The 61,544-nt window shown below is 53.5% G+C and overlaps 4 protein-coding genes across 7 annotated transcripts in view; 2 read left to right on the top strand and 2 right to left on the bottom strand.

The window, feature by feature from the left end:
• The first annotated feature begins 870 nt into the window (after window positions 1-870).
• Window positions 871-18,576, top strand: FAM83G (family with sequence similarity 83 member G). Its single transcript, XM_038151758.1, has 5 exons — window positions 871-2,346; window positions 8,449-8,616; window positions 11,833-11,957; window positions 12,715-14,161; window positions 17,512-18,576. Exons 1-5 carry the CDS (start codon window positions 1,852-1,854, stop codon window positions 17,929-17,931), a joined length of 2,655 nt encoding a protein of 884 aa, XP_038007686.1. The 5' UTR covers window positions 871-1,851; the 3' UTR covers window positions 17,932-18,576.
• Window positions 18,577-32,885: 14,309 nt separating this feature from the next.
• On the bottom strand, window positions 32,886-48,513 carry PRPSAP2 (phosphoribosyl pyrophosphate synthetase associated protein 2). Of its 4 annotated transcripts, none has more exons than XM_038151589.1 (12): window positions 48,371-48,513; window positions 46,175-46,294; window positions 45,588-45,738; window positions 44,445-44,497; window positions 44,253-44,319; window positions 43,524-43,696; window positions 42,174-42,289; window positions 38,526-38,581; window positions 36,129-36,277; window positions 35,116-35,186; window positions 34,093-34,239; window positions 32,886-33,580 (listed from the first exon to the last, which is right to left on the bottom strand). In XM_038151589.1, exons 3-12 carry the CDS (start codon window positions 45,704-45,706, stop codon window positions 33,422-33,424), a joined length of 1,110 nt encoding a protein of 369 aa, XP_038007517.1. In that variant the 5' UTR covers window positions 45,707-45,738; window positions 46,175-46,294; window positions 48,371-48,513; the 3' UTR covers window positions 32,886-33,421. The 4 variants fall into 4 exon arrangements, with proteins under 4 accessions (XP_038007517.1, XP_038007519.1, XP_038007518.1 ...); XM_038151591.1 differs by having other exon boundaries at window positions 46,232-46,294; XM_038151590.1 differs by lacking the exon at window positions 48,371-48,513 and adding an exon at window positions 48,175-48,352.
• A 6,708-nt stretch (window positions 48,514-55,221) lies between these two features.
• On the bottom strand, window positions 55,222-58,091 carry LOC119706945 (chemokine-like receptor 1). Its single transcript, XM_038151229.1, has 2 exons — window positions 57,346-58,091; window positions 55,222-56,828 (listed from the first exon to the last, which is right to left on the bottom strand). The coding sequence occupies exon 2, from the start codon at window positions 56,809-56,811 to the stop codon at window positions 55,726-55,728; it is 1,086 nt and encodes a 361-aa protein (XP_038007157.1). The 5' UTR covers window positions 56,812-56,828; window positions 57,346-58,091; the 3' UTR covers window positions 55,222-55,725.
• A 297-nt stretch (window positions 58,092-58,388) lies between these two features.
• Window positions 58,389-61,544, top strand: part of SHMT1 (serine hydroxymethyltransferase 1) — a gene marked incomplete at its 3' end in the record, with an annotated part of 4,777 nt that continues 1,621 nt past the window's right edge. The window contains exons 1-7 of the mRNA XM_038151645.1: window positions 58,389-58,494; window positions 59,450-59,567; window positions 59,851-59,996; window positions 60,300-60,415; window positions 60,506-60,666; window positions 60,821-60,902; window positions 61,149-61,361. Of these exons, the coding sequence (XP_038007573.1) occupies window positions 59,475-59,567; window positions 59,851-59,996; window positions 60,300-60,415; window positions 60,506-60,666; window positions 60,821-60,902; window positions 61,149-61,361 (811 nt within the window). The remainder of the gene's footprint in view (window positions 58,495-59,449; window positions 59,568-59,850; window positions 59,997-60,299; window positions 60,416-60,505; window positions 60,667-60,820; window positions 60,903-61,148; window positions 61,362-61,544) is intronic.

The following is a 61,544-nucleotide window of genomic DNA, read 5'->3' as shown; positions in this document are numbered from 1 at the left end:
GGGAGCCAAACACCTGCATCTTCCCCAAGCTGATGTGACACTTGGGGACGTGGTATTGTGTTGCAGCTGGCAGTGCTGGCTTGGACTCGGTGATCCATTCCAACCTTAGTGATTCCGTGATCCCAACAAACTGCTGTCACATCCCTGTGTCCCCCAGCCACCTCCTGCAGGGGCCAGGCCAGGGCTGGGCACAAGCCCACGCAGGATTTGTCCCTGTGGGACGAGCAGGGCCACTGTGCCTGCAGAGAGGAGCACTTTGATGGCCGAGCACCCGGCCAGACAGGCGGCTTTGCCCCGGGAGCCTGACTCAGGCAGGGCCCTCATTTATCCGGCTGTGAATCCAGATGAGCCACACCAACACCAGGGACAGACACACAGCCCATGGCACTTCCCTTTTTTTGCATTGGTGCAAGGATCTGACCCCAATTCCTGAAATTCGTCTTCAGCTGAGCTTCCAAGAGAAAAGCTCAAGAGAGATTCCACATTTTTGGGCTTGTGAGCACCAGCTGGTGAATCCAGGGTGGGGTTTTTTGTCCATCTCACAGTTATTAATGAAATCTGTCACAGCCAGATCTGGTGACGTTACTGTGACCACGCTGCAAACCCTGCAGAAGGGACAGGACAGGACATGACAGGACAGGACAGAGCAGAATAGAATAAATGGTTTCATTTGGAAGAGACCTACAACAATCATCTGGTCCCACTGCCTGACCAGTTGAGGGCTGACCAAAAAAATTAAGGGCATTGTCCAAATGCCTCTTAAACACTGACAGGTTTGAGGCCTTGACCACTTCTCTAAGAAACCTGTTCCAGGATTGGAACACCCTCTCCACAAAGAAATGCTTCCTAATATCGAGTCTAAACCTGCCTCAGTGCAGCTTTGAGGCGTGCTGGCAGCTCCCATTCGGTGCTACCACCCGGGCTCCGAGCTCCAGCACAGGAGGGGTTAACCACAGGACAGAGCTCTTTTCCTGGAAAATATTGACTTACCAGCCGGCACAGCGGGAGAGGGGGGAATCTCAGAGGAGGGATTTAAAAAAAAACAAAACAAACAAACAGCCAAAGCCCTCTGGAGCCGCCCAGGACCCTCCCGCACGCTCAGCTCCGGGGGGCTCCGGGCTCGGCTCCGCAGGTGCGAGGGCGCATCAGCCGAAAGAGTTAATCGGGCTGGGCAGGGAATGTGTGAAGGCAGCATGTGACTGCAGGTGGGGCAGGGCGGAGGGATGAATCACTCTTTTCCTTTTCCTCTTTTCACTTCTTGCTGTTACCTGTCCGGGCCCGGCAGTGCGCTGCCGGGGCGATGCGCAGGAGGCTGGGGCACCGCGCTGCCCGCAGAGCACCCCCGCGCCTGCCCCGCAGCTCCGGGACCCGCAACCGGGCACGGCTCCTCGGCCGAGACATCCTGCTCCTCGCTGCCCTGCATTAAGCCGCTTTTCTTCCTTTTTTCCCCCCTTTTTTTTTAAATTTCATCCGGTGTTGGCGCTGGGAGAGCGGAGGATGAGGAGGGAGCGGACGCGGGGGTGAAGGACCTTCCTGGTGCTGTAGGCACACCTGGGGCTGTCTGCTCCGCCACGCAGCCCCCGCTGGGGGAAGCTCCGCGTTTTCCTTGCCGGGAGCCCGGAGCAAGCCAGAAAGCAAAGCCTCCTCCCCGGCAGGAAGAGCTCCGGCGTGGCAGGAGCCGCTGGCAAAGGGAGCGGTGCCTTCCCCGAGCTGCGCGTTGAGCCGGGCAGGGCGAAGCAAAGCGTGTGTTTAAAGACTGGAGAATAATTAATTCCTATTTGCTGCCGACATCCGGCGCTCGCCGGGGGCACAGAGCTCCCTCGGGAGAGGGGACCGGCGAGCGGGGTCACCATGGCTTTCTCCCAGGTGCAGTGCTTGGACGACAGCCACGTCAACTGGAGGTCCAGCGAGTCCAAGCCCGAGTTCTTCTACAGCGAGGAGCAGCGCCTGGCCCTGGAGGCACTGGCCTCCCGCGGCCCCGACGCCTTCTATGAAGTCCTGAAGAGGGAGAACATCAGGGACTTCCTGTCCGAGCTGGAGCTGAAGAAGATCCTGGACACGCTGGAGACGTACGACCCCGGCTCCGAGTACATCCCGCGGCACGGCAGCAGCGGCGGGGACAGCGAGGGCGACGGGAACAGCCAAGGCGACGAGCAGGACGTGGCCCCTTCCCTGGAGTACTGGCCCCAGAGGTCGGACCGCTCCATCCCGCAGCTGGACCTGGGCTGGCCCGAGACCATCGCCTACCGCGGGGTCACCAGGGCCACCGTGTACATGCAGCCGCCCATCGAGGGCCAGGCGCACATCAAGGAGGTGGTGAGGAAGATGATCTGCCAGGCTCAGAAGGTGAGGTGCGCCGCGGGGACGGGGCAGGATTGGCCCCGGGGCGTCGTGCTCCGAGTCCTGCCCAGCCTGGCAATCCCTGTCCTGCGGGGAGCTCTGCCCCGGCACGGGCAGCGGGGCCAAGCGTGCGGGTTTCTCCTTGTAAGCAATATTTGGGGATTGGGTTTTGCTGAGGATGCTGCTAGCCGGGTTCAGCGCTGCTGGGAGCAGCACAGCCCTTCCCAATATCCACGCGGCAGCACTGTTCATCCCAGGCTCCCTGCGGGGCTCTGGGCAAAACTTCTGGGGAGAAAAACGGGTTGAGCTGTTCTCCAGCTGGGAGCCCGTGGTCCCAGCCGCTCCACAATCGTTATTCCCGGTGTGACAGCACGTGACAGCACGCAGGAACCTGGGATTGTGTTCAGTTTCAGGTCCTGGGTCCACCAACTGTCCAGCATTGACCCTGGGGTCATGGCCCGGCCTCAGTCCTTGTGTCCACCACCCATCCAGCCCGTGACCCTGGAGCAAAGTAGTCAAAGCTTCTGGTCTAGCTCTGACCCACATGAGGGCCAAGTTTGCCCCTAGATGGCTGCAGGGCTCCAGGCTGGCTCATCCTGGCGCCCAGAGGACAAGGATGAGCTGGTGAGGGGAGGGACAAGGCTGGGCACATGCTGAAGGGGTTTGGGTCCAGACTTGTCCTCCCCGTGGCGCCAAGCCGAGGAGCAGGGAGTGGGGATGCATGAGCCATCAGCCAGGCAAGGAGGGAGATGCTGGCCTGTGCTGAAGGCCAGCAGAGGTGGGAAGGCGCTGCTGGTGTTTCCCATCCCAGCAGGGGTTGGTACCTGCTGGTTTCTTGGTGCTTTGAAGCTGTGCATCCAGTACCACGACAGCTCCAAGGAAGGAGCTTCCCAAGCCAGAGGATGTTCCAGCAGGGAAACAGGGAGACCCTGCCAGGATAGCTGTGGAGCAGAGGGGACAGCCTGGCATGCATCAGGTTCACCTGGCTGCTCCAGGGATAGTGCTGGGGTTTGCAGATCCTGGTAGGAGAGAGGGAATCCTGTGACATGCAGCCAGCAGAGCCTCTTCAGGCCAGCTCAGGCAGAAAAATGAATCTCCCAAAACATCCAAGGCAGCAGGATCACGGGAATGGCTGTTGGGGGTGTCAGGGCTGCCCCGCTGCGGGCAGGATCCATCTCTGGCCACTGTCACCTCACTAAAGCCGAGGTGACTTGCCCTCACTTGCGACATTTTCCCCGCCAAAGCACTTTGCAGCGAGGGCAAAGGGAAGGGAGAGCTGACATCCCGTGGGATGGAGGATGGGAGAACAACCCCACAACAAATAATGTCTCATCTTCGGGTCTTTCCGGCCGCCGCTGACTCGGGCTGGCAGCTCCCGCCTGCCTTTGCCTACTCACCGCTTCCCACCTGCCCCACGCCAGCAGCTCCTCCTGACTCATCCCACACCCTGCTCTGCTCCCAGGGCTGAGTCAGGCACATCCCCACCTCCCCTGGAGCCTCTCCAGGACACGGGGACGTGGCCACGGTTGATGCTGCCGTGCTCATCACCCGTACCTGCTGGCCTGAGCAGGGCTGGGCTCTGCCTCCCGCTCCAGACGGGCCCTGATTGTGGGATGAGACACGGTGACACCACTGGTGACATGCAGGAGCCTGCTTGGAGCTTACGGTGCCTCGGGAAACGTAGAGATGGCCGAGTGCCTCGTGCTGCAGGGGCTGGGGTGGCAGGAGTTCCAGCAGAGTGGGGTTCTTCCGTGGTCTCCCATCCCGTATTTGAGCACAGACGTCCTTGCAGCTGAACCTGCTGTCACACAGTGGAGCCCAGGTGACAACTTGTGGGTGCTCCTAAGGGTGGGGGACACTGGGCTGGACCACCCTGCTGATTTCTGCCCGGGCTCAAGGTCTTCACAGCAGCTCAGAGGTGAAAGGGTTTGGCTGAGGGACAAAGGGACCGTCCTGCTGCCACTATCAGTGTCACACACACTGTCCATGTACTCTGTCCTCACTGGGGAGATCCCTGCCCGAGTGCTCTCCACCACGTGCAAAGGAGCACAGGCTTGGGAGAGGCTCACAGTCCCTGCCAGAGGCGACCCTTGCTCCCGACGCCGTCCCAGACGCTCGCTCTGCCCGCGGTGCCAGCCCCAAACCCCGCCGTGTCAGCTGCTGTCCCATGGCCAGCAGAGCAAAGTCCCCTGGTGCTGGCCCAGCAGAGCTCAGAGCCCATGAGAGCCGTGCTGCTGCTGGGAGGTCACACAGGCTCCCAGGGTGAGGAATCCCAGGGATGTGAGGCCGCTCTGAGGGTCAGAGGAGCCCTGGTGCTCGCAGGAACGAGGCCAAATGCTGCCTCAAACCCAGGCGTGCCAGAGAGGGAGATGCAAATGATCCCCTCCTCTTGCTGGGAATGAATGGGAGAAAGGAGAGGCAGGATCCTGTGCCCAGGTCCCTGAAAATCCCATTTTGTGGCCAACAAGCAGAGCTGGTGGGGGATTCACCCCAGAGACCTTCACCAGGCCGAGCCATGGCGTGGCCTCCTTGCTGCGGATCCCTCAGGCTGCAGAGCTCACAGGCTGGACATCAGGAACAATTCCTTCATGGAAAGGGTGGCCAGGCACGGGAAAGGGCTGCCCAGAGAACTTTGGAGTCCCCGTCCTGGAGGTGTCCAAGGAATTTGTGGATGTGGCACTCAGTGCTCAGGGCTGGTGACGAGTGGTGATGGGTCCAAGGAGCTGACAATCCTGAATGCCTTTTCCAACCCTAATGATTCTATGGCGGAAGGAAGGAAGATCTCCCTCTTCCCCTCTTGGCTCTCTCTGACCAGAAACCAGAGCATGAAAACATTGACCTTGGCCCAGAGCCAGCAGAGAGAGCAGTGACTCTGACCTCCTGTCTTCACTTGAGGTTCCAGCTTGGGATTGTGGTGATGTAATTACCCTGAGCAACTTCCAGCGAAGGTTGGGAGGCCCTATTAATTACTGTTTACAAAACCTTCTGCTGTTCCTGGATGAAAGGGTCGGCAGGGGAGAGCAATTATTAATGTTACTTGTCCCACCTCTCCTCCATCCCAACACTCTTCCTCTAATTGTGCCTTGGTGCCTGCCTAATTTATTAAATGCCCACGTGGTGCACCCCAAAAGTCATTATCTGATGATTCACAGTGAGACAATAAAGAGCTGCAACTTCCTCTACAAAACATGATCCTGCACTTTAGGTGCTCATCAAAGCTCTTCCAAAAAAATCCCAACAGCATTTGCCCAGCATCCAGGGGGATACAAAGCTCCCTGCTCCTGGGGGATTTGGGACCCAGCACCTGCACACCTGCTGTGTCCCATGGATTCTGGCAGCTCCTGGGAGCCTAGCCAGGAAAAATTCACCCGCGTGGCACTGGGAACCTCCAGCTGTAGATTTAGGGCTGATTCCCTCTGCACCCTCCAGGAGAATGGCAAAGGGATGGCAAAGCTTCCTGGGATGACACGGCAGCAAAAGGGCTTCAGGAAGGGGAATGTCCAGCACCAAGCACTGCCCTGGCAGAGGTGACAGGGACAAGGGACAGGCTGGCTCCTCACAGCCAGATGGCACAGCTTGCTGCAGACATTCCCAGCTTGCTGTGCCATTCCCCAAGCTGGGAAGCAAAGAGCAGACAGGATTTCACTGCTGCAGAGCAGACAGGCCTCCCCTCTTTGCAGGTCACCCCTGGGCCAGGGTCTGGCATCCCAGGGCTCCAGCCCAGGAGCCCAGCAGCAGATTTCCCCCAGACAGGGACAGTCCCCCCATGGGCAGCGCTGCCAGCGCCGTCCTCGCTCTCCCGCCCCATGCCAGGGCAGTGCGGGCACATTGCAGTGAGATCCCGGTGACAAACCAGGGCCAAGCCTGTCCTGCAGGCAAGACACAGCAGGGAGGGAAGCAGGAGCTGAGCAGCGACAGGATGCGCCAGCCGAGCTGGAGGAATTGGGTTAAAACGTGGGCAGCAGGCTGAGAGCTGGGCTCCCTCCCCGTGCCCGAGCTGGCCCCCTGGGCCACCGGGCAGTGTGTGGGCTGGGCTGGGCATGGGGCACAGTGCCCTCCCCACGGCCCTGCACAAATCCCTCGCACCTTCGAGCGGCGAGCCAAGGGCTCAGCACTGCTGGGACCACGGAGGGAAAATGTTCTTTTCCCTCAGAATGAGGGTCAGTGATGTTCTCATCCCCATTTGACAAGTGCTCAACTTCTCCTGGGGAAAACACAGCGCACAGGAGAAGTGGCATGGGCATGGAGCATCAGGGTCAGGAGCAAATCTTCTGCCACCAAGTCACCTGCCACCAAACCCTCTGCCACCAAACCCTCTGCCACCAAACCAAGCCCACACTGTCCCACCACAGGTGTCCCTTACCCAGGACTCATAGAACACAGCTCAGCTCCTCCCCAGTTTCTTGCTGAACACGGCAAATCCAAGGACAGAGCTCCCAGAGCAGCTTTGAACCCGTCCCACTTTGCATCCATGCAAATCCAGCTGCTGGTTCCTGCCTCAGTTTCCCCACCAGGACAACACGGATGAGCAAAACACAGGAGTGGGTGCACAAGGAGTGAGGGTTTAGCCTTTCACAGCAAAGCCTGGGGGGAGGCTCTGGGCTGAGGAAAAATGGGAATTCAGTTAAAATCAAGTGGCAAAGCCATGAAGTGCCCCCTCACCTGGCTCGTTGGCACCTCCCAAAACACTGCTGTGTGGTCAGGGCTGGGGACACCAGGGTGGCATCAGGGACAGCAGGGCTTCCCACACAGCCTTGCTCTTCCCCCCATCGCCTGCAGAGAAGGAAGGGAAGAGCCAGCAGTGTCATAACAATCCTCTGCTTAATTAAAGCTCTCCATGTCCTGTGGCACAGAGCTAATTAAAAGGCAGCTGGGTGCTTTGAGAGCTCTGGACTGGATGTGTCTGAGTGTGCAAGCACCCTGCACCATCCCAGCCCCTTCCTGAGGGAGGGAGGAGCACCCTGGGGTCTCCCTGGTGTCCCCCCCGGGCTCAGCCACGTGCCATGGCCAGCAGGGCCCTCCTGGAAGGGCAAGTGGCCAAGAGCACCCACCTACCCCAGCCCAGGGCACCTTCCAGGAACAGCCCCAGGGATGGGAGGAATTCCAGCCACGGGACAGTGACAAACCAGCGCCCTGATGCCAAACCCTTCCCCTGGGATGAGGGGAGGCAGAAATCCCTGCGGAGCTGCCCTGGCGTTGCCTCCAGCCCCTCTGCCTGCCCTGAGCTGCTGCTCACCACCACAGGTGATGCCATCACCAGGAAATCAACAGCCATGGGGACAGGCAGACATCCCGGTGACATTCCCAGCGTGGCCCGGATCCATTTTCCTATCAGCCCCAGCCGTGGCTGGGGCAGCAGCAAACGCCCTGGGTCCAAAGGCAGCTCCAGCTTGTGGGTATCAAGTGACAATGCCGTGTGACAAACACAGCTGGCACTGCTCAGCGTGCTGGCACTGCTGTCCTGGCTCCGCTCCTTCCACACAGCCTGCGAGGAAGGAGGGATGCTGTGCAGGAGGAGCAGCACCCCAGGCTGGGCAGTGAGGCCAGGACAGATGGACGCACCACTCAATGGCTGGGCTTGATGGTCCTGCAGGCCTTTATCAACCTCAACAATTCTGTGCATCAAAGGTCTCCCCTTCTGGTGCTCCCTGCAATGCTGGTAGCAAAGGGCCAAACCTCTCAGCCACAAACTGGGCTCTGAATGTTGTGAAGCCTGTTGAAGGCAGGAGAGTTAGATTCACCCTCAGTAGCTGGTTTTTCATCAGTAGGTTATGCTATGGATCACCACTGAAATGGGCAGGGTTGGAATAAAAAAAAAACCACCCAAAGACCATCGAGTCCAACAATTAACTCAGCACTGCCAGGGCCACCACTAAACCGTGTCCCCAGGTGCCACATCTACCCCTCTTGGAGATCAAACTTTCCACAGTGACAGCAGAGGAATGGGAGGACTTTCCATCCTCAGCCTGGGGGCAATCCTGGGCTCCCCCAGCCCAAATTCCAGCCTCCTACAGGGAGCTCTTTGCTTTGCCTCTCACAAAACAAGCTCTGGTCGTACCTTGGGCTGTCCCTGGCCACCCAGACTCATGTCTTCTGTCACCTCTCCAGGTCATTGCCGTGGTCATGGACATGTTCACTGACGTGGACATCTTCAAGGACCTCCTGGACGCCGGCTTCAAGAGGAAAGTGGGAGTCTACATCATTCTGGATGAGACCAACGTGAAGCACTTCCTGCAGATGTGTGAGCGAGCCCACATGCACGCTGGACACTTGAAGGTAGGGATGACCCGAGGGTCTGGAGCTAGGGAACCTCCTCCAAACAGGAGATAATCAGAGTTATCAGCTCTGCTCCCTCCTGTCTTGGGGAACCACAACCCCCAGCTGGGAAGAGTTTAGTCCGTTTTTGCTGTAGCCAAAGCCGGAGGTGATGCCCAAATTCAGGAGCAGCATGGAGGGCTGGGTGAGAGGATGGGACGTGGATTTACACCCAGCAAAGCTGGAGCAGAACACCCAGGGGGCTGCTGGTGCCCAGCCAGTGCTGCGACTGGGACAGGGGACAGGTTGAGGGGTGCAGCCCTACAAGGGTGGGCACAGCAAAGCCCAGGGCAAACCTGCGAGGAGGAACAAGCTGGGAGGGAGAGGGATCAGCAGATGCTGTGCCAGGACTGGATCCATGCTGTCACCAGCTCCCTGCCTGCTGCTGCCCCGGGGGCAGGACCGGCAGCAGCCACCACAAGTCAGAGGCTGGAATTAAAAACTCGATTTTCCCCTTTTCCGGAGCCTCCGCCCCAGCACGGGCCGGGAGCAGAGCAGGGAGGCTCCCACGCTGCCTGAGGCCCTGGCAGCTGCCAAGGATGCCCTCGCTGCTCCCACCGTGCTGGGCAGTGCCCGCTGGAGGGGCTGATCTGCCCGGCCATGGATGCACACGGAATCCCTCCTGTGCAAAGTCCCCTGGAAAACCAGGGAAGGCGAAGCACAAGGGGGATGGCTGTCAGTGCAGGGGTTGGGTGGATGGGGCTTGGAGCAACCTGGTCTAGTTTAAGGTGTCCCTGCCCGTGGCAGGGGGTTGGAATGGGATTTAAGGGCCTTTCCAACCCGAGCAGTTCTGGGATTCCCCTTCCACATCCCAGTGCGAGCAGAGGCTGCAGAGAAAATCACCTGTCACAGAGCTCCTCAAAGGAAGGGGCAGAGGGGGCACAGGGGCTTGTTTCAGCCTCAGCAGCAGCAGCCAGAGCAGGGACCCTCATGCCAGCCACAGGACAGCCCCAGGCTCTGCCCTGGGCACGACGCCCCCATCCCCAGCACGGGATGCAAACACACCAGAGCAGCCCCACAGCCCCACGGGGGGCTTGCAGCCCCCCGCTCCTGGCCACCACGGCTCGGCCTGGCCTGTTGCTTGGCAGAGAGGCGACGTTGCTGCTCCGCTGCCAAACGCCCGCCGGGAGCGCCCGTGCCCGGGCAAATCCCCAGATTTGCTTAGGGTGGGTGAGGACCAGCCCCTGGCTGAGCAGGAACACGTCGCAGCCACGACACCCGCACACCTGGCTGGCAGGAGGAGAGGGGAGCTGGGGCTCAGGGACCCCCCAAACCTCACCCCTTGCCCGGCTGCCGTGCCCGCCGGCCTGGCCAGCAATGACACAAACACAGCCCAGCTTTTCCCAAACTCCCTGCAGGGCCTGGCATCCCGCAGGCTGCTGCTGCTTCCAGACCAGAAAAGCCAGCGCTGACGCGCTCCGGTGCTTTCCTGCAGTAGCAGCCCGGTGGTGGCAGGACTGGAAAAGCAGGAGAACATCTGCAGAGCTCTGCAAATGTCTAGAAGTTGGGATTTGCCACATATTGCAGCCACTTCGCTGGCACGGGGTGCAGGAGGAGGTGAGGAAAGTAGGGCAGAGTCTGGGAGCTGCTTCTTGAGGCAGGAGATGTTAACGAAACGTCCCCTCGTTATCTCGGTGGCAATTAGCAACCGGCTTGGGCAAGGCTGGGTGATTCACCCCGCCCGGCTGCTCGGTCCCGCTGCCTCGGCAGGGATTAAAGAAGCAGATTTTACTCAGCAGCAGTGATAGGAGCAGGAGAAGGGATCGGCACCGGGAGCGTTGTTGCCTGAGAAACACCCAGAGCTGCTCCTTGGGTTTGGGCAAAGGGGCAGCTCCGGGTGGGTGATGGGCACAGGGGTCACTGCTCTCTCAGCAGCCCCATGGGTAGGGACAACAAGGGACAAGGGTGGGGATTGCCATCCCAGCCCCCTCAGTGCAGCACCCTGGCAGAGATTGGGATGCTCAGCACCAGTTTCGCCCCAGCCCCAGCAGGCAAAAAGCATTTTCGTAGCATTTTTGCTAAGAAAAACATGAAATTCACAAAAAATTTCCCCCTAAGCCTTCTCTGTTCAGTGAGTGGAGCTTCCCTGGAAACACAGTCAGGAAAGCTGTTGCTTGCACATCGTCTACACCGAATTTTCCTGCCAGGGGTGGGGGAGCAGGGACTAGGGGTACACCTGGGCTTAGGACTGTGCCTGGTCATGGTGTCCAGGGACAGAGGAGAGGCCAGGGAAGCAGATGACAAAGGCTGGAGGAGGGGAAGACAAATATTTTTGATGCTTTTCTTTAAAAAACAAAACAAAACATACAATAAAACAGCCATGGAGGGCATGACCCAGCGATGACACAGAGCCTTTTGCAACAGCCTTACCAACATCCCAGCAGGAACAGGAGGAATGCAGGCTCTTTCTCAAGAAAATATTTTCTCCCCACCCAAAAGGAGCCCCTTTCTGTGGGAGATGCTATCTGCTCTGCCGAGGAATGTGCCGGTGCCCTCCATGGAGACACCGGAGACAGGAGCCAGCCTGGGGATAAAAAAAAGAACAAAAACATTTTCACAGAGCCAGGGCTGCCCCTGCACCACTGCGTTCCCTGGGGAGGACACCCAGCTCCACTCCAGGGACCTGCTCCCACATCACCAGCTTTCGTTTCCTGAGGGTGAAAAGATGTTTCCCCACCAGCCCCTAAAAGCAGGGTTAGATGCCCAAATTTAGGAGCACAGCAAAGGGGGAGCATGGGGAAGGACAAACCTATGCCAGCAGGTCCATGTGGGCTGTGCTGGGGTCACCAGCTCCCCCTAAAACGCCCTGCAGGTCTCCTGCTGGGAGCAGGTGTGCGGCCTCCTCTCCCATGGGGGCATTTGCATAGATTGCAGGAGCTGGGGAATGCTTGGCAGCAGCCCCACGCGGCACTCGCCCACGGACAGCGAGTTCAGGAGATGGCAAACCCAGCCTGGCAGCACATGGGCAGAGCAGGAAACTCTCCAAGCCGAGCCCGCGGTGGCCTTGGGCGAGTTATTTTATCTCCCCATCGCTGTGGCCTCCTCTGAGCTGGCCATGAGGAATATTGCTGCTCCTCAGAGGGGCTGTGGAGCATCCAGAGGGTGTTCCTGGAGGGGTGGGTGATGGTGTCCCAGCAGCTCCTCACTCCTGCCCACACCTCTGCCTTTGCCCTGCAGAACCTGCGCGTCCGCAGCACCGGCGGGACGGAGTTCTTCACCCGCTCGGCCACCAAGTTCAAGGGGGCTTTGGCCCAGAAGTTCATGTTTGTGGACGGGGATCGAGCCATGTGTGGCTCCTACAGGTACCTCAGTGACATATCCTCCCGCCCGCCCCATGGAGGTGTTGGTCAAAGGATCAATGTCAACCCTTGTGGTCCAAGGCCCCAGGAGCCAGATTTGCTCTCCTCATCCCAAACTGGGAGGAGAGTTCCCAAGATTTGGAGTGGGCCCTAAGGGGTTCCCACTACTCCCTGCACGGCCAGGTCTGGGACAGCCACCCTTCCTGGAGGTGGTGGGACACACAAAGTGCTTCCATGCTGAGGAGCACAAGGAAGGACCAGAGCACCAAACCACAGTAGTTCCAACTCTCACACCAAGCTCAGCTTTCCCAGTCAATTTCCTACACAAAGTATTTTCCAGTTTGTTCGAAGGAAAACTTTCTTAGGTAGAAACCGACCAGCCCTGGTCAGGTTTCGAGTCTAAAAGACAAGTTTTATAAACATGGAGCTGAAATGTTTTCTCTTTTCTGGCCATAACAAATAACACCTCCACTTATGAGACACTTCTCTTCATTAACCCAAACTGAGACAGCAAAAGCAGCCAACACTAAGGCACTAAACTGACCCCACTGCAAATTCCTTTTATTTTTACATGAAGTCCCAGTGTGCTCAGGACTCCAACCCTTCACTCTGATTTGGGATGGGAGCTATTTTGTCAATCCCATTGTTATGTTGACAGTGAGATCATGTCCCTGCTGGCACCATCAGTCCCCAGGGAAGGCCAGGCCTGGGGAGAGGTGTCATTTACCGGTTGAGAGTCTCCAATGTGTTTCTGTTCCAGCTTCACCTGGTCCGCGGCGAGGACGGACCGGAACGTCATCACGGTCCTCTCGGGCCAGGTGGTGGAGGCGTTTGACAAGCAGTTCCAGGAGCTCTACCTCATGTCCAAGGGGGTGAGCCTCAAGTCCATCTCCATGGGCGAAGAGCCCGAGCCCGAGCCCGTAACGCTGCCCTCCGTGGTGCCGGTGACCCCCGCCAACGCCGTGGTGAAGAAGCTGATAAACCCCAAGTACGCCCTGGTGAAGGCCAAGAGCGCCGACCAGATCAGCAAGACCTCATCCGAGAACCAGGACAAAAACCAGAAGAGTGACAACAAAGGCAAAGCCCCTCCTGAGGGCCAGGGCGGCGACCGGCACGGGGACGTGGCTGACCTCTCCCTGCTCATCCACCCCGGCCTCCTGAACCTGGAGAAAGCCAACATGTTTGACTACCTGCCCACCTGGGTGGAGCCTGACCCCGAGCCCGGCAGCGAAGTCTTGGGCTACATCAACATCATCGACCCCAAGGTGAAGAACGTGAAGCTGTCGCAGATGAACCGCATCAAAGTCTGCGACGTCTCCCAGGCCAGCGCCCAGCACCGGCAGATGCTGAAGAACAGGGAGATGGAGGCCAGGAAGAACTCGGAGCAGGAGCTGCCTCTGCTGTCCCCCAGCCACAGACAGATCCCACAGCCCCCCGTGGAAGCTCCTGCAGCCCCCACGACCACTCCCATCGAAGGTCTCAGCTGGACAACGAGGCAAGTGGGGACGTTTGCCTCTTCACCTCTGGGCCACCATTTGAAGCCACAGGAGGAGGCACTGGAGGATGTCAAGCCTCCAGTTCCAAAGCCAAGGACCGTCCCTGTCGGCGTCCTCATGACCAAAGTCACTACCAGCTGTGACAGCAGCACTGCCCTGCAGGGTGACACTCAGCCACCGCTGGCTGACCACATCAGCGTGAAGCAGGAGCGGGAGGAGAAACCCAACCGAGCTGCCAAGGAGACCTGCCGTGTCCCGCCAGAGCGGCCAGCAGCAGCTCCACAGGAGGGCAAAGGGCCTCCCTGCACCCACAACGGGCTGGGAGAAGAGGAGGAAGAGGAGGAAGAGGAGTACATCACCCTCAGCGACCAGGAGAGCTACTCCAGCAGCTCTGCCGACCACAGCTACCGCCGCTCCAACGCCTCCTCCATCTCGGACGAGTACTTTGAGGTGAGGGATCGCTACGGGCCCCTCCGGAGAACCAACTCGGACGTCACCCACAACGGGGAGATCCTTCCCATGCAGAGGAAGCTCAGTGACCCTCATATCAGCCGGGGCACCTTCATCAGCCCCCTGGGCAGCCTCCCCTCCCTGAAGCACCTGCGCTTGGAGGACATGACGAAGAGGAGGAGCAACGCCGTGGAGATCAGGCCCATGCTGCCCCGCGCCATGCTGGATGGAAACAGCTCCTACCCCAGCAGTGCTGCCCAGGTAGGACTTTCTGCTATAACCTTTTGTTTCTCCACCCTACAAAGGTGGTTTGCAAACCCGGAGGTGACCCAGTCAGCTCAACCGAGCTGTGATGTCATCCTGAGTTTTTTGGTGTCATCCCGACCTTTGGTGTTGTCCTAGGTGCTGAGATCAGGTTCCCATAAAGGAGAATAACACCCTGCACGTGGCCATGGTCACCCGAGAGGTGACCAAAGACACGGTGGCCGTGCCACAGCTGTTGGTGTCCGGCAGTGGGGACGGCTGTTAAAGGGGAGGGTTTTGGTAATTAAAGATTGTCCCACAGCACTGGGCTGGGGGTGGAGCTCCAGGCACAGCTGTACAGATGTGCTGGGGCCCGCTGAGCTCCACCCGCAGCCCGTCAGCGGTGGCATCACACCCAGCTGGGGACAGACTGTGCATGCAGGCGTGTCCTTCTCAGGCTTGTTTTCCAGCGCCTTGCCAGGGTGATTAGCATCAAAGGGAAAGCGCTCGGACACATAATTAGGCAGAGCAAGACAGCGGAGAAACAGGGACAGCAACCTCTGCGGGCGAGTGCCGCAGTCAGCAGCTTTGCGGCTGATCCATGAGTGACGCCAGACCCTGTCACCACGCAGGGCCAGCACCCTGCTGCAATTCCGTGGGGAGCAGGCCAGAACCCCACGAGGTCACAGCAGCATCCCCACCACGGGCAGAGCATCGTCCCACCCGGGGGTGATGACGCTGCCATCCCCCGATTTCCAGCCAAGCTCTGCAAGCTCCTGCACCTCTGCCAAGCATTCCGGCTTCCCAAGGCTCCCCGCCCGCTGTTTTTGGGGCATTCAAACCCCCAGGGCTAAACCAGCAGCTGAAATCACTGAAACTGCCTGAGGTTACCCCAGCTGAGCATCTAATCTGTGTTTACAGGGAATTAAATGTACTATCCCAGAGTCCACTTGCTTCTCCCTTCCCAGCCAGCGACAGGGAGCTCAGAGCTTTCATCCTTGCACATCAAATACCCCCGAGCCCTGCAGGGCAAGGAGCACCGAGCTCTTTGATGCTCTGTGACCCAGGTCCCAGGTGCCACCTTGCTGGGGACGGCTGCGCTGGTGTTCCTGCAGTAACTTGTTCTGGCCCTTTGATGAGAGGCAGATAATTAGCACAGCATCAGGCTTAGGAAAGCCAGCACTCAGTGGAGAGGCGCAGGGAACAGTTTCTCTCATGTGTAAAAAGAATAAATTGAAGTAACCCTTGGTTAACTCTTGAAAACTCAAATCTGACAGAAATCACTACCAATTCTCCCAAATATTTTTTTTTCTGGGTCCACATTTCTTAGGTGCTGGCCCATTGCCCAGCATAGCCCAAAACACAGGTGGAGGCTCACTCAGGGCAAACATCATGTTACGCATGTCAAGGAAACCAATTTCTCTCTGGAAATCACCTTCCCTAAATACACAACCCCATTCACAGCTGGATGCACAGCACCTCGAGGAGGAGGAGGGACACCTGGGTCCTCTCCTGCCCCTCTCCCACCTGCAGAGCCCCTGGGTCTGGGCAGAGCAGAGCTTTCCAGACAAGCCCCGCTCTGTGACAGGGAACATCCCCACCCCAGCAGTTCCACAGCCACATGGGGGGCCCTTACCTGGGTGCAGGACCCTGCTGCCCATCCCTGGCAGATGGGGAGGAACAGGGTCTGGCCAGGGTGGAGCTGGCCTTGGCGTGGCTCAGGTTTTTAGCAGAGAGTGACCACTGGAGGATGACCTGTGGAGAGCTGAGTAGCACCAGCATCTACTCCACACCAGCCTCTTCCTTCCAACTTCCTTCCAAACTGCATCCCAAAAGCTGGAGCCACTGGGCATCAGGCCCAAACGCAGTGTGAACATGCACCCAGCCCACAGCAGGGCTTCTCTCCAGACCAGTAACGGGTTGGGGTTACACCATAGCACCAAAAAAGCCCAGTGCAACCACAGCAGCACATCCTCCAGCCAGGAGCCACCATTCCCCACCACCATCCACCCCTCTTGCCCCTTCTAGCCAATCTCCTTCCCAGAGAGTGCCCACAATGACACGGAAACCGAGTCCAGCCTCCTCCTCCCACAGCTCCACTCAAACCATCACACCTCAAAGCTCTGGCCAAGCCGTGTCCATCCACAACACAGCCACCCCTCCTAAACAGGCAACATCTGCAGGAATTGCTGATTTCACAGAGCTCAGAGTCTCTCCAAAGGCCTCCAGAGGAGTGCTGAGCACCCAGCAGGATTCAGGCTCTCCTGGGCAAGCACAGCCTCATTCTGCTGGTGGGCAGGAGGGACAGGGTGCCAGTTCCTGGGGTGGGATACTTGCTTAAAGCCATGGTTTAACTTATTCCCAAAAGCCAGAGCATGTCAGGAGCCACCACCCAGCTCAGGCACATGATGAGCTCAGAGGGAGAAAAGCTAAATCACCCTTAATCCTTCTCACCTGAAGCCATCTCAGACCTTAACACTGATTTCAAGCACCTAATTAAATCGATCTCAGACTGCCTAAGCTAAACTTCTTCAACACAACCCTCCTGGTGAAAGCAGGAGGTGTCAGCTCCAGGGCCAGGGAGGCCTTTGGGACTTTGGCACTGCCTGCCAGCCAGCAGCAGCACGGTGAGGGTCACTGCAGAGGCAGGGCAGGCTGGCACAGCCAGCTCTGCAGCCTGCTGGCCTCAGCTCCTCCGGCCATCTGCACCTTGGCCCTCCAGATCTCCCCTCCCCTGGTACCTCTGCACAGGTGCCATTGCACCTCAAGACCACGGCACGGGCACACCCAAAGGGGAGATAAACATCTGGTGGCCACAGCCATGTGTGACAACCTTACCCAGGCCAGAATGAGGATTAATGGTGCTCAGCCCTGACCCAAACGTGTGTCTCAACCCAGCTGAGAGAGCCACCCCCACAGTGGTGTTGCAGCTCGCTGCTGTCTCCTGCTCCAGCTCCTCTCCCAGCCCTCCATCCTTTATCTGATGCTGGCAGTGCCACGGGCTGGCTCTGGCTGACTGAGTGCTCTCCGGGGCTGGCGTGAGGGCTGCGATGATTCACGGGGGTGTTCAGGCTGCTGCTGTGCTGAGATGCCTTCTCCTGGATTTCCAGGCAGGAGGGGCTTGGCTCGGGACAGCCTCCAGACTGCCAGGGCTGCTTGGGGAGCGCCGGTGTTTGGTACCAGAGCCAGGAGTCAGACGAGCAGCCGGGGCTCAGATCTGAGGCCGCTCCGAGCCGCCACTGAATTTGGGCAAGGGACCAAGGGACAGAGGGGTTTGTCCACTCAGCACAGGTGACGAGGTGGCCTTGCAGGGAGCAGCGCCCTTCCAGCAGCCAGAGCTCACTGTGTCTCTGCTCTTTCCCAAACAGGGCGCTCCCATCTACCGCTACCGGCCCAGGACCGCGGCGGGCAGAGAGCCGGGCAAGGAGCTCTCCTGCTCCCCGACGCACGAGAAACCCCTCAGGGCCACCAAGTACCCAGGGGAGGGAGCGGAACCCAAAAAGACCATTGCAGGCAGCCAGCCCTACTGGCAGAGCAAACCCTTCGGCCCCAGCAAGCCCGCGGCACCCGGCCACGCGCCCCCAAACGCGGGCAGAGCGCCGGGCAAGCGCTTCAGCTCCCTGCCCGAGGGCCAGAAGGCAGCTGAGGAGATGAGGACACCCCTGGGCATCCCGCTCTCCAAACTCTCCCAGTCCAAGCACCTCAAGAACAGGGTTGCAGGTGCCCAGGGTGCTTCCGTGGACTCCAAAAAGCCACCCCCCGAGCCCGCGGGCCAGAAGGAGCAGTAGGAGCTGGTGATGGTGGCCTTGCAGAGCTGCTGGAGCCCAGGCGCCGCCTTCCTTGGGGCAGGGGGTTCTTGTTTACATTTACCAGCACCACGTGGCCACGATGGACAGCCCAAAATCATCCCTGCCCAGGGCACAGCTCCAGAGACCAGGTCTCGGAAGGGGTGCGTGGCACTCGCCCTGGCAGGTGGCAGCAGTGTTGGGGACAATCTTGGATGGCACGGCCTTTAAATAAGTCTCTTCCAGGTTGGGCTGACCTCCAACCTCGTTAAAAGCTGGAAAGCATCACTGGGGGAGCTGGTACCCAGCAGTCTGTGGCAAAAGCCAGCCAGCTCCTTATCCCAGAATGCTGCCTGGAAAAGGAGGGATCATCCATGATCGTGTTTTCTTCTGGTTATTTAAGAGACTCTTCTGTTACCATTTTGCACAGCAGGTCCCACTGCAGTCTGCCCTCCCTTTGGAGGGTGACTCGTGTCCTGGGACAAAGACTCCTCAAGGGACGCACCTCTTTTAAACTTGTACTGTAAAAAAGCAACCTGTTCATTAAAGCTCCCTGCTCCCACGGCAGGAGAACCTCGCCTAAGACTATTAAAATGCAAGATTAGGTGGCCTTGGACTCAATAAACTGCAGCTCAAGGTGCCTTGGAACAAATGTCCAGCCAAATATTTTCTATTCCCCCGAGCATTTCCCCAGCACCCCCCTGTGCTCCCATCCCCAAACCTCCAGCAACCAGCAAAAGAAAAATAAGAACAGAAGCCCCTTTTCACTGCATTTTTCCTAGGAAGTGGGAGCCAAGGTCTGAGCCTGAGCCCTGACAAGGAGTATGTGCCATGAACAAGCCCTCACAAGCGAGCCCCGAGCCCTTGGCAGCTGCCCCGTGCTCCTCCTCAGCGCTGCCAACCAGCCTTGGGCTCTGCCCTGGCTCCCCACTGCCTCCCTGCTCCTGGGGGGCACGGGCTGAACCCTCCTTGCAGCTCCCCCAGTACCTCCAGCAGGAGAATTTTGGAGCCAGAGGCATCACTTCTTGGAGGGAGGGATGGGAGGCACCCACCCCGCTCCCCCCACTCCCACCCACCCAGCAGCCTGGGGGGATGAGCAGGGTGGGGCACTGGCACCCCCAAACCCAGGGCAGCTGCTGAGGCTTGGCAGAGGAGAGGAGAGGAGGCTCCAGAGGCCTCACAGAGGGAAGAGACAAAGCAAGACCCAGGAGCATCCCTGGTGGATCCCCCAGAGCTGGTGCTGCTGTCTCATCCTGGATGCCTCCATCCCTGCAGGGCTGCCCTTCTGTTCTGTCCCCTCCGGAGCAGCAGGATGAGGTGGGAATGTGCTCCTGGGCAATCTCCCTCCCACAGGACCCTCCCCACCAGTGCTGCTGTGCTCAGACCAAGTGCAAATCCCTCAGACACCAGGCACTGGCATCACCAGCCAGCCCAACCTGAGCAAATCCCAGTTCCCAAGCCTTCCTCCTCTTCCACTGTCCCCTCCTGCCTGGGAACAGCTCTCCCCTTTCCAGGGCCACCCCACAGGCCTGTCCTCCCCCCCAGAGCATCCCCCTGACCTGGGGCTTTTGGGGAGCTGGCAAAGGGCCATCACCCACCCTACTGCCCCTCAATCCATCCCCCTGCAGCGCTGGGAGCTCCTCCTGCTCTTGCACAAGGAGCCCTGGCCCCCCTCCAGCGCTGGGTTTATCCAGGCACCGGCTGCTCCCGGCTCTGCAGGGGCCTTGGGCACCAACAGAGGCTCTCCAGAGGCACAGAGCAGCGCTGAGAGCACGGATTATTCGTGCCTGGGGCTGCAGACCTGCTCCCTTCCCAAAGGTGCTCCCCAGCAAGTCACAGCTCCCACGCCTGCCAAGGAGGAGGAGCGGGGAAAAGCCCTGCAGGCAGCAGGAGCCGGGCTGCAGAGGCTGGGGTGCACCAGGGCTCTGCTGGGGTTCAATAAATCCTTGTGGGACGTGGCAGGATGGCCCCAGTGTGTCTCATCTGTGATGCCAGAGCCACCACCAAGGTCTGTGCTCAGCCTAGGGGGTTTAAACTGACAGAGGGCAGGGATGGATGGGGTTTTGGGAAGGAATCCTTCCCTGTGATGCCCTGGCACAGATTCCCAGGGAAGCTGTGGCTGCCCTGGATCCCTGGAAGTGTCCAAAGCCAGGCTGGACAGGGCTTGGAGCCACCTGGGGCAGTGGAAGGTGTCCCTGCCATGGCGGGGGTGGAATGAGATGAGATTCAAGGTCCCGATTCATTCTGGGATTCTACTGAGAGTCCTTTATTAGCTGTGCCTGACAGGAGCTGGGGCAAAGCAAGCGCCCTTGGGGCACACCCACCTCCAGGTCCCGAGGCCTCCTGAGACCTGGGGAAAACCTGTGCAACCAGCAGCTTGTCCTGTGGCTGCCCTGGATCCTCCCCTCTGCCAGGCACCCTCAGCTCCCCAAAACACCGCGCCACGTTCGCAGGCAGCAAAGCCAAAACAAACCAGGCTCTGCAGCTCCCCCAGGGGATTTTCCAGGCTTTGCCTGCCTGCCCTCCTCCTCTGGCTCCTCTGCACCCGGCAGACAATCCTCAGAGAGCCCCACGGCCAAGGACAGCTCCAAACAATTCCCAACACCCGGGCGCTGCGGCCGCTGCTCGGATCTGCCCCGACAGGCAAAGCCCTCCTGGGCCTGCAGCAGCTCTGTGCTGCTCTTGGGGTGGTTAAATGCCACTGTCCCTTCTCCAGAAAGTCTCTGTCCTTTCATCTGATTTTTGTAAAGATGCCTTGCAGTGTCCAGGGCTCTGCTGGGGCTGCTCCCACCTCCCCAGCTCTGGGCAGAGCCTTTCCCACCTGCCTGCCTGCACAGCCTCCCCCGGGAGCTGCTGGAAATCATCTCAGGAGAGCCTCTAGAAATCATCCTCTGTAGTTAAACACCTGCCTTTGAAGCTGGGACCTGACTTTTTGCTTCCTGCTCCTCAGGCCCAAGAGCCCCGATGGCAGCACCAGGCTGATGAAAGCTCCCGGCCTCCCAAGGATGCTCTGAGGCAGGAAAAGGGGAGACACAACAGTGCTGGGGGCTCAGGAAGGGCTGAACCTTCACTCCAGCCCGGAGCAGGGCACCAGGATCCACATCCAGCCCTGCAGCAGTACCTTGCTCCCCCAGCAGCTCCTGCCAGGCACGTCCCTGGGATCCTCTCTGCAGACCCCACCCAATCTCCTGGAGCAGGACTGGGAATTCTGCTTTGCTGTCAAACCCCTGGTCAGCCTCAGAGTGAGACACAAACCTGTGCAGCAGTGGTGTCCCCAGGAATGTCACCAGGGGATGTTTCACAGGGGCAGAGGGGACACGGGGGCACCACAGATTTTATCAGGGTGACTGCTGCAAACCAGGGTCCTGCTGGGCACCTTGGCCACCAGATTGCTCAGACTGAATATTTATCTCCAAGACCACCCTCCTGGGGAAGGGGGGGTCCCTCTGAATGGATCTGTGCTGCCCCACTCTCACCTTTCACTGCCAGCACCGTGAGGGGTGTCTGCTGTGTGTGTAGGTGACAGCTGCCAGCCCCCTGCACGGGACGAAGGCACAGTGATGGAAGCACAGCTGGATTTGGGCTTGGAGCAGTCAGAAAATCCCAGTGAAACAGCCAAGCTTGCAGGGACATGCCTGTCACCTTGTCCTGCTGACACTGTGCTGAGGGAGCTGCGCTGGGCAGGGGGAGCAGCTGGAGCCAAGGGGGGACAGCAGCCTCACAGACGGGGTGGCAGGGAGCAGCTGGGAGCCACAGGGGCTGCAGCCCCACCAGGGGCTCAAAACGGGAGCCAAGGCATGGCTGGAGGGGAGGGATGCAGCCCCACGCCTCCACACAATCAGGAGGACGCCAGCCAGCCCCAGGTCACATCCAGGACACTGATGTCACCTTCATCCCTAGATCTCCCCTTAGTGCACCCTCAGCTCTCCTGCCAGCCCTGCAGTTTGCTTTTTCCAGCACCTGGTGCTCAGCAGGGTCCCCTCTGGCCATGCTTTGTCCCTCTCCATCCCAAGCTCTCAATCCCTCACTCAGCACAGCAGCAAAAGCACCCAAAAGTGGCAGAATTTCGAAAAATGGGTCAAAAATGGAAGCAGCAGCCAGTGCCTCACCCGCGGGGAAGGCAGGGCTGCAGCACCCCCGGCCTGCTGGGATTTGGAGGGATGCTCAGGGTGACGCCATGGTCACACCTGGCTGAGCTCACATCACAACAGGCCTTGTGGGCAGGGAAAACCCCAGCTGGGACTGCCTGAAAGCAAAGCCTTGCACAATCCAGGCTGCTGTGGATGCATTTTGGATTGTTTACCCTTTGGGTGGCTGGGATGAGATAAGGAGGGAGGATTCACTGCTGGTGGGAAGGTCCCAGCCAAAACAACAAAACCCAAAGGGCTGGCAGGGGCACAGGGCCACGGGCTGAGAGTGGGGCTGGCAGCCAGGAACCCCCAATTTCCAGCTCCATCAGCTCCAGATCACAGAACCACAGCACGGATTGACCCTGCACAAAACCAGCTGGTCCCACGGCAGGGAAACAGGGCCAAGAAATATTCCTGAAAGCTTTGGGAAGGGAGGGCAGCAGGCTGCACTGAGGGCAGGGCCAGAGGGAGGGAAAGGAGCCGGGGCAAGGGCTCTCAGGTAGTAGATTCCACAATAATAATCCTGCAACAGGAGAAGCCCAGCTCAGGAACACACACAGGAAAGTGCTGAAGCAGGGCTGGGGGAGGAGTTATTAGAAATAAAAAGGTGCCATGACAAAGGAGAGGTCGTGGGTTGAGTCATCACCTGCTCCAGAAAGCTGATCATGTTCTGGCTGGACGGGGCAGGGACACAAACCCCACTGGAATAACCCCCTAAAAACCCTCCAGGAGCACCAGGAACAAAAATCCAACAAAAGCAGAAGGATAAGGAGTGTGTGTCAATGGAAGACAAAAACTGGAGGCCAGCAGATGCTGAGCAACCCCCCTCGCTGTGTCTGTGGGTGGAGAAGGGAACTGAGGAGCTGGGACAGGTGGCAGGGGACATCCAGCACCCAGGGGCTGCTGCAGGAGTGACCCAGCAGGGAAACAGCCACCTCTGTGGGGACAGTGGGACACAGAAAGCTGGAATGGTTTGGGTTGGAAGGGATCTTCAGGACCATCACATTCACCCCTTGCCACGGCAGGGACACCTTCCACTGTCCCAGGGTGCTCCAAACCCTGACCAGCCTGGCCTTGGACACCTCCAGGGATCCAGGGGCAGCCACAGCTTCTCTGGGAATCTGTGCCAGGGCCCCCCACCCCCACAGGGAAGGATTTTTCTTCCTTGTATCCAATCTATATCTCTCCTATGTTATTTAAAACCATTCCCCCTTGTCCTATCACTATCTGCCCATATAAAAAGTGGGTCTCCCTCTTTTTTTTATAAGCCATTTAAATACCAAAAAGCCACGTTCAGGTCCCCACGGAGCCCTTTCTGAACCCCTGTGGCACACACCAGGCCAATCCTGAACCCCAAGGGGTGGCAGTGTCACAGACCACCCTCCCCAGGCACAGGGAGCAGAGCAGGCAGCTCCCAGCCTTGTGGAAATGAGGAATAAAGCAGAGCCCCAGAGCTGGGACACCTCCTTCAGCAAAAGCCATGACACCGTGGGAGGACAGGACCTGGCACAGTGACAGTGGCAGTGCCACCACCACATCTCCACCCAGAGCTGAGCTCAGCCATCCCCAGCACTCAGCTGGGGCATCTTCACAAAAACCTTGTTTGGGGAAGGGAAGGAGGCCAGGAGGGGCAGGAAGAGGCAAGAAGAGCTGACTCCACGCCCTGGCCCCGAGCTGAGACGGGTTCCCACAGCCCAGAGAGCAGCTCTGATTTGACATCTCCTCACACACCTCCCAGCAGCCTCCCCCAGCAGCGGGGCTGTCTTGCCCCGTCGTGTGGGAGCGGTCTCTGGGGATTAGGAAGGTGTCCTTTCCCATGTCACCCCTCCTTGCCCAGCTCTGCCCTCCTCCTGCCCTGCTCCAGAGCTGATGGAGACGGGCCCTGCAGGATCATGCAGGGGAAGAGCAGAGGTGCGAGCTGCCCAGGAGGGCTCCAGCAGCCCAAAGCCCAGGAGGGGAGCACGTAGCCAGCTCCAGCAGAACACAAAAGCCCTTCCCCAGCACCTGAGCCCACAGCGTTAGACACAAGCTCAGCGACATCAAATCAAACCAGCCAGAAGAGCACTCACACCATGATCTTGGGGATCCTGATTCAGGGCCTCTTCCGTGGCATCTGGGCCAGGCTTTACACCACAGCCATGCCAGGCATTCCCAAGGGAGGCACTGCCTGTCCTCAGCTGCACCTGGGATTGGCCTTGTCAACACCAGGAAGGAATCCAGCCCCGGAATGACCTCCTGAAGAGGAACCAACTCATGGGCAGCCACCCCATGACCTCCACCAGTGGCTCCTCAAACATTTTCCCACTGGAAATGCAATCCAACCACAGCTTGATGCCCCTGAGCAGCCCTCCAAGAGGACAGCTGAAGCCCTCACCCAGCACAAGTCCCAGTGCCAAGGCAGAAAAGCCCCAGCCAAGGGCTCTCAGCCACCTCCTCCCAACACAGCCTGAAGTGGGAACCCAAAACAGCCTCAGCTTTCCCAGCACAATGCCAGCCAAGCATCCCTGGTGCCTTCCAGAGCTCCTCATGCCCCTCAGAGGGATCCATCACTTGCCACGTCAGCACCAGCCAGGAATTTTTCTCCCCCCCTGATTTTCTCCCCCTTCTTCAGCAACCCTTCCCCACAGCCCAGCTGGAAGATTCAGCCCTGGACAAGACATTTCATCATTGCTTCTCCTGGATTTCTCAATGCTTAATCATTTTTGCAGTCGTCTGCAAATGAGTCGAAGCCTTTGCTATGAGGAAGCAGAGGAGTCTCCTCCTCCCTTCCTGGTAATCCTGCAAGGGTGGGAAAAAATAAAAGCACATGTGACCGAGGCATTAATAAGACATCCCAAATACAAAAACAAGCTAATTAAAACCAGGCATGACCTATTCACAAAATAAGTCCTTTCAACCTCAAGAGGAGAGGAGAAGCCTTTGAAGTCGGGCTTCATAATCCAGAGAGATCCCTGCCTCCACCAGTGACCTCACCTGGAAACTTGTTCTTGCCCAACTGTCGCTAAAGCCTTCCCAATAAAAGCTGGCTTTGGAGACAGCTTGGGATTAACAATTGCTGAAGCCAGAGCCTCGGCAGAACGAGTTCCCCAGGGTACAGAGGAGTCTCCAGGGGCTCTTTGCCAAGGCTGGGATGCCTGTGCAGCTCCTCACATGTTCCCAGCTGGGTGGGAAACCATCTCCCAGCAGGATTTTGGGCTGCCCTGCTGCACCCCGCCAGGAACTGTGGAAGGTTGGGGTGCAGCAAAAGGAGATTTCCAGAAGAGGAGGGTCTGACATCCCCTGTGCCAGAGAGAAGAGCTGAGGGAGCAGCCCTGATGCAGCGTCTCGGCTTGGGAGAACGTGGAGCAAAAACGCACCTGTGAACACAACATCTGCAGGGAGAGGGGGCAGGAAAAGCCCCGATCACCCTGGGCTTGAGGCAGCCCCCAGCAAGGACCAAAGAAACCCCTCGGGACACAGCCCTGCCTAATTGCCCCGAGTTTCACACCTCCCTCCCACGCTCCCATCGTGGCCACCTCAGGGATGGGGACATGGGGCCGGTTTGGCGACGCCCCGTGTGTCTGCAGACACTCATCCCAGCCCGCTGCTGCGACCTGCCATTGTCTGCCGGATTTGCTGTGAATGCAGCCAGATGCCGAGATAATCCCCTCATTAGCCTGGTTCCTCTGCTGTTGCGTCCTGCCTGAGTCAGAGACCAGAGAAAGCTCCGCAGACCCAAGCAAGGACAGCCCTGGCTGAGGGAAGGCTCAGGAGGAGCAGCTCGGGAGTGCCCATGGAGCTCCAAACACAAGGCTGGGTGGAGAGGGGCCCGCAGAGCTGCACAGGCTCCCCCTGGAGCAGGCTCTGCTGGTGTCAGGCAAGAGGTGACACCACGGCCACCTCCTGAGCTGAGGAGGAGCTCGTAGGACATCCATCCGTTCTGGGCAAAGCCCTGGGGAGGCTGCACAACAAGGGGAGCAAGCACGTCCCCATGGCTGAGCAGGACGATGTCACTGCAGGACACGAAATGATGGCACGCACTCTGCTGTTCTCAAGGTGAAGGAAAAAGGGGAACGTTGATTTTCTGACCCCAACATTTATAGTTTTCTACAAGTGGCAGTGGATTGGAGGGTGACAGTGCCACCTCTCCAATGACACTGCGCAAACCAACAGTCCATCAAACTTTTCCTCTTCCATAAAGGAATGCAAAACAGTGAGTTATTTACAGAAAGTGTGTGAGGAAGTTTGTTACAAGAATGTAAACATCAGAAGGCTTAGAAAATCTTAAAAAATCAGGGCGACAGGACGTCATCTGGTGAGGGAAGAGGGGACCGGGGGAATGCCTGGGAAGAGACTGAAAACTCGAGCCACCAGTGATCTCCTCCTCCAAACTCAAGCCACCAGTGATCTCCTCCTCCAAACTCCAGCCACCAGTGATCTCCCCCTTCAAACTCAGACCAGCAAAAACAAACCATCCCAGCACAAATCCCATCCCAGCTTCCTCTACTTTTGAATGCCAGCAGGGATGTGTGAGAGCCCCACAGATCACAGAGCCAGGGACCACAGACACACACGGGCTGCAGCCCGTCCCCTGAGCTGCTCCTGGATCTCTGGGAGATGTGACACACGAGGGAGTGACTTTCGACAGCTTACTGGATAGCAGGACAATCAGAGATTAATCCGAGCGTCGCTGTCCAAACTTGCAAACTGAACTTGTGCTCCAAAAGATCGTTTCAGGAAGAGTGCTGTGGGATTTTTCAACACCATATATGACTGGGATATAAAGAATATTGGTTGTGTGGAATGATGCCCTCCAGCAGGACAGAGCGTGGTTTTGTGGGGGAAACACAGGGCTCAGCTGCAGCCCCAGAGTCACCAGTGCCACCTCTGCCACTCTGGAAGGCCCGAGGTTGTGGAGAGGGCTGCTGTGTCCCTGTCACCTGCCTGTTAAACCCAAAGGCTCCTGCCCAGGGTCAGAGAGCAGCTCAGGAGGGGAGACAGGGCTCTCCTGGAGCTGGGGATTCCCAGCAGCAGCGCTGGGCTCTGTCCCAGGCAGATCCAGCCTCTCCCTTGGCATGAAGCACTGATGGATGTGCACAGACAGCCCGGGTTTGGGCTGCTCCATCCCCCACAGCCCTCGGAGGGACAGCCAGACATCCCCCCACAGCTCAGCCCAGGGCCTGGGGCTGCAGAAAGCAGTGCAGGGAGCGACGGCACATCCAGAGATGCTGGAAGAACACAGGGACAGACACTGAGCACCTCCCGCGTCGGCCTCTGCTCTGCAAAAGCACTTTTCTTGCAGCCAGCCTCCTGCAAAAGCACATTTCTTTCAGCCCCAGCAGAGCCCAGGTCAGATCCACCTGTTCCATGAGCAGGACTGCTCCCTGCGGCAGGTTTTCTTTCTCTCCAGCTTTTCTCAGCTCTTTGCTCTTGATCTCTGTCTCGCTGTCTCCAGCCCCCCAGGGCTGTCTGTGCCAGGCTCTCTCCTGCTTGCCCTAGACCTGGTATCACAGGCTCTGGAGCTGTTTTACCTCGGATAAACTCTTCCCGTGGTTACCAGCGTGAGCAGAGGCTGCATACAGGGAGCTGTGAATGAGGTAAAAACGAGGGGAAACATCCCTGTGGAAAAGTGCCTGATTTCCATGCACTGTATTATGGGCTGGAATATCCTGTAGCTGCAGCAAGGCTTCCTTTCCTCAGAAAACCCACGAGCCCCAGAGGAATTAACACATTCCCAGTTCAGTCCCTGCTGTCCCAGGTCCTTTGGGAATGCTGGAAAGCATCACTGCCAGGGACTGGAGACAAACCCAGGCAGTGCAGCCCAACCTCTGAGCACATTTCACCCACAACCTCTGCTACAGGGCAGGTTTGGGAGTCCTGACACACAGCCACACATCCACAGGGCCCCTGGGAAGGGCCATCACTGCTGGATCCATCTTTGAACTCATGGGATGGCGCAGAGCATCTGCCCACAAATTCCCACTTTTTGTCCCACTTCTTCCTGGAGCATCCTGCAGTAGATGCTCTCCCCCAGTCTGGTGTATAACCAAAGGTCTGAACCCCAAAATAACCCACTGATAGCTGGAAATAAGTCCTGGGTTGGTCACAGAGTTGAAGGCGAGGCTGCTCCCCGAGATTTGGGTGGAGATGGAGAGCAGGAGCACCAGGCTGGAGAGGTACACCCAGCTCCTCTCCCCTCCACACCTCTGTGGAGATGCTCAGGAATTGTGACAGTCTGCCAGGGAGGGAGAGCCATCACTGCCCTGGGCAGCCCACATCCTCCTGGGGTGGTCCTGGCAGGGAAGGGGACAGCAGAACTCAGGAGCAGAACTCAGGAGTCCCACAGGATTCCTGGGAGTGGGGAGCTGTCCGAGGCCACACTCCCCACAGCAGGCTCAGGGCAGCTGCACATACCCTAGGTGAGATGGGGACAGGCACAAACACCCAGGCCAGCGCCAGAAGAGCATAAATTGCCTTTCAGGAAGGAGGAAAGAGACAGAAAACACCATGGCTACTGCTGCAGCTCAACAGCGACTGCAGTCCTAGACCCTGTCCCTGCTCCTGATCCAGCCCTGGTTCCCCCTCAAGGGCACATTTACCCCCACAAATGGCTTCAGATACTCTTGATACCCTTTTGGGTATGGGGACATGGTGGAGACCCCCTGGCACCTCTGCCAGCAGGAACCTGCTTCCCTCAGCCCTTCAGCTCCTGACTGGACCTTTCCCATCAACACCGTGAGCATCACAAAAGCCAAATGCCTTTTTCTTTTTTTTCCTCCAGGACCCAAGGATTTTGGGGGAAGCTGGGAATGGGTGACCTATCCAGCCATGTCCCTGTTAGGGCCTGCAGGGGCTGGATTAGGACCTCGCCTCCAAAATCTCCTTTTCCCTGAGCACCTGGAGGAGCTGAGCTGACTCCAGCCTCAGCGTAGGACACTGGAGAAAGCTGAGTTAGCAGGGCTGTGTTAATTACCCCCTGCGCGGCTCCTCCCAAGCCTTTCGAGACTGTGAAATGGCCCATCTGCTGCGACAGAGCTCATTATCTTAATCACACGACACATTTGTGACATTCCACCCGGAGCCTTCGCTGCTGGCCCAGAGCAAGGCACAGATTGCGGGGAGCAGAGGAGGAGCTGCAGGTGCTCCCAGGTGCCTCCTCAGGGGACAACTCAGGAAAAGGAGGTGGAAAAAATAAGGTCAGAACTGGAGCAACAGGGCGCAGATGTCCCCGTTGTTACTGAAAGTAAAGTGTGGCCAAAGAGCCCCCATGCGGGATGAGGGATGTGTGTGGATGTAGCAAGAAAATCCTTCAGCACACTAAATTCAGGCAGCTGAACGTGATGCTCCCACAACTCAGATCGTCTGGACATCCCTGCTGGGTTTGGGATTGACTTTCTTGTCTCCAGGAGGATGAGGGGCCCCACGCTGCTGTGCTGGCCACAAACCCCGCTGGAGGTGGCCCTGTGCGAGGAGAAGGACCAACAGCCGGGTTGTCACGATCAGACAGAAATAAAAGGGGGAAAAAAACAAACTTGGGACAGCCATGGTTTTGTTGGAGTCCCCAGGGGCATGAGGGGATGGTGGAGATGGATGTTTGGCCCCACAGATCCCTCCCCAAGCCTGTGGGAAAACCCAACAAACTCCAGCATCCTCTGTGCAATGAGAAGGGAACCGCAGCTCCAAGGACATCAATTCTGGCAGGAGGAGGTGGGCAGGGGGGGGGAAAGCAGTGGAGAAAGCAGGGGGGATTCAGTGGGGCTGATGTCCTTGTGCCCAGGGTGTCACAAGAGGGACAGAGCTCTGTCTGTACTTAGTGGCCACCAGGCCATGTCACTCCCAGCAAGGAAACAGCACCGAGGGTGCTCCTGTTCACCCTGCAGGAAGACTGGGAGGAGGAAAGACCAGCACAGAGCTCCCTTTCCCTAAAACCCAGACAAGTCACTGGGACCCAAGTCTCCCAGACAAGAAGCCAAGAGACAGGAGACTCGATAATTAATGGGAGCTCTGCAACTCGAGCTTAATTACACCAAACGGTGGCTGCACCCCAGGTACCTGGAGCCACGAACAGCAAAAGGAAGCACCTGGAGAGGGGGAAGCAGGGAGGATGTTCCTGTCCCAGTGCCATCCCCAGCAGACAGGTTGGCTAATGGGACACGGCTTTGGCCAGGATTTTTCTGCGAGGCAGAATAAATGCAATTGGAGAGTCTTCAGCCGAGCCTGCTGTAGCTGATGGTTGTTGCTGTTATCAGCACTGCTATCAGGGCACTCGGCTCAACACCCTGTCATAGACAAGGGGCAGAGCTGCTCACACCCAGCAGACAGAGGCTGCGGGGGAGATGGTTAATTGGTTAATTCTGTGGTTAATTCCACCTTGCTCCCAGGCTGTGGGAGCCTTTCCATAGGGGGTGAAAGGGGCAGAGGATTTATACAAAACAGAGCAAGTCACACAATCCCAAATGGCTTGGATTGGAAGGGATCTTAAATCTCATCTTGTTCCAAACCCCTTCCACTGACCCAGCTTGCTCCAAGCCCTGTCCAACCTGGCTTTGGACACTCTCCAGGATCCAGGGACAGCCACAGCTTCTCTGGACACCCTGTGCCAGGGCCTCTCCACCTTCACAGGGAAGAATTTCTTCCCATTTCTTCCCAATATTCCATCTAACCCTGCCCACTGTGGTGGGAAGCCATTCTCCCTTGTCCTGTCACTCCAGGTTCTTGTCTAAAGTTCCTCTCCAGCTCTCCTGGAGCCCCTTTAGGCACTGGAAGGAGCTTTGGGGTGTCCCCAGACCTCTCTCTTCTCCAGATGAGCACCCCCAGCTCTCTCAGCCTGGCTCCACACAGCACAACCCACAAAATACACAAGAGGAAATGACGAGAAAATTATGGAAGCTTTCAAATATTCCACGCAGAAAATATTCCAGCCCTGGAAAGAAATCCTATTCAAACAAGAAAGCAGAAAGGAACAAAAGGCTCTTACCCCTATTCCCACACCAACATTTAAGGAAAAATAAACCACTACAACAACAAGGTCAGCAATGCTGATCTGCTGTGAGGGAGTAACAGATCCAGCAGTGGAATTTAACTCCTTCATTCCTCTGCCTCCTTCTTCATCCTCAGCCTCACAGGGTGACTGAATCTGTAACTCCTTAGCAGCCCAAGGGCATTTATCAATAAACAGCCCAGCAGGGGCTGATCTCAGTGCTGAAATCTCCTGATTTCAGTGTCTCACAGACGGGCAGGGTTGAAACATGTCTGAGTGATGCCTCACGTGCTTCCCTCCCTCTCCAGCCCTCTATCAACAGCCAAAGGAGCAGCAGCCCAGCCTCATGGGTGCAGTTTGTTCCCAAATTCCTGAGCCCTCATCAATATCATAATGGTCTAACTGCAGGAAACCAGGCAAAGTTGGGGGTTTCTGTGTTTTAAAGCAAAGATCAACCAGGAGCTGGGTGAATGCCTGAGCTGGAGCCTGGCATGGCAGCAAGGGCTGACCAGGAGAGACCCCCACAGAAGAGATCACAGAATCATGGAATCATTTGGCCTGGAAAAGTCCCCTGAGATCACTGAGTCCAACCATGATTCCACATCTACACTGCCTTTAAATCCCTGGTGATTCCACCACTGCTCTGGGCAGTCTGTGCCAATGCTGACAATCCTTCCCATGGGATTTTCCCTAATATCCAACCTAACCTCTCCTGGTACAACCTGAGATTGTTTCTTCCTGTTAACTGGGAGTAAAACCAGCCCCCACCTGCACCCTCCTGTCGGGGAGCTGTGGAGAGAGGAAGACAGCAATTCCTCTAAAGGCCCACGTGAGACAGGCACAGGAAACCACCTCAGAATCCCTTGGTTTGGGTCCTTAGCCATCAGTTTGCTGCGCTGGACGCTTGTCTGGCTCATTCCCAAGTGGCAGCACACCTCCACAAGGTCTCACTAATAAAATAAACACGGTGCAATTAATATGCCCATCGCTGAGTCAGGTCAGCATTTCTCCTCTCTTTGAAGGAGCCGCGGCAGCTCTGCACAGCCCCGAGAGGAAGCGACCTTCCCCCTCAGCGCTCAGCCGGAATTTGACCTGCATTAACACATCCCAAGTGCCCACACGTGTCAATAAATCAGCCTGCTGTATCCATTAACGTTAAGGAAAGCACCTGGTTTTATCCTTTCAAGTCAACGAACCCTCCAAAGTCCTTGGAAGTTTGTCTCCAACATAGAAACGGTGTCAACAAAGGTTAATTTTCACTTCTGAACACGCCAAAAGCTTTATAGTCATTTGTAGGACGTGATGGAAAGATTAAACCAAACAGCCTCTAAATGCTCATCAATTCCACCACAGTTTTCTCTGCAACAGGTGAGGAGGAACTCGGAGTCTCTGGGGCTGGGAGCTGTGCCTGGCAGCCAGCCGGCCATTCCACCCACACCTGCCCAAGGAGGGCTGGGGAAACAAACCCGGACAAGTCCAGCTCTGCACTGTGGTGGATTTTTTAGCTCATCCACACATTCAGGGCAGGCGAGAAACCTCAAAACCCCCCCCTCAAGTTTACCTGTGATGAGCTGATGAGGATTTTACCAGCTGGAACCTACACCCCCACAATATTCCCAAGTCAAAGAGTCACAGAATGCTTTGGGTTGGGAAGGATTATCTCGTTCCAAAGGCTTGCCATGGCAGGGACACCTTCCACTATCCCAGGCTGCTCCAAGCCCCATCCAACCTGGCCTTGGACACCTCCAGGGATCCAGGGGCAGCCACAGCTGCTCTGGGAATCTGTGCCATGGTCCGAGCGATTCCCTGAGACCCCTTGCCATATTTAAGGACACAGTTTAGAAGACAAAGGAGCAGCACATAAAACATTTTTAGAAAGCTCACACAAAACAAGTCTTTATTCTTTGTCGCAGAAAATAAATACAGGTGCATATTCCATATGCTTTTCTATAAAAGCACTCCTACAAAATCACTGGACTGCATACAACAGTACAACCTTTTTGGCTTTTAAAATGCAAATATTATACAGTCACTTCATTTTATTATCATTTAAAGCACTTGTAGCAAGCAGCTTTGGAAAAGGAATGCTCTATTTAGAAGCCAAATTCTTGCCTCAAGTGTTTTGTGGGATTTTTCCATCTTGTATAGTGCAACTAACCTAAAAGCAACTAGAGAACAGTTTTTTTGTAAAACGTTTATTCCCACCAACCCCCCCCCCTCACCCACTCCAAAAAACCCTGCAAAGGAAAAAAAAATTGTCTTAAAAACTGTTCTACCTTGATACTTAAACCAAGAGGAAACAAGAAGTGGCTCAATGGAAATATTAAGGTAAGCACAAAGCTTCACAGCTCGTTCTCTGGTCGATTCCAGTTTGGCCCGCGGTGTTTCTTCAGAGGGAGAAGCTTTAATCATCCACTCCTATATTCCTGAAAAGGTAGGACATGGACTCCCCGTTGTGGATCCTGCGAATGGCTTCTGACAAGATCATGCTGATATCCACAGTCTTGATTTTAGGGCACTGAAGTTTTTGTATTTCATGAGGAATTGTGTTTGTTACAACCACCTACAGGAAGAAGAAATGGTCAGGAAGACGTAGCTCTTTCGTTTTCCACCTTTTATACTGGAAAGGTGAAAGGGAGTTTTACAGATCCCACAAAACCACCCTGGCTGACAAAACAACATTTTTGTCAGGGTCACAGTCACAGGAAGAGCCATGTGCTGCCACAGGTTCCACGTATCCATGGATACTAATGGCACTGTCCCTCCTTCCTTTCATTCATTCGTTCATTCTGCCACACAGATCCAGAGGAGGTACAAAAACATCCCACCCACCGAAGAGAAAGGTGTGCTGATATGCTGACAATCCAGCATCTCACCACTTCCCACATTTCCCACTGCTATAAAGACATGTGGATGGTAACATCCCAGCACACAATTCCATGGTAAGAAAGCCTGAACCAGGAACCTCCCATCTAAATCCTTAATGCCAGTATATGTCAACAACCAATTCAGCAGCAAATGGCTTGCCTTGACAAGCCCCAAATCCCTGGATCAGAGCTCAGACCCCGCACTCACTTCATCGATGGCAGACTCCTCGATCAGCCGGGGAGCATCAGAGGACAGCAGGCCATGCGTGGCCATGACAAAGATCTTGTAGGCCCCTCTCTCCTTGAGGGTCTCAGCTGCAGCCAGAAAGGTGTCCACGTCATCTATGATGTCATCCTGCCAAAATCCCAGAGTCACCACGTCAGACAGACCAACACAGCACATCTGACTGACAGCACAGCTTTGCCAAGTGTAACAAACCCCAAACCATCAGAAAATTGCTCTTTTCCTTGACAAACCCAGAGATTACACTCTGCTTTAGAGAAACGTGCATCAAGGAATGATGGAATGGCCTGGGTTGGAAGGGACCTTAAAGATCATCTCATTCCAAGCCCTGCCACGGGCAGGGACACTTCCCACGAGACCTGCTTGCTCAGAGTTCCACATGGCCTGGCCTTGAATGCTTCCAGGGATGGGACAGCCACAGCTGCCCTCACAGGGAGAGATTTCTCCCTTACATCCAATCTAACCCTCCTCTCCTGTAAGTCAGAAGCCATTCCCCCTTGTCCTGTCACTGCAGGCCCTTACAAATACTCTCTCTCCATCTCTCTTGCAGGCTCTCCTCAGGTACTGCACAGCCACAGTTAGGTCACCCCAGATCCTTCTCTTTTCCAGGCTGAACAATCCCAGCTCTCTCAGCCTCTCCTCACAGCAGAGCTGCTCCATCCCTCTGATCATCTTGGTGGCCTCCTCCAGACTTGTTCCAACAAGCCCACGTCCATCACCTCAGCTTCACGGCATTTCCAAACTCGGCAGTAGGAGCAGGGGGATTGTCCCCTCCTCCTGTGGTGTCCATGCAGCACCTGAACCCCTTCAGGTAGGCACTGAACAGGATTCCACCTGCTCTGCTCATGGAAACAAGGTCCCAGTGCTGCCCCGTGCTATCACAAGTCCACCAGCAGCCAAAGTTTAGTGCTGATACAGAACAGCTACTTGATTTCTACAACTTTGATGTTTAATCCAATTTATGAGAACTGATGGCATCTCACTTACCACAATGATAGCTATTCTTCCTCCTACATCTCCAACAACTGTGATGGGTGGTTTTTCCTTGGGAATCAGCACTGATTAATGGCAGATGTTTTCAGAGGGGTAGAAAGGAGAAAGAAAAGAAGTTTATATAATTTATTTGAACTATGGAAATGTCTGATGGGTCACGACTGTTAGAGACATGAAGCAGCAACTATTTCAACATCATTACTGAATGAAAACCAGCAGGATTCTAATACATAAATATTTTTAAAGCTTAATTAAAATATTAACTATATTAATTTATACCTGAATTCTTTACCAATTCAATTAATTCTTAATTTCAGCACAGAAACAGAGAGGCTTGCAGACACAACCAGTTCAGGTCATTGACACTCACGCTGCGTTTATGCCCTGCAGTTTTGGTGGTGCAGGTGTAGGTCACATCCACAATCAAGCAAGAAGGAATCTATAGAATTTACAGGGAACCCCCGACGAGGGGGAGAGAAATGATGTATTTGCTTTTATTTTATTAGAAGGCTAATGAATTATTTTATTATACTATTTAATTCTATATTATATTCCACTGTATTACATTATATCTAAACTGAATCTGTTGTGCACTTAACTTTGCACACAACTGCACAGAACTGTGACTGTCAGCCAACAGTCCCACCACAGACACTCCTGGCCCTGACAGGCCAAGGAAATAAAACACCATCGCTTTGGGTGAACAATTTCTATACTGCATTCTACTTTGGCACAAACAAAGGCACAGCAAATGATAAGAATGATTTTTCCTTTCTCTGAGGTTCAGGGAATATGAAACCCAGAAATAATCTTGGGAAGAATTGTGCCTTGCTTTTCTCTGTGAGGAGAAATGTGGTGACAGGAATCATCTTCTCCCCACTACGAAAGATGATTTTTTTTTTCCCCTCTGTGAAGAACCTTTCCTTTCAGCCAATCCATCCCTGCCAAACCCAATCCCTAAACCCACAAAACCACCAGGTGACACCTTCCCCCACACACTTACTTACTGGGGATCTCCAGGCTGGGGTGGATAGCAGCCACGTATTTGGCCGTGGGAGGGGAGTGCCGCCCGTCCACCATGTCAGACTCGGCATCCTGAGCCTCCCCGTGGATCACGGCGATTCCCAACCGCAAGCGCTCGGCAAACGACTGCGCCCTGCAGGGAAGGGTTAAAAGAACCAGGGGAAGGTTACATTTCAAATAACTCCCCTCTGGACAACCCTAACCTATTTCATTTCTAATGTTTCAGAGGGAAGTCAAACGATCCTAAGATTTTAGGGGAATTCGTAGCAGGAATCAGTTGCCCCTCAGGATGTTTTTTATCGGGTTTGGTAAAGTCAGAGTGACCTTCAAGGTGCCCATATGGGCCTAAAAGCAACAGGACGAATGCTGCAAGTCACAAAATGCTGACTACTCCCTTCTGCTCTGCCCAAGAGCCAAAATAACACTTCCCAGCCTTCAGGGATCCCATGCTTTAGCAGGACACATCTAACAGTAACGGGATGTCTGGATTGTCTGCATTTAATAGGAAAAAACCCACTCCTGTAAAAAGAGAAAACAAGGGTTCATCTATTTATTTAGCAGTAAATAAAGACAACATCCCTGACCTGCTGACACATAACCTGAGATACCCTGTGGAAAAGGGGATCCAGATGATCTCTCTGCCTGGCAAGCCACACTTGGCAGTTGAACAGCTTGGATTTTTTAATTAGCTGACATGAAGTTCCTTCACACTGCAGTATTTCTTCAACTAAAATTAGAAATTTCTGTAAAGTGTAAGCTTACTTGGGGGAGTGGGAAAAGCAGAGAGTCAGGAAAATAGGAATTTGCATCCCAGATACTGGAAGCAGCAAATCCCAATTAGCACATCCATCCCACCTTACCCTGCACAGCCAAGGGTTTGGGATCCTGCCTAAGCACCCATCCCAGGCTCCTCTGGTCCGAGCAAGCCCAGCACACGCAGGGTGATTCACTCTGCTCTACCATCAGCACCTCAGACCAGTGCCTGAATCACCTCCTCTGTCCTCAAGCCTCATTTCACTACCCAAACAATACAAAGCCCAGAGAATGATTTGCCCATTGTGATACTCAGTTAATTAAAAATTAAGAGTCTTCCACCCTGTGGTTATCATCCAGTTGCAATATTTTTGCAAGTAGTTAATTACAGGTAATTATTATTACAAACAATAAGAGCTATGACTTAGCAGGAATAATCCTATCAATAAAAACATATTAATTACCTTCAAGTGCAGTATTAAACTGAATAAAGGTCAAAGTAACAGCCAAATTGTTTATTAATTTCCCAGTGAGCTCAGAAACCACAGAGACATTCTGAACTTCAGCACACAAAGGTTCTTTTTCACAAGCAGGCATTCATCAAAAGCATCTCCTAGATTGTTTTCAGCCTGGATTAGGATGAAACATCCAATTATCCCTCTCCCAATGCAATGTAACTCTTCACGTACTGTCCTGAAATACTCATAGGAACACGTGAAGAAGCTAAACAATGCACTTCTGGGATCCTCTCCTCCACAAATCACTGCGTGATGTGCAACTCATCCATCTATCTGCTGGCATTGACAATTACTGGAGAAGCATTAAAATGCTGCAACAAACACTCGCCTCCACCCAAGAGGCAATACTGACACCGTGGAAAAGAAATGGAAAATAAACAAATGTAAAATTACCTGGCCAAAACAAAAGAAATCACAAAAAGTACTGTTGGGTAAAAAAGGTTACAAAAGGTGGTTTGTTACAGGAAATAAGGAAAACGCAGAGTATCACAGTTTGTTGGCATGAAGTCCAAAACTCTTTTCAACAAACTCTTGGTTTGTCACCACAGCAAATAGAGCCTCTCTTAAATCATCACCCAGCTCTCACAGCACCTGCTGACAGCACCGTAATTCCAGAGTTTAGGAACGGTCAACTAAAGAGCTTCATGGATTAAGAACAGTCATTCAACCAGCAGAGACTTCACGATCACAACCATCTCCAACAGCAAACCCAGGTTCACCATCTGTGTTTAGGATCTATCAGCCATGTTCTTTATGCCCACGGTAAGAAACTCATCTGGATTAATGGCATTACACTTCCAGCCACTTTTCCTCATTTACAGCAGCAGATTTATAACGTAAATGCACACAAATATAACATGATAAAAAATCTTCTTCATCATAAGCACTGCACTGATTTCCCACATCCTTTTGTATGATTTTTTTTAACTCTCCTTAGATTTATTACGATTACAGCAATGATGTCAAAACTACACAGCTGGCAGAGGAGAATTGGGAGGAGTGTGAAGGCTGCATCTTCTAATTATTGAGAATTTGTCCTTCGCTTGATCCTAAGAACAAAATCCCGACAGAAATTTCCTGCTCCAAGGCAAGAGAGCAGATCTTACCCACCTCTTTGCAGACGCAGGAGATTTGGCCACAATTACAGCATTCCTGTAGTCTGGTATCTGTAGTAAATAACAGATAGCAATGTCCACTTCATATCTTTAGACAAATTTAAACTCAGTAAGAATCAGAGAACTTTATTTCGCCAGAATTTTTAGCATTGAACATTTTACCTAAGAAAGCAACCTCAAGAATCCATGGTAGGTGATCAGGGTTGACAGCTCAGTAAAAACACGTGTTTAGAAAATTCAGATGTTAACTTCAAACTGTACCTTTTATAAACCCCATTTTATAGTACAGATAATAGAAAAGGAACTGCTTTAGGACATCAGGGTTACACCCACAAGCGGTGAAAGAAACAGGAAACCATCAAAATTAAAGTTTCCTGCTCAACCTAAATTGTTTTTCATCACTAAAACCCAGCATTTTTACAACTTCCTATTGTCTTATAGAGTACCTCAAAAAAAGTCACACCTCTCCATCAAATCACACTGACTCTTTCTCTGGACCATCAGAAGGGATAAAACTTCCACAGTCACTGCACTGATCCTGGAGGCTCAGTCTCACAGTGCTGCAAACTCTGCTCAGCACAGGGGATGCTGCTGCAAGTGCTGACAGCACCAGGGGGATGGGGCCAGCAAGTCTGGGTTTCCCTCTGATGCCTGACAGGGCTCCAGTCAGGCTTCACAAGCACAGCCTGCTCCTGAGTTTGCTGCCCCTACCCCAGCTCACACTGGTTTTCCACTCCAGGCTCCTGATCCCCATTTAACCAGCATTTTAGTCCCCACCTCTCCGAAGTTTCTTATCCTCACCTCCATTTTCCCTGCAAACAGTGACTCCACATCAGATTCATCTGGCTTGTAACTTCCCAAGCACTGCACCATCCACACTCCCTCTGTATCTCATTTTACCCCACTCGCTGCAAACTCAGCCTTTCCCTCCACTGCGCTGCCCTGGGATGATCCATCTCCACGGAGAGCAGCTTGAGAGCCTGTCTGTCCTTCCAGGCAAAAACCACAGTCCTGAGCCAAGCAAGGTCCAGGCCTCAGAATGCCAGTGTTAAGGGATGGAAGACTCTTCACTAAACAACTGCAAATCGATCTGTTAGGGTTGGAATTCACAGATCTGTGGGGATGACACCCTGCCACACAGCTCACCACCTTGTCAGATGTCAAATACCCATTCCAGAGCACAGAAAGACTTGGGGTTTCTGCAAACACAGCTAAAGTAAGATCTTCCACAACCTGATCCACAATATACAAACTGCACTGGATGATTGTTTCCAAAAGCTCTACCTGAAGTGAGCATGGGAAAGAAAAAAAAGTTCTGTATTTGGGCACAGGTTCAACCAATAGAAAATAAGACATTTTCTGAGGACGTCAGGCAACATTAATAATCCACAATGTTAGTAACTCCACCTATAAACTGGGAATTCAGCATGTTCTGTCCTTTACAAACACCGAGTTATACAAGAGGCTACAAAGATTAACATGACGGAAGGTATGGACAAGGCAGGGCCTGTCACTTGACATAATAAAGGCTTTGATCTAGTTCAGACACCATTGCCTCATTTTTCCTCTGCCAAACTGACAAATTTGTTCTCAGCTCTTCAAAAATGAAGTTGGAAAGCCAGAAATGTCATCCCAAAGACTCTGAGGTGTCAACACGTCCGTGTGACAAAGGGCTGTGTCACTCTGGGATTAGCACCTGCTAAAAGGAAAGAGAAGCCACGAAGTATCCAACATTTAAGGAGGAAGTTTTTCACAGAAAGAGTGGTCAAATACTGGAATCATCTGCCCAGGGAGGTGGTGGAGTCACCATCCCTGGATGTGTTTAAAGAAAGCCTGGATGTGGCACTGGGTGCCATGATCTAGTTGAGGTGTTAGAACATGGGTTGGACTCGATGATCTTAAAGGTCTCTTCCAACCTGGAAATTCTGTGATTCTGTGATTTGCCAAGCACACCAAACTAAACACCCAGCTCTTTTATATCACAGCAATTTCACTGACTGGACTGTCTTCATCCCAGAGCAGCAAGCGATTCTCTTCACATCTAGGCATAAATTTCCAACGGGGAACAACTACAAGCCCTCATCCTCCTAACTTTCAGTGAGATGTTTCATAAGTGACTTTCATTCCTATCAACTGGACTCCATTTCGTGCTCCTCAGTACATCCCATCATGATTCCCACAGCTTTGAAAGTTCTGGCATTCCCAGTGGAGGATATCCAGCAAGTTGTGGCCAGCAGGAACTGGAGATGAATCCTGAACTCCCCCTGAGCAGCAAAGGATCAAAGTTTTAAGCACAGATACTATAAAAGATCTGGCTGGTGAAGGTACTTGCCAGTACAGATCCCATGTGAGCAGATCCATTCAGTTAAATCTGCTTTTAGAAAATGCCCTCACGGATGAGCAGAGGGATGAAGAACTGAAAGTATCCTTTAAAACTTCTCCACACATACTTCAGATCTCTCCAAATGGTCACTACTCTTTAGATTGCACAGCAGTGTCAGACTCAAAGCTGCAACAATTCTGTGTAAACCACTGAAAGGTCAGGAATCAAAATGTGCTTCAAGACCGAATCAGGACCATGACCATGTTATTGACAATAAACCACAGTTTTATGGTCAAAAGGCAAAACTTGTTTTGTGCCTGTGTGTTTGGTTTTCCACTTTTGTTCTTTTTTTCAGTTAGGAAGTGCTTACAATGTGCAATACTCCTTTCCTGGAACACCAGATGAATGACTGTGGCAAAGCCAGAGCCTGGAGTTTTGTTCTGCCATCCCCTTTGACTCTATTAGCAAATGAAGTTATAATGAGGAATTCAAACAGATTTTAATACTGTCATAACAAAACCATGTTGGTTTGGGTTTCTTCAAGGGGGTGGGGTGGGGCGTGTTTTGTTTTTTAAATTGGGGCATTCCTATCTTTATGAAAAGAAACAGCTTGGATTCAAAAGCAAGAGTGAGCTAAACCTTTTCTCTCAGCAGGAAGAAAGCACTTGCTTTATTCCAGATCACCATTAGTCAGAGGCTTAACGTGCATCTCATACCCACAATTATCATTTGCACATTTTGTGCAGGCCAATCTACCAGTAGCACTTCTCCCAACCCTTATAAAAATAAGATGGAGAAACGGAGGCACAGAACATCCCAAGTTAAGCTCCTCAAGTCAAGACACGCAGGCTGAACTCACAGCGAGTGAGATTTCCACCCACCAGCCTGACTGTCAGAGCACAATCAATAGGCTCTCTCATATTTTACAACTTCCAAAGGGTTTCTGATTATGAGATTTAAATTTATGCCCACACCAGCAGCCCATCCTATAAATGTCAAGGAAACTGGAAATAGGAAAGGAAGAGGACAACAAGAGCAAGGCAATGCTAATTAATTTTCAGTGTTAGGGGAATATATCTAAGAGAAAAACCAGCACTGCTGCACGGCTAAGAAAACACCAGCTCTTCAAGAAAGCAAAAGTTAAATGTGGGGAAGAGAAGAACCAATAGCTCCCAACACCACTCCCTGCCCCAACATGACCCTTCTCCCCTTAAAATTCAGTTTGAAGAGTGAATCTTTTCAGAGGGATTTGTTTCAGATGCCCTGAGACATGACAAAAAATAATTTAAAAACCCAACTGTAATAATAGGCCTTCCTCACCTCTTCTTGGATGTACTGGAGTAGAAATGGAGATGCTCTCAAGTTATCAACGGGAATATTGAAGAAACCCTGAATTTCCTTCTGATGTAGATCCATGGTAATAAGATGAGTTAGTCCTTTAAAATAAAATAGTAAGACATGCAGAGAAGCACATCAGGAGAAGTAAAAGAGAAAAGACACTTTATTTTCTAAGTTTCACTGCAGTTTGTCCAGAAAATTTCTAAGCTGCATGAGAACACTGAGTGAAAATACATAAAAAATTTTAGTCCCTCTTAAGCACACTGGCATTAACGTGTTTTGAGGCTTTAAAAGAACCCCAGAACACTGCACATAACTGACTCTGCAGTGCCACACTGAGGCAGGCAAGATCCCTCTCCACTGGAACGGGACAAAATGGAAGCACTGATTTGTCCCGTGTCACACAGCAAGACCATGGCACGCTCACTAGGTCTGAACTCCTGAAAAATGGGCCAAGCTCCTAATCAAAAACCACTGCTCTCAAAATAACAGCCCAGATCCCACAGTTTGTTACAGCTGCCTGCTTTTTCCCAGATCCCCCAGTTTGTTAGAACTGCCTGCTTTTTCCCAGATCCCACAGTTTCTAAGAACTGCCTGCTTTTTCCCAGATCCCCCAGTTTGTTAGAACTGCCTGCTTTTTCCCAGATCCCCCAGTTTGTTAGAACTGCCTGCTTTTTCCCAGATCCCACAGTCTGTTAGAACTGCCTGCTTTTTCCCAGATCCCACAGTTTGTTAGAACTGCCTGCTTTTTCCCAGATCCCACAGTCTGTTAGAACTGCCTGCTTTTTCCCAGATCCCACAGTCTGTTAGAACTGCCTGCTTTTTCCCAGATCCCACAGTTTGTTAGAGCTGCCTGCTTTTTCCCAGGGATGGGAGCAAAAGGAAAGAAGTAGAAAATGTGTTGAAGGCTGTGAAAATGAATAATCTCATTCTCCCACGTGGTCTCAAATGTAAAGGACAAAGTGCATTCATCCAGCAAGTAAAAAACAAGACAGAAATGACAAGGCACAACTGTTCCAGACTGTAAGAAAGGCAAAGGATGGTGTTATGAGAGGTGGATACCACAGCCCAGAGCAGCTCAGCACAGCAGACTCATTCTGCCAGTTCAGTCCAACTCGGTGTAAAATGGGTGTATGAAATTTGGGGTTTTTATGAACTCATAATTTGGAAACATGTCTAATTACATTCTCCTTTTTACACAGGTTTTAAACACATGAAAAGCTTGGCAGTTATTTTTAAACAGAGTCCAAACTTGTGTACAGATCCCTCTAAACCTGGAAGCTGACAGCAGAAGCCCCCCTTGCTCTGATTTAAGGACAGCCACACTCTTACCAGCTTTGCACATCATCGAGGCCAGCAATTTGGAGACAATGGAGCCCCTTTTCCTCATCTTGCACTGTTTGCTGTAGGGGAAGTAAGGAACCACTCCAATAATGCTTTTGGCACAGGAGGTTTTACATGCATACACCATGATCAGGAGCTCCATGATCGTGGTATTCACATCCCTGCAAGGAGAAACATCTGCTTCTGTAGCTGCTGCATAAAAATCCCGTATTCACCACAAAATTCACACCCAGCAGAGATGGAGAGGGCACGTTTTTACAGAACTGGTCATCAACTAAGATCTACATTTCTGCTGCCATTAAAAAAAAAAAAAGTCTTAGCATCTGTAAAGCTCTTTTCACATGAAATTAAGGAATTTCTGAATCACAGGACACATTGCCCAGGAAACGTTCCTCCTACATCTTAACTCTGTGATGGTGCTAGAGACAGGGAGCTGAGAAGAATTTAAAGAGATTGAAATAAGCAAAAGAATACACTTAGAGACCAAGGGGAAGGCTTTATTGATATAGTCACTAAAAATTAAAATTGTAGAAGCTGCTTTATGCCAAAGCTGTCTTTGTGTACATATAAAAAACCCAACAAAACCAGTATCAAAAACCTTCCACAAGCCTCTATCTAGTTAATATAAGCTTCTCACACTACATCACAAACACAAAAGGTGATTAAAAATAAAACCAGAAGCATTGCTATGGACAGGCTCTTTAAACAGTTACTCACTTTGAAACTGTCTGGATGATAAACACATCCTTTCCTCTCACAGACTCCTGAATCTGCACTCGTGTTTCTGCCAAGAAGAGAAACATGTCATATTTGCAAGAGCAAAACTCTTTTTAGAGTTCAAGAAAAGTGGAACCAACACATTCAAATCAGTGTCAGGTGCATTTCCAGTTTTGCTAATGAAATGCTCACCTCTGTTTGGCTCTTGGTAAACCTGAACCTTCCCCATCTCAACTCCCAGGCGCCTGCAGGAACAGAGACAAGGCAGAATCAATAAGGGGAGAGGAAGGGCAAATCAAATGTAAATCCCATCTAATGCAACAGTCACTGAAAAGGCTGCATTCCACGGGAGAAAACCGAGGGAAGAAAATCCCAAACCATAAAACCAATAATTACAGTCAACATCTCTTTAAAAAGCACCTACAATTTCCAAAAGCTGCACTGCAGACTAGGCTAAACTTATTTTCCAGTCAAACTCAGAACAAAGAGCAGGAAAAAAATGCTGGAATACTAAATCATGAAACATTTTGTAATTTTTAATGTATTTCTTGCCCTATCTATATATACACACACGTGGCAACATACATGTGCACAACACTTGAAAATACTGCTTTTAAATCACTCTTATCTACAGAAAAAAAGTCAATGCAGAGTGAAGAGGAAAGAGTAGCAAGCATTACTTTATGGATAATGGAAGAATAATATTTGCTGTATTTATTCCTTGTCAGCATTAGCCACACCCCATCACTACAAAGAGACCAGAGTATGCTCTGCCCTCAGGCCCAAATTCTTTCTACACACAACCTGAGCTCCTTTGCACCCCCTTTCTCCTCCTATCACACCTAACTTTGGGTAAATAAGCCTCTGGAAAGAATCCACCCTAATATTCCCAGTAATGTTATGCATCCTAATTAGCAGAGTAAAAATGTACTTAAATCCTCAAAGTTCTGCTACAGCTCTTCATGGATTTAAGGTAAAGAAATGTTCCCATCCAAAATATGCAGAGAGCAGGAGGGATGTAGCTTTCCTGCCTGAAAACATCCCGCTCCAAGGAGTAAAACCTTCTGCCATGATGATTTAAACTAGGCAAACATTAATTCTCCCACGTGTTTCCTATAAAATGCTGCAGCCAGTCACAGCCTGCTGCGGAACAATGCAAACACAAGTTACTCTCGCTGTTACTGAGCTGTTGAAATCTCCTCTCCTATAGAACAAACTCCACATCATGGCAGTTTTCCCATGAAACTTTGCTTAAATAGGGAAATCGAGCGTCCAGTAAAGCAAATCCCACCAGAGTAACCCCAGGATGGCAAGATCCCTGCAGGCTTTACTTACTCAGCAATCCTCTTGGACAGCTCCATGCATGAGGAGTTGGAATTAGCTGAGAACAGCACCAGCCCACCCTTGGTGATATTCATGATGGCCCCAAGTTCAGTTGATGGCACACAAAACATCAACCCTAAGTTGTTTTGTCGCTTCTAAAAGACTGCAAGAGATCAAAGGTCATCTAAATTTAAATTAAAAAAAAAAAAACAAAACACAACAAGACACACATTTTCTCTGTTTAGAAAGTGTAGTCTCCCAGAACCCTGGATATTCCAGCATCCTTAAAATCCGTTATCCCCACTTGAATAGCTTCCCTACAGCTCTCCAAAGATCCCCCAAGAGAACGTTCTAGCACCGAGTTTTTTTCCTTTTAACTGTTTTCCTCAGGCTACCATCCAGTAACACTGATACTTTTTTTCCATCACCTTGTCCAGTTCATTTTCCAGAACTGAGCCAACGTTTATTGACTTTTCCGAACTCACAAAGACAGTCTGGGGTAGAATTGAGCTGAAAAAGAGCTCCTGGGCCCTGGCTAGAAGAGTCCATTTCCAAAGCTGAGTCTCTTGCCATTACTTTCCAGTAACTTATAAACTTACAAATAAGGATGAAATGTAAGGAAGAATTCAATAAAGCTGGCAGCTGTAAATAATGACCTCTTGCACAGCAAATCCACTTGCTGAAGCAGCTGTTGTCATTCTTTGAAAGCAATATTTCTCCTGTGAAAACAGGAGAAAAATATCAGGAGGCAATCAGTATCATTTGGTTTTTGTTGCAAATAAAGGCACAAACCACTAATCCCACCAAGGACTCGATGGGATTCCACGTTTTTATTATTCTTCGTAAATCACATTTTCGTGGTTACTTTTACTATAAAATTTTAGGCAAATAAAACGAAAAAAAAAAAATTTCATTGACCAGTAGGCCTGGATAGATGGAAGCAGCATTCAACTCAAAATCCTGCTGCATAAATAATCCAATCCTTCATCATCTATTTCAGCGTTATGTAGGAGACTGGAAACATGAAATATGAGCAGCATCATTTAAACCAAAATAAACAGAAATTACAGCAAAATCAGTAACTTCTTTCCTGGTAAACACCTCCCTGCTGAGAAACAGGATTATCTAATAGTCACACATAACTGGTCAGAAAAAGCTGATGATGTATCAACTTCTAAGTAATCCAAAACAACAGCTAAAAGAAGAGTTTTGTATTTACAGGAACAGCTGGCTAGGTCTGTAATGAAACTCCTTCACAGCTCCTTTACAACCAGACAGTCTGGCTCAGTTTAACTCTGCCAGAGGAACCCGATTCACTCTTGTGAAGAGCCAAAGTCAAGGCAGGAACTTCCTAACAACAAATCTGCCGGTGCCAAGGCTGAGCTGTCATGAATGAAAGCCTGCCTAGCATCAGAACTGGGCACAGACCGACAGCTTCAGCCCCCAGCACGCCTGAATGTTTCACTGCACTAAAACCAGAGGGGCCCCCAAAGCATGACCAGTATCTCTCTCAAATGGAATACCTAAAAACCCCCATTCCGAGCCAGTGTTTCTCTGCTCTGCTGCTCACTCACTCTCTGCAACTCCCAGCTGTCAACTAACGACCATCATCCATCAAATATTCATGACGGTGTTCAGAATCCATCTCAGCTCCACCAGAGCGAAGAACCTGAAATGCTTTTAGGTCTGAGAACAGCACCTGAGAGCACCCTGCTTGTGTGCCTGCATGGGAACAGAGTGCAGGCAACTTTCTGTGCTCCTAAAAGCATTCACAAGGTGTATTTTTATCCAGTTGTGTGTCTTCCTTGTTCCATAGATTAGGGAAATGAGGAGCTGATTAAGAGATCTGAAAAAATGAGTTGTTTGCTCCCAACTGTTGCTGAGGGTGCCCTTTACACCACAATATCCTGATGTATTTACAAGCAACAGCAAACATTGCTGCTCTTCATGTTTTTATAGGTCAAGGACTTTCTTGGGGATGTACTTCAGCAGCTAAAAGTTGGCGATGTGTGTGTGGGCAGGGAAGTTGCATTTCAAGAGTAATATGGATATATCAACCTTCAAACAGGTGTTGGGATGAAAGCAAGCTCACAAAACTTTATTAGATGTGCAAAGGCATGACTCCACAGGGACACATGGGACAATAACCCTCTGGTGTGAGGTGGGCCAACCTTCCAAGATGAACACGAGCACAAACGGGCTGCAGCACAAACACCTGCATTTCCTTTGGGGCTGCACACAATTCCAGACACATCATGATGAGCACAACAATTACTGGGCACACATGGCTTTATGCCTCCATCAACTGAGCATGTCCACACAGAAAGCAACAGAGGCAGGAATAACTGGATGGGATAAGGAACGGAGCCCATGGGATGGAGGGAATCTGCACCCTCTCACCCATCTCCCCACAGGGAATCTTCCCGTCCCTCCGCACTCACCGATGCCCGTGGGCTAACAGACCCTTCCAGCCCACACCTCCCTGCCGTCCTCCGGCTGCTCCAGGTGGGTGACACAGGCCCCGTGCTCCCCGTGGCTCCCATCCCTCCGCCCCGGGAGCGGCCCGGGCACGCCGCAGCCCCACGCCGCTGCCCCTCACCTGTGGGACCTGCGGGCAGCCCGAGCAACCCCGACAAGGGGCCGCCCAGGAGAGGGTCTCCATCCCCTGAGGGAAGGGCGACCTAGCCCGTTCCTCAGGCGTCCGAACCCCGTGCGGGGAAGGGGGATGTCCTGCCCTCACACGGCCGGCTGAACTGGGCTGAGCGGGCGGGAGCGCCTCTCGCTGAATGCCTTACCTGCCGGCTCCGGCCCCCCGGCCCCGGGAGAAGGCGGCCCCGGCCGGAGGGGAAGGAGGGGGAGAGGCAGAGGCGGCGGCGGAGCTCAGCCCCTCCGGTGCTCCGCGGGCAAGATGGCGGCGGGGCGTGAGGGAGGGAGCGCGGGCGGGCGGGGCGGGCCCCAGGCGACGCCCCCCCCCTTCCCCCGCCGCGCTGAGGGGAGCGGCCGCCATCTTCCCCCTCCGCCCGCCGTGCTCCTGGGCAGCGCGCCGGGGGCTCGGAGTCACAGAGTTTTAGGGTTTTAGAGCCGTCAGTGTTGGAAGAGACCTTCAGGATCATCCGGTCCGACTGTCAACGCACCACGAAACCACAGCGGGTGCCTCTTCCAGCACCTCCAGGCATGGTGACTCCGCCGCCTCCCTGGGTACCGATGCCAATGCCTGGCCACACGGACAGTGAAAAGAATTTTTCTAACATCTAATCTGAATCTCCCATGTGTCAGCTTAAGGCCATTCCAAGACCAGCCCCCTCCTCACTACAACATCCTTTCAGGGAGTTGAAGACAGTGATAAGGGCCCTGAGCATCCTCCAGAGTAAACAAACCCAGCTCAGCCATCCCTTATAAAATACATTTTTTCTAGATCCATCATGAACCTTGTTGTCCTTTGCTGAAATAGAGAAGTACATATCTGAATCCCAGCTGGGATGATGGGGGGACCCCAACACCACAATTGAGCTGCCCCCCCACACCAAAAATTAGCCCATGGTGCAAAATCCATGAGGAATAACACAGTGATGTGCACATAATTTTGGAGCTCCCACATCTGCATCCCCACCAGAGAGGGATGAAAGGATGGCTCCATCCCCGCCGGACACTGAGCTACCATCTGGCCTTTGCCATCAGCAGTGTTTATAGAAAAAGAGGCATTTCTGCAAAGTAAATTAAGAACAGAAACTATCCGTGGCCTCTCAGTTCCTTGTCAAAAGCGCACATGATTTATCCAGAGTCCTCTCAGGACTCTCCTTGCCACATGCATCGGTTGAACTGCACAAAGATTCTTTTGACATCCGAAATAAGGCTCTTATTTCAGTCTCCCTGCTTAAAAAGAAAAAAGGCAAAAAAATCTTTATCCCAAGACACCCATGACAAAACTGCTTTGAGGAAGTTACAGTCATCCCACACAGACACACATCCCTCCTTTAAATACAAAACCCAAACACCATGTTTTTCCCCCAGACTGCGCAGTTAGAACCTGTTTTAAATTACACTTCTCAGTATGCCCAAGTAAAGCAGCATTTTGTGGATCAGAATTTTAGCATTTAGCATCAAGCTACAAAGGTACTTTCTACTGCAGCTTTTCTCACAAAAAGCTATTAAATTTGCCTATTCCTGGACAGCAGGGTGCACTGGAGCAAGGCTTATCATCCCAGCAGATATTCTGCCCATGCTGGCCTTAACATAAAAGAGGAGGGAAAGCCACAGGCAAGCTCACCAAACATGCCTACGAATGGACAACATTAAATTCATAGTTTGAAACCATGTTTCTGCCACTACAAGCTGTGTTTTCCACTTCAAATATTCACAGCCCAGTGTTTTCCCCAGATTTCACATTTGTTTCTTGCTTCATGCATTCCAAGACTTGGTAGTTTCCTTTTTTGATTTTTTTTTTCATCAGAGTCAGAGCTGGGGAAGGAAAAGCCATTTAATGTGCAGCCACTGAGCAGATGTTGAGCACTCCACTTGCAGGCTCAGAAAGCCAGGACATCTGTTAGAAATCTGTGAGCAGAGAGGCCATCAAGCCTCTTAGATGCTGCAGTGATCCTCTGCCTTTCCTACATCCTCTTCCAAATTACACTGGGGTGTAAAGGAATAATCCGTCCCTCGCCACCCCCACCATTCCCAGTCCATGTTTTTCTGCTTCCAGGCTGGTGCTTCCACACAGTTTATTCAGGATCACTGACCCAAGCAGGTTCTTTTTGTGTTTCAGGGTTTTCAGGACAAAAAGGAAGGGGGGTGAGCTATTTGTTGGCCTCTTCACAGAGCAGCAAAGATTTCTTTCAGCATCAGTCTCCCTCACAGGATCCCGCTACAGGCTGGCGTGGCAGAGCAGTTTAATGCAGAACAACCAGAAACAACACATGGTGAAGCACTGACCCTTAATGCAATTAGCAGCCTTCCCCAGAAGCATTTTTCAGTACCCCAGGACACTCAGAATTTGCTGACTGTTTGATTTGTGCTGCCCCAAATTCCTGACATTGCTTAGGAAAACCACAGGACCAGGAACTAAGTGATCCTGTCTTCTGATTTTTTTTTAAATAAGGCTACTGCCTTTGTTTTCTTGGAGAAAAAGCAAAAAAATCAATTTCTTTCCCACCTCTGTCTTCCTGATCAGAGGAACACCAGTTTAAATCTCAGCTCCCAAGGGAGAGGGATTTGTTAATTTGACAATACTCTATCCAAACGCTAAGAGTTCAACAAACACTTGCTCCAAGATGAGCACATGGATTTTGTTTCATTTACAAAGATTCAATCGGCAGCCATCTAAGGAATTCTGAAAATTTTCTGGGTGTGAACACACTGGCTCACAGAGGTTTGTTGTTCTTCATCCAGATGTGACCCTGGCAAGCAGAGATGTGCAAAAAAAAAAAAAAAACTCCCTCACACCACACCTTGTCCAGCCAAGGTGAAGGGCACTGCTCATCCTGCACTGGGCTGGACGACAGCCTGCATCCATCACCTGAGAGAAGATAAACGCTGCTGTCACCCCAGCTCCTGAGCTCCATCCATCACTGCTCAACCAGGTTGGCTTTTGTTGGTTTGTTTGGAGTTGTTTCTGTTAAAAAAAAATAATAAAAAAAAAATTAAATGTCACCTATCAAACCACCCGGTAGTGAGAACTATCAGACACCGTGCACCAGAGAAACACTCTGATTTCATCCTGACAGAGCCCTGTGGATAAGTTTGGTCTCTCCTAACTAATGAAGGCATCCCAAAAACCTCCTCTACCCTGCACAGCCCCTGTGAGCCCACAGGCAGGTTCTGCAGCACACAGACACCTCCACACTGAGCACACACCAAAAGCCATCACCTCCCTGCTCCCCTGCCTTCAGCTTTATTGCCTGGGGGACAACTGTGTCTAATTTCCAGAAGATTCTGCTTGGATACTACCCAGCTAGGGAGGCAGAACTCAAAACAACTATAAATGCATTTTGGAATTGATGGAGGGAGGTGTAATTTTGTCATATTTTGGGAGCGATCTGGAAATAGCATTCCCCACGTCTGGCAAGCAAAGTGCTTTAATAAAGGTCCTGGAGCAGGAAACACATCTTCTCTGTGTGAGGGGCTGTGGCAGCAGACAGCACTCAATGCTTTATCAAATATTACTGCTTGGCTGTCTGTGGGAAACAGGCACAGACTCATTTGTCACAGTCCTGTTCCCCCTGAGTCACAAAGCTCTGTCTGAAGGGCTCCCTTCAGGGTTTTTTTCCCTGTTTCCAACTGCGCTCCCAGTTCCGGATCAGTCTGTAATGTTTAACAGATCAGCCCCAGCACAGCCACGGGGCTATCTCCAACCAGCCTCCCACCAAGGGCACAAGAGATTTGTGGGAATACCTGGAGTGTGACAGGCCCTGCACAGACAGAAGGATATCAGGGGGAGGGTTTGGACAACCACTGCCCTGAAACAAAACCTGGCAGCGCTGCCTCTTGTTTGGTTCACAGATTCTGTCCTGCAAAGTCTGTGTAAGATCCTGTTCACGCCCATCGCTGGTGTTTACAGATGTGGTTTGCCCTTTAGGCAAAATTGGTTGGACCGCACGGTCAAATCATGTCATTTTAGGGAATCTGAACAGCTACACAGTCCACGACAAACACGGATTAGCGCTCTGTTCCTTTGTCCTACTGACTGGGTCCCAGCATGATTTGCCATTTGCCTCAGCAAGCTGCAGCTCCTGTCCAAAGAGCACACGGGCAGCGTGCCCCGTGCAGGCATTTAGTGAGCACAGCAAGGGTTTGACTTGGTCACTGCAGAGCATCTTTGCAGATTAAAGCAGAATTCAGCACATGAGAGCAGGTCCTGTGCTTTACACGCACAACTGTGAGGTGCAAAGAAAGATTTAGCACCAGCCTTGGCTCATACATTAAAAAGGAGCTGGAAGAGGTGTAGGGAAGCAGCAAAGTGCAACCAGCAAAGAGTATTGTGTGTCCTCCCCAGTTTGGTTCTGACCAGAACCAGCGAGAGCAGATTAATGCTCATACTGGGAGTGGGACCCTCATCCAGCTGCTCCAAAAAAAGGCTGAGTCCTACTCAGGCCTCTTCAGCCTACCCCACTTACTGACACTATTACCAACATCTCCTTCACAGAGAAGCTTTCTACCAGAATCTCTCCTCTAATTCACTGAATTATTTCCTGCCTGATTTCAGCAAGCTCTGGAAGAGGTTCTGCTCTCAGACCTCTGTGCACTACCTTTGACCTTATCAAACAAGTCAATCCCCCAAGTTCAAGATTGGGACACTTAAAAATTTTACTCACCAGGAAAGTCTCACCAGAGGAGAGGCGTGGGGACTGTGAGGCTTCCCAGAGGCTTTTATTGTCTCATTAAGCTCTTCTTAATGAGAATTTCCTCACCTGCTGCAGTGGCCCTCCCATTCATTTGCATTCACTATCCTGCTGATGGTACTCAAGGCTGTCATAGCTCCCACTCCCTCCTTTCCTCATAACTATTCTGAGCTCGTTTTTTATCTCCCTGATCGCATCCAGGTCCCAGGGAGAAAATACTTTCTCCTCTTTTGTTAGCACTTGCCACAATCTCCTTGGCTGGTTTCCTCCCTGACATCTCTGCAGCTTCTCCTGCCTCTAGAGTCACCCGCAGTGGTCTCTCCCCCAAAGCAAGGCAGCAACAGCTGCTCGTGGTGAGATCCCCGACTTAAATGCTTGCTAAAAACTTCCTTGTTCTCTCAGCTAAGGCTCCCCACGCACAGCCCGGACCACACACACCTCAGTGCCTGCACCCCGAGCACCGCGGTGCCTCTGCCCATCCCAGCCCGCTGTTTGCAGGGGAGGGGCTGTCGGATCGGCCCCTCTGCAGGACCAATGAGTCCTCACCCCGGCAGGGCAGCGGGTTCAGCACCTTTCTCAATGACTGCAAATACTTTGGGGGTTCAGGCTGTTCCACTCCTCCCATGGCATCTGAAAGAGCCTTGACAGCAGAGCTGCGTCAGAGGGGGGCACAGATGCCAAAGCAGCCGTTCAGCCTCCTCTGATTGCCTGTCAGAAAGTATTTCCCCCTTTTTTCTTTTTTCATTCAAGCTTTTCTAGCTAAGCATATGGCAAATGGAAATATCAGAGAGAATGAACTGCCTCCCAGCTGGGAATGAGGGGCTGACAATTATCCCTGTGATAATGAGGTAGTCTGAACATGAGGGAACTCGATACAATGGGAGATTTATCTTGGAAGCAGTCCCTTGGCAGCCTGGCCTGTCTTGCTGCCAGCACGGTTTCCCATTGCACAAAGGGCAGGGATCAGACCCAGGATGACAAATCCATCTCTATCCCAAGCTCATCCTGCTCCATTACCTACGGCTTTTCCAGTGGTAGTTCCTTAGCTCATCCAGATGCTCTGCTTCACTTAAACCACGTTGTCCCATGGGAATCTGCACCACCTTGGATCTCCAAATGACCCAGAAAACTGCTTTCTTTCCTACCACAAAGCAGGTCAACACTTCAAATGCTGACCTTCAAGGCTGCCAGGGTTGAGGAGAGACACAAGACAGGAGTCCAAGGCCTTGGTCCAACACTCACAGAGACTCTTGTCACAAGGAATTATGTGGACTCTGCAAACAGATAAGGAAAATCAGGAAGAGCAAACCTGGGTCTGCAAAACCTTGACGTGGCAATCGATGCTGTAGTTTACCAGCAGGAGCAAGTAAATAGCCCCAGAGTTGCGTGCTGCATGGCAAACATTGCGGTTTTATCTGTATGACAGGCAGCAATTTGTGGCAAAGGTTAAATCTCTCTGTTCACTCAAGCTTGACATATGATGGTCGTGTTACATTCCCTGTTCTCGGCGGGTTTGTGCGTGAATGTGAGGATAAGTGCATGTGTGCCTTTAGGATCACGACCTTCCTTCAATACCGCATGGCCCAGCAGACCCATAATTAATCCCCAACACGTTCAAGTGACAGCTCTCATTCGTAATGTCCTCCATGCAGAACAGAGGTACGTGTAAATTCCTACAGTCCGGCTGGGAGTCAGAGATTTTCCAGCCACCGGAGCAGGGAGGCTCCAAGGCAGGTTTCTGACAGGATGGACAGGACAATTGGTAGGTTGGACTAATCTACAGGTAAATTGGGTAGGGCAGGAGAGGGAGGTGTGACACAGTCACTGCTCGCTCAGCTGCCAAGGATGGGTTGGGAATGACAACACCTCAGTGCTGTCATTCCCTGTTACGTGACCAACATTTTCTACTCAAAAAAATCTAAGAGGTCCAGAGGCTTATGAAGCCTGTAAGAAAGTCCTCACCTTTTTCATCCTGGGCAGCTTGCAAACATGAAGCTTGGCCAGACTCAGCTCAGCCACTTGTTCTTCTTTAGCATAAGTCCCAACCACGGGTTTTCAAATGTACCCAAAGGTCTGAAACCCAGATAAACCACAACCATGGTCTGGCAATCAGATCCATGTGCCCCAGGCAAATCCTCACACCCAGGTCAGGTCCTGTCTGCCACACACATAGAGCTGCTGCTAATACCAGTGGTTTGTTTCCAAATTCCAGGTATTTAATCTTTTTATCTGCTAGTTCTGTTACCAAAGATGAACCTGCTTGGTCAGATTGGACCAAGTGTTTTATCCCACAGGCAACACAACAGGATGGGTATGTTTTACACAAGTTTATTGGGGGTCAATATTCATTCACCAACAGCACAGAGTAGCAGATCTCTGCTATTTAAGGGCTGGGAGCATGTCAAACACAGAGATTAGCATTGCTCAGAAATACATCCAATCTGAGTAACAGCAGCACGACCACTGATTTGTCCTGTCTGAGGAGAGAAAAGATGAGTGTGTTACTCACTGTTCCATCCCCTACAAAAATACATCCAGCCATTGCATTTAACCCTCTTTCTATAAAGGTTCCATACACGAGAGTCAAATGGCACAAGGAGTAAAGTGCTGCTCCTTTGACCCGCCTTGCTGCAGCTCCCGAGAGTTCTTCCATCCCCACTGTGTGTTAAATCACAGCACATTCGAGACATCTCCAAAACACAAAATCACACCTCGTTAGCATGTGCAGCCACTTGCAGTCCCCAGTCCCACGATTTGAGCTACGAAATGAGGGAAATAGCAGAGAAAAGAACGGCCCCTTCCACACCAGCACCTGCTCAGACCCTCGGGACCTCCGCTTCCGAAGCAGACCTGGACTTGCGCCGGCTGGTCAGGCTGCCCAGGACCGACTCCTCGCTGAAGGCCCCTTCGAAGGTCGACAGGATGGACTGGCGAAACTTCTCCTTGAAATCCGGCCCCACAAAGACGTACAGGATGGGGTTGATGCAGCTGTTGAAGAAAGCAAGGCTGGAAACCAAGGGGATCCCTATGTAAAGGGCCAGTTTCATCTCGTGGCTGGAAGAGTTGTTGGATATTTCCAGCAAGGAGAAGACGTGATATGGGAAATAACAGAAGAAAAACGAGACTGTGACAGCAATGATGATTCTGTAGGGCTTTGCAGAGTTGGCCAACTGCCTTCTTTTCAGCTTGACAGCCACGACACCGTAGCAGATGAGAATCACCATGAAGGGGATGAGGAACCCACACAAGAATCGCGTGATGATCATGGCTTTGTGCCGCATCCTCCACAGCCTGCGCGTGGCCTCCGACGTGTAATCATCGGACAGAGCGAAATTATTGTAACAGCTGGTGACGTTCCTGGAACTCACCACGGTGTCCCGAAAGACGAGGTACGGGGAGCTGAGCAGGACAGCCAGGACCCACGTCCCCAGCGCGATCCTGGCCGCCAGCTCCGGGCTCCTGCGGTTGTGAGACCAGACGGGGAAGGCCACAGAAACGCAGCGGTCGATGCTGATGACCGTCAGGAGGAAGACGCTGGCAAACATGTTGAGGAAGGCCATGGTGCTGTTCAGCTTGCACAGGAGCTTCCCAAACGGCCAGTGGAAGCCCAGGGCGGTGTAGGCGATGCTGAGGGGCAGGAAAAAGGTAAAGATGAAGTCAGCTATGGCCAGGTTGAGGAACCAGATGGAATTCACCGTCTTCTTCATCTTGAAGCCTGCAATCCAAATGACGAGGCCGTTCCCTGACACCCCCAGCAAACAGGCGATGCTGTACACCACCATGGAGAGGATGTGCATGGTCTTCTGCAGGCCAGAGTAGTAGTCATGGTCAGTGGCATTGTCAGGCTGCTCCGTGGGGCAGCTGGCAGAGAAGGGGGAAGGGGAGGAAGAGGTGCTGTCCATCACTAGCGAGCCAAGAGCTGAAATCACAACAGGGCTGTTATCTGCTGCTCAAGAGAGGTGAAAATCTTTGCGAGCAACTGTGCACAAAATGTGTATGAAAAGCCAGATTAGATAAATTAATTTATAATTAATATAAAGTCCTTCTCTATAGCATGTGCAGCTGCACCTCACAGAAACCACCTCGACCAGAGAAACCAACCCCAGTTTTGCTGTTGGTGTCAGTGTGTCAGAACAACACCTTCATCACCAGCACACAGCAGCAATCCAGCATGGACCAGCAGCCAAACCATGGAAACCCAGATCCCCCCACTGTGACCAATCCTCTTTGGATGACCAGTAACAAATTATGACAGCAAAAACTATCTAGACTGGCAACAATGATGTTAACAGACTATTTCTTCACCGAGCCCCTTCCAGGGAGGTGCAGAACACCAGAGCCATATCCAAGTGTAACCATTGGCCCTTTACCCACCCACAACCCTCTGGTGAGCCCACCCGTGTCCTCATCTCTCTCCTGTTCATCCTGGCACTTGCCTTGGCAGGTCCTGGCAGGGCTGTGCGCGCTGTTCCTTGGCTGCTCTGCCCACAGCGGGTGGGCTCACCCTCCTGACTGACTCCCCTTGTGCTGCTCCTCTCCAGGCTGACTCACGCTGCCTCGCCCCATTTTCCCATGGCTTGGGATCACGAGGAATTTAGTAGGATCGCTTATTCCCTAATCTTCTTCCTCAATTTATGGTGTGCTGATTTAACCCCTGAAGCGCCAGGGGGTGCAGGTTCCCTAGGGCGGGTTGGCCAAGCCCACCCACTGACTCGGATTTGATGAAGGGAGAAAACACGGCCGCTCTCCTGCCTGCACCATTCATCCCCCTGGCTGCTCTCCCTCATGAGCACCCCGAAATCCCTCTGGGCACCGGGGCGCCCTGCTGTGATGGGGGACAGGGCCAGCTCTGCTCCCCACAACAGCAGCAAGGTGCCCAGCCTGTGCCAGGGCCTGGCACGCCCACTGTCCTGGAGACACGGTCTTGGCTGGGGGTTCTGGGGGTGCCCGGAAATGTCCCTGCCCGCTGCACCGTGTTGGGGTGTCCCATCCTTCGGCTCATGGGGGAAGTGGCGGGACGCTGGGAACACCGCAGGGCTGGCGGAGAAGCACGGCACGGCAGGCAGGGCTGGAGCTGTGGGTGACGGCAGAGCAGTGAGAGCAGCGGGGTGACAGCACAGCAGGGGTGGCAGCACAGGGGTGGCGGCAGAGGAGGGGTGGCAGCACAGGGGTGGCAGCAGAAGGGTGACAGCACAGCAGGGGTGGCAGCACAGGGGTAACAGCACAGGGGTGGCAGCAGAGGAAGGTGGCAGCAGGAGGGGTGGCAGCACAGGGGTGGCAGCAGGAGGGGTGGCGGCAGGGGGGTGACAGCGGCTGTCCCCCGCCCCGCCCGGCCCGGCCAAGGTCACCCGCGCCCCGGGCGCCACGTGCGGGCCGCGCCGCCAGCCCCGCCCCTGCGCGGGCCAATGGGAGGCGGGGAGGGGGCAGAGCGCGGCGCTGATTGGCTCAGGTGCCTCCCGAGCGGGTTGCCCGCCGCCGAACGCGGGGCGGAGCGCGGCGCTGATTGGTCGCGGCGCGGAGGGGGCGGGGCCCGGCCGGGCTATGGAAGTGCGCGCGCTTTCGCGCGGTAGCGGAATCGCGGTCGGGTAAGGAGCGGCACCGGCACCGGCACCGGCACCGGGGCACGAACGGGGCTGTGCGGGCTGCGGAGAGCAGGGCCGGGGCACGGCGTCCCGCTGCGGGGCACAGCGGCCAGGCAGCGCCGGTCCCCGCCACGCGGGGCAGGGCAGAGGGGCGCGCCGCCAGGATCTCGGGCTGTGGGAGGTGATGGAGGCGGGATACTGGGGGTGCAGAACGAGGTGGAGACAGAGCTTCGGGGATGGGGTTCCCCAGGTGAGGTGGCAGGTGTCCACCATCAGAGGGGACATGGGGGGGGTCTCATCCTGACTGGGAAGGGCAGCTCTGTTGCTCTCCACAGTGAGTGCTGCAGCAGCCTGTGCTGGGGGGACACGCAGGACCTGCGTCCTGCTCAGAGCCAGCGCACTTCCCCTCGCAGCCCTTTGCTCAGCCCAGCCTCTCTGGCCGATTCCCACCCTGCCAGTGAGGCCTGGGCTTGGGCCAGGGCATGGCTGAGCATCCCTGCCCAGCACGGCCGGTGTGAATGGACTTTGGCAGCTTGGCACGAGGAAACCGTGTGGGATTGCTTAATAACCTGCTCACGGACCTTCACCCGTCCTTGCAGGGTTAATGAGTAAAAAGATGAATTGTTTTCTGCCAAGGCAGCAGCTGGGCTGTTACTCCTTCTCCAAAAGCAGCAGTGGCATCACCTGGGCCGGAGGGCTCCTGCCAGGCCTGGGCATCACCCATGCCATGGAACCCAGCAGAGGCAGAGCTGCTGCCTCTCAGGGCCTCTCAGCTCCACAGGATGCTTCAGTCAGGGTTTGGGGCAGGACTCTGACCTGCTGGGGTTTTGCCCAAGGGAAAGCAGCCAAGAGGTTGCCCATGGCTGTTCTCAGGGAATACATGGGATGGCAGCAGGCAGCACACAGGGAGATGTGGAGGCACCCAGCCCATCCCACAGGCTCCCTGCTCTCCTGGCAGGTGACTCAGACCCAGCAGCAGCACCATGGCGAGCTCAACACAGAGCCTCCCCAGCGCCGAGCTCTGGGCCTCCCATAACAAGATGGTGATGGAGCCGCTGGACACCAACGACCCCGAGGTGAGAGCCCCTTCCTGGCTCCCGCCCAGCTGCTTCATCCATCCCCCAAACAGCCGTGGGGATGCTGGCCTTGTCAAGCCAAGGACGTGGCAGGGTCCAAGGCTGAGCTGCTGGAACCCCTCCATCCTCTGTGCCCTCTCTGTGACTGGTCGGGATCAGCTGCACCAAGAAGGGATCACGTCTCTGTTCTCCAGCGCCTTTCCAAGCCCTGTTGCTGTGGTGGAACGCCCACATCTCCGTGCAGAGCCAGCATGGCTGAAGCCATTTCTCTCCTCTCCCAAAGGTGCACAGCATCATCAAGAAGGAGAAGCAGCGGCAGAGGTTGGGGCTGGAGTTAATTGCATCGGAGAACTTTGCAAGCCGAGCAGTCCTGGAGGCCCTGGGATCGTGCATGAACAACAAATACTCTGAGGGTTACCCAGGACAGAGGTACGGGACTGGGGCTAAGGCCCACCAACCCAAACCCTGGCAGGGTGGGAGACGAACCCCCCATCCTGCCAGGCCTCACCTCAGGGAAGGAAGCAGTGTCCTCATGCTGGCAGCCAGGCTCTTCCAGGACAGGCTGTGACATTCTCAGCCTCTGTCCTTGGCCACGCATGGGACAGTCTCAGCAGGGTCACGTCTGCTGTGGCTGCACAGAAGGGGCATCACCCCAGGTTGTCCCCAGCCTGGTCACAGGGCCCGTTCTGAGTCCTGAGTTTGGTTTTAGCCCTGCCCTGTCCTGCCCCGCAGGTACTACGGCGGGACGGAGTTTGTGGACGAGCTGGAAAGGCTGTGCCAGAAGCGAGCCCTGCAGGCTTACCGGCTCGACCCCCAGAAGTGGGGAGTCAATGTCCAGCCCTACTCAGGTATTGGGGTGCTCAGGAGAGCCAGCACAGTTTGCCCAGGCCCCCGGGTGCCCCAGCGTTCGTAACCCGCCCGGCGCGCTCTCGCTGCAGGGTCACCTGCAAACTTCGCGGTGTACACGGCCCTGGTGGAGCCCCACGGCAGGATCATGGGGCTGGACCTGCCCGATGGTGGCCACCTCACCCACGGCTTCATGACGGACAAGAAGAAGATCTCTGCCACCTCTGTCTTCTTCGAGTCCATGCCCTACAAGGTAGGGAGCTGCTCCAGCCAGAGTGCAGTTATCATAAGTGTTGGTGCCTCTTAAAAGAACCAGCATCAGGCTGCCAGCACTCCCTCCTGCAGGACAGCACAGCAGCTGATCTTCACCACAGCGAGGTGGCTGAACCCTCCTCTTCCTCTCCCAGGTCAACCCCAAGACCGGTTACATCGACTATGACAAGCTGGAGGAGAATGCCCGGCTCTTCCACCCCAAGCTGATCATAGCAGGTGAGGATCACACCTGTACCCACCTCCCTGGTGGCACAGCCTGGGCAGGGGTGGCTCCCTGAAGCCAGCAGCATCCCCGTAAGCCCGTGGATGCTGCAGTGCCAGGAGGAAACCTCCCGGAAGGAGCTTGTGTACTGTGCTTGTGTGCATCCTGCTGGGCTGTCCACGCTGCAGGCCTGGTCCTGGGGCTGTCCCAGGGTCCCGCGCCTCTGCTCCCGTCCCCTCCTCACCGCCTCGTCCCCGCAGGTGTCAGCTGCTACTCGCGGAACCTGGACTACGCCCGCATGCGGAAGATCGCCGACGACAACGGCGCCTACCTCATGGCCGACATGGCCCACATCAGCGGGCTGGTGGCCGCCGGCGTGGTGCCCTCGCCCTTCGAGCACTGCGACATCGTCTCCACCACCACCCACAAGACCCTGCGGGGCTGCAGGGCCGGCATGATCTTCTACCGCAAAGGTGCCCGACCTGCCCGGGGTGCTGCAAGTTAATGCTCCTTCCCGCTCTGACTGGGAAGGAGGGAGGGCAGGAAGATGTTGGGAGTGGCTGGGGAGCTTCCCTGGGCTAATCCTGGCTCAGATTTGAGGAGGAACAACCACTGTGCCTGCTGTGAGCAGCCAGGGGGTGAAAGCAGCTCACGGG

This window comes from Motacilla alba, chromosome 14 (assembly GCF_015832195.1).
Source record: "Motacilla alba alba isolate MOTALB_02 chromosome 14, Motacilla_alba_V1.0_pri, whole genome shotgun sequence".
Taxonomy (NCBI): domain Eukaryota; kingdom Metazoa; phylum Chordata; class Aves; order Passeriformes; family Motacillidae; genus Motacilla; species Motacilla alba.
This window is presented reverse-complemented; position numbering and strand designations above follow the sequence as displayed.

What these genes read in the sequence shown, in the direction of transcription:
- FAM83G (XM_038151758.1), top strand. Translation starts at nt 1,852, where the DNA reads ATGGCTTTCTCCCAGGTGCAGTGCTTGGACGACAGCCACGTCAACTGG. An exon ending in TGCACGCTGGACACTTGAAG is followed by an intron (nt 8,617 to 11,832) that starts GTAGGGATGACC and finishes TTTGCCCTGCAG; the next exon opens with AACCTGCGCGTCCGCAGCAC. An exon ending in GCCATGTGTGGCTCCTACAG is followed by an intron (nt 11,958 to 12,714) that starts GTACCTCAGTGA and finishes TTTCTGTTCCAG; the next exon opens with CTTCACCTGGTCCGCGGCGA.
- LOC119706945 (XM_038151229.1), bottom strand. Translation starts at nt 56,811, where the DNA reads ATGGACAGCACCTCTTCCTCCCCTTCCCCCTTCTCTGCCAGCTGCCCC.
- PRPSAP2 (XM_038151589.1), bottom strand. Translation starts at nt 45,706, where the DNA reads ATGTTTTGTGTGCCATCAACTGAACTTGGGGCCATCATGAATATCACC. An exon ending in TTACCAAGAGCCAAACAGAG is followed by an intron (nt 44,320 to 44,444) that starts GTGAGCATTTCA and finishes TCTTCTTGGCAG; the next exon opens with AAACACGAGTGCAGATTCAG. An exon ending in TCCAGTACATCCAAGAAGAG is followed by an intron (nt 38,582 to 42,173) that starts GTGAGGAAGGCC and finishes TATTTACTACAG; the next exon opens with ATACCAGACTACAGGAATGC.